At 47.4% G+C, this 71,733-nt stretch overlaps 1 protein-coding gene across 1 annotated transcript; it reads left to right on the forward strand.

Annotated features, from left to right (window-relative positions):
- Positions 1-20,106: 20,106 nt before the first annotated feature.
- Positions 20,107-45,591, forward strand: Edn3 (endothelin 3). The gene is made up of 5 exons (XM_052724954.1): positions 20,107-20,555; positions 21,051-21,363; positions 38,796-38,972; positions 39,839-39,904; positions 43,918-45,591. The coding sequence occupies exons 1-5, from the start codon at positions 20,504-20,506 to the stop codon at positions 43,952-43,954; spliced, it is 645 nt and encodes a 214-aa protein (XP_052580914.1). The 5' UTR covers positions 20,107-20,503; the 3' UTR covers positions 43,955-45,591.
- Positions 45,592-71,733: the final 26,142 nt, after the last annotated feature.

Raw genomic sequence — 71,733 nt, forward strand, 5'->3', positions numbered from 1 at the left:
AACTCAGGAAGACAGAAGCCCCGCAAGACCAATTGCTCAATATGCCAGCTTTTTAAACTGACCTGATCAAATCAGTGGCTGAGCCCAGGTCCTGCCTGGATGAACCTATGCAAACATCTATTTTATGAAAACTGATTTATTTTTCAAGGAAATCTGAGGGACTGATACAGAATGGTTAAGCAAAAAAAAAAAAAATGTGTAAATAGCATAGAATCAACCCCCACCACCCTGTCTCTGCCAGCTCCCTGGAACAATTTGTCATTTAATTTCTTTGAACATCAAAAGAATTCCTTAACTTGAGATATTTTCCAAAAAACGTTATTAAATGACATATTTATTCCAAACAAACATTGAGCTGGAGGGAGGCCTTCCGTTATATATGTACCAACTAGGATGTGAAATTAAAATTCCCAAGAACCCAAGGCTTCTCTGCTCCCCTCCCTTTCCCTCCCGCTTCCCTGGCCTCTCCCTTCAAAACAAATGACAGCCATCCTAATGCGCACAAAAGAGCACCTCATTGTGGTTGATTTTAAAAAGCTTTTAAAATTACATTTATTTACTGGGCGGAGGCCATGTGTCACAGCTGTGGAGGTCAGAGAATGACCTGGAGGGGCCATTCTCCTACCAGTTGGGTTTTAGGGGACAGAGATCAGCTCTCAGCCTTGGCAGCAAGTGCCTTTACCTGCTGAGCATCTCACCTACCCTCATTGTTCTTCCGATTAGTGTTTCTCTAAGGCTTAGTGATAACCACCTTTTTTCATGTGCTAATTGGCCATTTGTGTATTTTCTTTGGGGGGAAAAACACGTCTCTTTAAGTTCTTTGCCACTTTTGATTTTTTTTTTTTTTTGTCATGGCTGAGTTTCAGGATCCACCGGCATACTGTGGACATCCACTCAGTTGGAAAAGCGACCCGCAAATATCTTGCTGCTTCACTGTGTTGTTCGTGGCTCCCAATGCATGAAAGGGGTTCGAGTTGGCGTGGGTCAAGTTAGCTATTTCTGCTTTTGTTGCCTGCACATTTTCTTCTAAGAAATTTATGGCTTTAGTTTTATAGTTTTGTTGTATGTGTTCAGACCTTTGCTACATTTTTCACTAATATTTATTATGATACTTTATTACTCTGAGAATTTTATACATAGACACAATGTATTTTTTTTTTTTTTTTTTTGTCTTTTTGAGACAGGGTTTCTCTGTGTAGCTTTGCGCCTTTCCTGGAACTCACTTGGTAGCCCAGGTTGGCCTCGAACTCACAGCGATCCGCCTGGCTCTGCCTCCCGAGTGCTGGGATTAAAGGCGTGCGCCACCACCGCCCGGCTGACACAATGTATTTTGATCATGTTCACCACCCACTCATCCCAGATCCACTCCTAACCTCCAGCCCCACTCCTTCCCAACTCCCTGTCCTCCTTTTTTCTTTATTAGCCCACAGGTCCAATTGGTGCTGCCCATACACTCTTGAGTGTAGGATTACCCATTGGAGCAGGGTTGACCTACCAAGGGCCTCATATCCTCAAAGAAAACTGATTCTCTCTCCCTAGAGGCCGTTAACAGCTCCTCAGTTAGGAGTGGAGGCTTCTGCCTCCACGATGGAGTGTCAGCTGGCTTGATCTTGCGCAGGTCTTACACAGGCAACCACAGCTGCTGTGAGTTCATTGAGTCTGACATGTCCTGAAGTCACTGTTTCTCTTTGATCCTCTCAAAATCCTCAGACTCCTTCTTCCTCGATGGTCTCTGAACACTAGGTGGAGGGCAGAGATTCAGATGTCCGTCTATGGCTGAGCACTCCCCAGCATGTATTCTCTGCACTTGGACCAGTTGTGAGTTTCTACATTAACTACCATCCACTGCACAATGAAGATTCACTAATGAGATCTGAGAGCTGCGCTAATCTGTGGCTCTAGAGACATGAATTTAAAGGGCAGTTTGATTATATGTCCACTTAACAAAATAACAGTAGTTGATTCTTCCCAGGGGCTTGTGAGTTCCTCAACCATGGGCTCTTGGCCAGATTGACTGGATCAGGCATGAGTTTCCTACTGTGAGACAGGGTTGAAACCCAATGAGAAAGTGGTTGGTTACTTTAATGGTTTGAATGAGGATGGTTCCCATAGGCTAATATATTTAAATGCTTGACCTCAGCTGCAGGAGCTGTGGCTTTGTTGAGGGAGGTGTGTCGCTGGAGGTGGGCTTTGGGGTTTCAAAAGCCCATGCCATTCCCAGTTAGTGTTCTCTCTCTCTCTCTCTCTCTCTCTCTCTCTCTGCCTCAAGCTTTGGTTCAGATATAAACTTTTAACCACTGCTCCAGCACCATGGTGCCTGCCTGCTTGCTGCCATGCTCTCCACCATGGTGGTCCTGGACTCTAACCCTCTGGAACCATGAGCCCCAAATCAAATGCTTTCTTTTATAAGTTACCTTGTTCATGGTGTTTTGTCATAGAAAAGTAATTAAAAAAAAGAAATAGAAATATGACTAAGAACTAATCAAAAAGTAACTGAAACAGTTACTCCTATAACATTAATGCCACTGTTGTACCAATGGACACCTCTTGCCATACTCGTCATTCCTATAGCTCACAGGTTGAACTGAGTAGTATCAATAAAGGTCCACCTTCATTCTCATGCTCATAGATACCAAGCTCTCCCACTAAAATCTGTCGAAAAGATTGTCCTTTTCCAATGAAAGTTTTTGACACTTGGATGAAATATCTGTTTAGGGCTTTTTTTTTTTTTTTTTTTTGCTACCCTAGGAACTCTTGTATTGAGACTTCCTTTGGTTTCTCCTCTTCATAGATCCCAGGACATCTCTACATACACCTAACTGTACCACTCTATTACAGACACTCAGAATGGGGCATGCTTTTCTTGTTATTTTGTTGTTGTTGTTTGTTTATTTTGTTTTTTGAGAAAAGGTTTCTCTGCTTTTCTTGTTATTTTGTTGTTGCTATTTGTTTATTTTGTTTTTGAGACAAAATTTCTATGCTTTTCTTGTTATTTTGTACCTTGGTGTAACTGAGCACTTCTCCTTTTATTTGCTAGAGTTAATTTGATCAGTGTTGCCGGGCCATATCAGCTCGTGTTACCTGTTGAGTGTGCTACAGTAATCAGTATTTGGTACTTGGCATGCTGGAGGCAGCTAATGAGCCGTCCCTCAGCATCCCCTGGGATCATAAGGATTTATCTGAAGACTCCCCTCACTCTCGAGGACACTAAAGTCTTCAGCTGCTCAAGTCTTTCATATACAATGACGCAGTATTTGCACATAACTGACAGATATGCCTGCATACTTTAAATGAGCTAGACTATGGCAACACCTCACACTATGCCAGTGCTACATAAGTGGTCATTATACTCATGGATTATAGAGCAACGACAAGGGGAAAAGTCTACCCGCATTCACTGTGGTTGCATTTGGCCCCCAAACACTTTCCATCCATGGTTGGTTGGACCCATGGATGTGGCCTCCACAAGGAACCTTGGTGACTGTTCTTTCCTCTACCCAGGGAGCAGCAGGGGCGACTTCTCAGGGTTCATTTCCTAACAAATTGAACCAATAAATGAGCCAAGGACAGATAGCTATTGGGACAGTGGAAGTTGTCACTATGTGAGGATATGTGGCAGGGTTGGGCCACAGCTAGGTTCTCCTCTTTAGTCCTATTTTTCTAGATCTCTTTCCTCTTCCTATTCTGGACTTTGGGTCAGCTAAGGCCTCTGTCTCCGGACACCTTTTGTACTGAGTTGTTGACAGGTGAGCTTGTCCTGAAGCCTCAAGTGAAATCTGTCTGCATACAGGTCCTGAGTCCAAGTCTCCAGACCCAACCTCTCCCTTGCCCCTCTGCAGTGGTTCCGCTGAGCCTTTAGTCCCCTTGTCCATAGAAAAGTGATTGACCATTCTGCTGTGTACAAGAGAGGCTGGGCTATAGTGCTGGGCACCCCTGAAGTGGCTCAGCACAGGCACCCCTCCAAGACCACTGGTGTCATCAGCAAGAATGAACATACAGCAGATCCCCGAACCTCTGAACACTGTGTGCAGAGCAGGCAGCTCCCAGGTGCCTCTGAGTGGAAGATGTGTGTCTTCACATTCACCCACATTCTTCTGTCCAGAGGTTTTATTTGTCACTTTCTTCTGTCTCTAGCAGTGGCAGAGGACATTAAATGACTGGTTTCACAATGATCGTGGCAGTGTCGATGAGAGCAGGTGGCCTGATGGGAGCCGTGGGTTCCTGGAATAAACCTGAGCCTGTTCTAGAGGACCGTCAGAGGAGCTGAGCAGGTATGAGGAGGAGAGCACAGGGACAGAGAGCTTGGGGCGAGTCCTCTCAGCAAGCTAGGCTATTGTGATTGGTCTTTGAGAAGAACTCTTTGGATCTTTCCCCTCAAAATCTCTTATGTTCAAGTCTGAAACAGAGGCCGGAGGGGCCTACTCTAGTTTCAGCTGCTGGGAAAGGGGGCAGGGTGTGGGGGGGGTCTGCTTGCACAGCTCACATTTCCTCAGCAGTCTCTCCTCTCAATGGTCCTTCAGTACTGGAAGCCTTCCCGACCCCCTCCTTACAATCTTTTCTGCCTTCCAACTTCAACCCATGCAGTGACCCAGCTGTCTGTGCCCATATAATGCTCTTGATCTGACCGTGGACCTATATTCTGACCACTGATGACTCCAGAGGAAGCTACCAACAGCTCCTGTTTTATCTACACCAGCGTCCCAAGTGGCTTCTTTTCTCTTCCATCAACATAATCCACTCTCTTACACATCCCCAGAGCAGCAGTTCTCATACCCATGGGTTGCGACTCCTTTGGGGGTTGAATGACCCTTTCACAGGGGTCTCCTAAGACCATAGGAAAACATAGATATTTATAACACAATTCATGGCAGTGGCAAAATTATAGTTAAGCACAAGGACCTGTATTAAAGGGCTGCAGCATTAGGAAGGTCGGGAACCACTGCCCTAGAGGGTCTAGAGGGTGTTTCTGAGAGCCACCAAGAGTGGGGTTTGGTCCAGAAAGTGGGATGAGAGCTACTGAGGACCAGCCTTACTCAAGACTGAGGAGCCAAGATTCAGAGAGCAGTCCCTAGCTTTACAGGACTGAGCCTTCAACTAGATGGCCTTACCCTCCCACATCTCTGACTTGCTTGGAAACAGTGTCTCTTCCAAGGCCTCCCCTCTTGAGTGGGAATGTCATTCTTATATTGGTCCCACCACCACATTTTTGAACTGTAACTTGAAGGTCAGGGCATGCCCAGTATCTCACCTTTGCCTAGGTTAGACCATGAGCTTTGAGATGCTTGCGCTGATGGTACCCACAGGAGATTTTAGACACATGGTAGATTTCCTTGGGCTTTAGACTTTAGATGTTGGGAAAGGGTTAACACATTTTGCATGTGGGATGAATATGCATTTTGGGGAGCCAGAGGGAAGATTATAGTGAGTGAAATGGTGGTTCCCCCCAAAGATATGCCCAGAACCCTGGGTACGTGGATTTACTCGGAGGAAGGATTTTTTGGGGATATAATAAAGTGCCAAGATTAAACCATCCTATGTCAGTATGGGGCTGAAACCCAGAGACAGATGTTCTTACATCAGGGAGGAGACAGGGCAGGGAGGAGGGGGAAGCCAGACAAGGATGAGGGCAGGGATTGGGTGGCTCTGGGGACACTGGAAGCCAGATGTGAGACAGGAAGGTCTCTGCCCTAGGATTTTGCAGTGAGCTCAGCTGTGGAGACCTTGGCTTTAGATCTTTGCCAGGGGGAGAGGTGTTCTGTTTAAGGCACCAACTGTGTGTTCATTGGTGACAACAGCCTGGGCTGTCAACAGGTTTATTCCAGCTTTTCTTCTCTTCCTTATGCTAAGCCTAACTCCACCAGACCAGACTCTCCATACTCACCAGTCCTTTGCTGAGAACACCTTTGGCATGTGCTTTTGGAAATGCTTGGCTCTTCCATCGTTAGGATGGTCTCAAATATCTACCATTAGGGAGGTCTTTGCAGACCATGTGTGGTCAGTGGCCTCCGTCAGCTGCTCCACGTTGCCTCATCCCATCCAGGTCTGGGTTTTCTTTGCACATTATTTACCTACCTGTTGCCCGTTCTCTCTCCACCATCATCAAGCACGCCCAGAGGGCTGCAGCCCTGTTCCCTTGTGCTGTGGACAGTGCCTGGTGAGTGGGGCTTGGCCTGGATGGATGAGATCAGAGACCTTTGGCCCTTCCTCAGCGTGTGCAGGGGCAAGATGTGCTCAAGGATATGGCAGAACTATTAGTGTACCTGGAGGACCCTGGGAGCCTGCATGGCATCCACCTCCTCACTGGGCTTTGTTTCTCTTCTTCTCTTGGCACTAAAGCCTTTCTAGGGATCCAGAGGTTCCATTCTCCCACACTCTGGTCACTTACGGCTACCTGGGTTCTGGTTGTAAGTTTGGGGAGGTCGCATGATGTGTTATTTGTTCTTAGCCTGTGTGCTGGCTAGTTTTATGTCAACTCGACACAAGATATAGGTATCTAAGAGAAGGGAACCCCGATTGAGAAAATGCCTCAATAAAATCAGGGCTGTAGGCAGGCCTGTAAAGCATTTTCTTAATTCGTGATTGATGGGGGAGGGCGCAGTCTATGGTGGGTGATGCCATCCCTGGGCTGGTGGTCCTGGGTTCTATAAGAAAGCAGGCTGAGCACGCCATTAGGAGCACGTCAGTAAGCAGCCCCCTCCCTGGCCTCTGCATCAGCTCCTGCCTTTCTTGAGCTCTTTCCTTGATTTTCTTCGATGACCAAAAGTGATATGTAAGTATAAGCAAAATAACCATTTTCTCTACAGTTTGCTTTTGAGAAACCCTAACTAAGAAATCCTGTCTAGCCTTGATCAGGTTTTTTTTTGTTTTTGTTTTTGTTTTTGTTTTTCCTTCTCCTCCTTTCCAGGGGCAGTTTCCCTCAAAGTTGAGATCACCTTATTCAGACTAACAAATTAATGACCACCAACCTCCATTTTGTCTAAGACTGTGTAGCTCTACGTTGAGAAGCCATTGCCAGGCACCTGTGCTGAACACAGAAGGGAGTGTGTTATGTGTTAACAGACCATCAAATGCCACAGATGCTTATGCAGGGTGTGAACATGCTCTCAAGTGGTCTGACGTTGTGACTCACCTGCCTCTTATCTCTGGGATAAACATAGGTTAGCCGGGGATGGGAGGAGTACACAGATGACCATGGAAACCAGCAGTTGGGGGGGCCAATCTCATAAGCAGTGCACCTGGTAGGGTAGCGGTGGGGAGTCCCTGGCATCCTCTGGTGACATTTCAGGGGTGCAGGTTCCCAGCCTATGCACTTGGAATGAGTCAGTTTCAAGTGGAGAAAGGCACAAGGTCCCCCAAGTCCAGAAGACTCCTGCAGGGTCCTCAGGGAGGCACTCAGTTCATCTCAGGTGTCAGAGCACATCTTATCCATGTGCAGATGTCAGCTCAGCTCTGCAAAATCATTTGATGAGCTACCCAATACTGACAAGTGCTAAGGTCATAAAAATGACGACAGTATGTGCCTGACCCTCAAAGAGGTCCTTTCACATCCGAGGGCCATGCTAGGGTGAGGAGATATGACCATAGAGCGGGAGAAGGTGAGGAAACACGGGAGTCAGGCAGCAGACAGACCTAAGTTCTGGCCCCAGCATCTCATTTCTTAGCTTTATGACCCAAGTCCAGTCACTGAATCTTTGAGTTGCCGGGTTTCCCTGGTGGTGGACATGCTCATGAACATCTGCTTTGTATAGACATTAGAGCTAAAGGATGATTCAGCAGATGGAGTTGTCTACAACATGCAAAACCTTCCTTCAGTTCCGCCCCTGGCTAGGGGAAGGGATGTACCCTTTCCTATACATAAGTGGTACTACTGTGAAGAATTCGTCTCAGTGCATGTTGAGTGCTAAAGTCCAACTCGTGGTTTGAAGTAGATTGCCTATAGGCTCACACGTTCTCCTTGAAGCAGATTCATTGCATCCACATTTTCAGTGTTGTAGTTAATTCTTAGATTTTTGCAAAAGGAATGATTCCCCAACCACCCTGCAAGCTGAGATGGTTTAGAGAGATTGTCTAGTAGTACCTGAACACGGCTTCCATCACCTGCAGTCATCTGGTCAACCGTGAGCTCTGTGTGGGCAGCAGTGGGTCCTTGGGTGATGGGAACAGAGGCTGTGGCAGCACTTTGCTAGGTGACTGTGAGGCACACCCCAACAGCCCTTTGGAACCTGTGCCAAGCAGGCCTGTGTGGGCACACCCTCACCTGGGAGGCCCCACTGGCCTTTGCCCAGAGTGGAGGGCACTGGGTGGAGATCCCCAGGACTCAAGTTGAGAGCTGTCTGGAAGCAATCACACTGAGACAGATTGTTAGGGCTGTTCTCCTATCCTATTGGCTGCCTGTACCTGCTCATTTGCATGCAGGATTCTCCCTCTTCTAGGTTCTCCTTCCATCTCAGTACCAAGGAATGAGCTGGGCCCTTCTCTGCTCCCACAGAAGAGACTGAATTGCTGGGGACTTTGGACTCAGCCTTCTGTCCATTGTCACCTCTAGCCTGGACTTTGGCCAGACTAAAGTTGCCCTCCTGCTAAAGTCTTAGCTCTTAGAATGATGGCTAAGTGTTTGCTAGATGAGCAAGGAGTGCTGTTGGAGCTAAGGTCTGCCACGCCACCATCAAGCAGAGGCAGGAAGTCTCCAAAGACTAATATCAGCATTGGCCTTGTAGCAAAAAGGATGATGGTGTCCATATGTGGAGTTATTTTGAGGAGCATATTATTACACACATGTCATTTCAGTTAAAATCTTCCCAACAATGTTGTGAGCCACTGAGGCATTGCTATTGCTACCATTTTTTTTTCCAAGGAGGAAGCTAAGGCTTGGGGAACTGAGCACACGCTCATAGCTCGTATTCAGGGAGCACCTGAATGAACCCAAGCTGGAGTGCTAAAGCCTTCACCCACAGTACCTCGAAAAGCAGGTGGAAAAGGCTAGCTAAAACCTTAATCCTTAGTACACAATGATATCCGGTTAGGTAGTTAGTTGATAGTCACGGTTTGGGCTTTCATTGTATTTAATTTTATAAATCCTTTCTGTTATTACACGTGAGACTGGTTTCCATCTGTGCAACTGATGCCATCTCTTTCTAAAGCAAATATTTTGAGGGGGATTTTTTTTTTTAAAGTGAAAGACAAATTCAGAGTGGCCAGGGTCAGGAGAACACCCAGTTACAGCAAAGCTCTGGGTAGATTGTAGGAGACAGCCAAGCCCCAAGACCCCAGAGACTTAGCCTTGCCTCTGCTGAATGCCTCCTTTGCAGACAGAGACTCCACTTTCTGCCAATTGCTTCTGACTCCCGTTGTTTGACAGCAATTCCCTGCCTTTTCTGTTAGTTCCCTGGCAAATCACAGGCTTTTAGAGTGCGGAGTGTGCCAGACCTCTACAAGCTGCAGGTCCCCGAGCACAATGCTGGGGACCCCTGATGATTGACAGATTCATCTCTGGTGGGCCTAACTGCAGTCATGTGACAGCACCTTGACAGAAGCGGGTGCCAGGCACGGAGCTTATCATAGGAGTCACCAGGCATCTCCTCCCTTTAAAGGCCTGGCTTGAGCTGTGGTGGCCAGGGTAGGAGTGGAAATGACCAACCTACCAGGGGTTCTGGGCTCTGAGGGAACTGGAGGATGAGGGGAGACGAAGAACCAGGGGTATTTCTTCTAGAAAACATAATGTTCAAGCAGCTTTGGTAAAATGCATATCTAATGTCTTAATCCACTTTGTATCATAGTTTCTTCTGTAAAAGAATAACCCTGGTGGTGATGATGGGGATGGCCACTGCCAACCAGCCAGGTACAACAGGTGGAAATATAAATGCTAATTTAGTGTTTTCATAGATTGAAGTTGGCTCAGGAGGCAAAGAGAAGCATGTCCAGGTGCGTGTCTGTTTCAAGTAAGGTTTGATCTGGGTCCTCAAGGTTAGGTGCCACTGTGGACCCAGTTCTCCATTCTGTAGTCCACTGTATTCTGTTGCATTTAACCCTAGGACTCAGGTGGAGGGCTGACTTCTTCCTGAACACCCAGTCAGTGCCTCCTGGGACATCCATGGCTTCAAATGAGTGACGTGCCTGTCTAGAGAGCGAGGAATGTTTGTTGGACCTTGGAGTTCATAATACCTAATATAGTACCCACAGGCCCCTCCACCACCTTTCTAGCCAACTCACCTCCTCCTAGGTCTTGGTCTTCTTACCTGAGAAATGGGAGGGTAGTGGCATCCACTTGTTAGATGGGGGGTGTGTGAGCAAACTAAGAAGTATCCATTAAGTGTCAAGTTTAGGGGTGGGGTCTGGGTCACAGCAGGGGTCAGATAGGTGGGAACCATGTCCCCCAATGACTTCACTAATCATCCCAGAAACTGGCATTTCGTGATGACTCTGAGGAGTGCGCTAACGTTTACTTTCCTTGCCACTGTAACTAAACACTCGACAAGAAGCAACGTAAGGGAGAAAGTGTTTGTTTTTGCTCCCACTTTGAAGAGATTCAATCCATTCTGGTGGGAAGGACTTGGTGGCAGACTCATAAGGCAGCTAATCACATTGTCTCTGCAATCAGGAAGCAGAAAGGGGGCATGAAGCGGAGTCAGACAACAAAACCACAAGGCACACCCCCAACGACCCACTCCGTCCAGCGAGGCTAGGTTCCACAGCCTTCCAAAGCGCCACCATTACCTGGGGACCAAGTGTTCACACACACATGAGCCTGGGGGGAGCATTCCACATTCAAACCACCACAAATGCTCTCCGGAAAGGTCCTGGGTTTTCCTAAGGATGTCAACAATGGAGGGCACAGTGTAGTCAGAGGGGCCAGTGGAGTCCTTCCCTGTAAGCAACCCTCCCTTCTTCTGTGATGGAAGGTACAGAGGGGTGGTCCGTGATGAGTCACCTGTAGACTGACTTCACAGTGCTTCCTGGAGCAAGTCAAAAAGAGCGCTGTGGCCATCCAGCCCTTGGGGCACATGCTCTCCTATGGTACTTACCTTGGTCTCTGCCTTCCTTGGAGTTACCCTTCCTTTTCATTCAAAATGGGGTCCCTCTCTTCACCCCACTGACAGCTCTCCACCCATGCTAATGCCCAGCCCTTTCTTCCTTAGCATTCATCCAGGTGTTCTGGTTAGGATGTGAGGTGTTCTTCCCAGGGCTCATGGGCAGAAGCCTCTGGGTCCTGGATCATCAGCACTCTCTTCCAATTAAAGGGTTAACATACTGATGGATTCATAACCTGATAACATTGTTGGCAGACATTAGAAACTGGGGGTGAGGCCTGGCTGGTGGGAGATCACTGTAGCTACAGCTTGGAAAGGGTGGATACTGAGATGAGGTGAGTCACTTCGCTGGATTCTATGTTCAACTGCCATGGTGCTCAGCTTACGACAGGGGGCTCGGGAGAATCAGAGCCTAGGGACCATGGCCTGAAACCTCAGAAATCATGAACAAAACAAAATCCATTCTCTCTTAACTTTTCTTCTCGGTTCTCCATCACAGAAAGGAACGGCCAAGATGCCAGCCCTGGCATCGTGTTAATTAAGTATTTGTTTTTGCCTCCTTGTCTTTCTTCCACAGAGGCACTTCTTGTTCTAGCACAGTGCCAGCTCCCTGTAGGTACTTAACGAAGAGGGGAATGAACAAAGGAACAAACACTGAAGACGGCTTTCCAATCAATGTGTTTTCATGGTGACTCTGCTTGACAGCTCTGTAAACTGTGAGGTTAAGCCGAAGATTTTAGGAAAAATAAAACCAAACTCTCTCTGCTGCCGCCCTGATCCTTTCCAGGGTTCTGGCAGGCTCCCGGGCTCTGAGAAGGTGGCAGGGCGAACCTTGCCCTCTCCGGATTTCTGAACTTGAGTTATGACTTCCAGACTGAACAGCATCATTTCTTTGTTTAACTGCTGTCCTGCTGAGTCCATTGCTCCAGTCTTTTGGAAGGAAACAGTTTTCACACGAGAAAATGTGGAGTTCATTAAAAGCACAATTGTGAAATTTCTTTCCGAAGAAAACTCATCAGGCCCATAGCTTGAGACACTTCGAGGAGCGACTTGGGTTGAGTCTTAGGAGTACCAGAACCAGCGGCCACGCAGGACACTGTCTTGCCTTCAGCCCCCACCCCTTCTCTTCCTTCCTGCCAGTGGTTTCTTCTGGAACCCTGGACTGTCTCTCGGGTGTGAGGTGGAGATCAGTAGGCAAACTCGGTATCTCTCTCTCTTTGTTTTAATTGAAGGATTTTATCACTTCTTTGAGAAGTTCATACAATGTATTTTAATCGTATTCACTCCCCCCCCCAGTTCCTCTCAGACAGACCCTCTTCCTAACCCATACAACTCTGTTCTTTTGATTTCCCCATCACATTCAATTTGTGTTGCTCATATACTCTTGGATGTGTGGCCACCCACCAGAGCCTGGTTGACCTACCAGGGCTCACACCCTTGATAAAAACTGACTTCCAGCCTCCCAACAGCCATCAGTTGCCAATAACTCCAGTTAGGGGTAGGACTTGATGCCCACTGCCTCTGGCTCTTATACTCTTTTGCCCATTCTTCCTTGATTATTCCAGAGCCTTGGGAGGAGGGAGTGTGTATAGGTGTACCATTTGGTGCTGAGCGTTCCAGTCTCTCATTCTCGTCACACTGGAAACAACAAAACTGTAAGAAGTGTTACATGAATGAATAAGGCACCAAGCATACATTTCAGGAGCAATGAGTCACCTATACCTATACATTCCTCTATTTTTAGCCGCTGACTCTGATGTTTAGCATTGGTGACTTAGGTGTGGGTGGTTCCCAAACCCTTGTTTGACTCATTCAACATTTATTTGCAGATGGATTTCCCCAGTTCAGTATCATGTTGTAAGATTTCATTTCCTGGTGTGGTAAGTTGGAGGTTGCCCCAATTCTTCATAAAACCTCCGTACCACATGATCCTTTCCCACGTGTGTCTTCCTGGGTCACAAGGGATTGACTATAGGATGTTCCTAGGCATGGCAACCAGATGAGCTTGCCAATAGCTTGTTCACTGGGCTTTTTGTCCATACTGCCTATTAAGGACACTCCTGGGTAAGCTTGTGGAGAATGAGGGATACATGCAACAGAGCTGGATCACTCTGGTCTCTTTCAAGGACACTGTGAGTTCTCCAGCAGCTGATCTTCAGACAGATAAGTGGGCTTTGAGTGTCACAGGTCCACTCAGACAACAGATGCCTTGATGACCATCACTACCACGCTGGAGAACACTGCAAAGTCCATTATTGTGTCCAGAGACAACTAGGGCCAGGTGTGGTGGTGCACACCTGTCATTCCAGCACTCAGGTGGTAGAGGCAGAAGGAGAGCCACAAGCTTGAGGCCAGCCTGGTGAATATGCTGTATATAGTAAGATTCTGAATCAGTCAGTCAAATGAACAAGAAATGACTAATGCGCCACCCTGAAAGGGCTTCTAATCTAATAGAAGAAGTACAGTTTCTGTATCTGCTGCCACTGCTGGGTAATTCTTATTAAGTGCTTGTTTTATTTGTTCTAGGTGTAAACTCAAAACTTTATCCATATATACTCCTGAGTACATATACACTCATATACACTATATATATGTATATATATATGCATACACACTGTATATACACTATACATATACACTACATATACCCATATACACTCATATACACTATATATGTATATATATGCATACACACTGTATATACACTACACATATACACTACATATACCCATATACACTCATATACACTATATATGTATATATATATGCATACACACTGTATATACACTATACATATACACTACATATACCCATATACACTCATAATCTGCACAACCTTCCTAGGTGTATTCTATCATTAGCCCATTTCATAGATGAGGAAACAGACGGGGAGAGGTCTCTCAGCTGGGCAATGGGGACTTCAAGAACTGGGCTTTGCAGTGGCTTTGGGTAGGGTTTCATGCCACGAGGTGAACAGCAGGAAGCATGTGCACAGACAGTTTTCATCTGCAAACAGATCAAGGTATCCAACAGCTGCTGGAGTCAGGCTCCCCAAACACAGGGACTGGTCTCATTCGGAGGACACAGGAATCCACCAGTCTATCAACCTCAGAAAGATGAAGTTGGTGAAAAAATTTCCCATGCTGAAAATCAATGCTGCCTCAAGGTGGTGAGACAGGCAGGTGTGTTTGCATCGTGCCAACTTAACTCACATGGAAGCGTCCTCTCCTTCATCTGCTGGAACGCCAGAAATTCTCACCTTTAGCCAGAGGTGCCAGAAAGAATGCACAAGTGTTTGAGGTATGCTGAGAAGAGTGGTGTGTGTGTGTGTGTGTGTGTGTGTGTGTGTGGTGTGCACCTGAGCACGTCTATGCATGAAGTCTGGGTAGGGCTTCCTGGGAGGACTGGGAAAGACATAAGTCTCTAATTCCCAAACCAAAGCTGTTCCCTGCAGACTTTCCCCCTAAAGACTGTTTCCTCATCGGTGGAAGGACGGAAACAGTCCCATCTGGGTATGGGTACTTGTGCCGGCCAGTGCCTGTGGTCAGCTCAGCCCCACACCTGATGGCTCTAGGGTGTGAGCCTCAGGGCTCATGTAACCGTTCTCTCTTCCCCGAGTATGGTCGACTCCCACAAGGAAGGGTTTTGAAGGAGCACGTAGATCTTGCTGGCCAGCAATGTGGTTGTAGACATCCTAGACTCGTGGCACGTGCTGCTCTCTCCTTTGTGGCCATCCTGCTTCCTGACAGCTTCCACTGCTGTTTCCTTCCTGCGGTCCTGGGCTCCAGGCCAACCACAATGTGGGATAACTACAGCAAGATGCTTCTGAAGGAAGTGGAAGTAACCCAGTGGGGTGGGGGAAGCAAAGAGGTGGGTGTCTCGGCTAGTGGATGATAAGTTCTGTGGAGCCATGTTGGGTCCAAGTACTCATATCTTATTCTGTCCTCCTACTGTCTCTCCCCCCACCCCATTTCTGCTCTCTCTCTCTCTCTCTCTCTCTCTCTCTCTCTCTCTCTTTCTCTCTCTCTTCCTCCCTCCCTCCCTCCCTCCCTCTCTCTCTCTCTCCCCCTCCCTCCCTCCTTCCCTCTCTCTCTCTCTCTCTCTCTCTCTCTCTCTCTGTTGTTTCCATTCACGGGGTTACATCTCACCATATGATGTGCATAGCTACCATTGGCCCCAGGCTCCATCTGGTGCTCCTAGGAAGTCCATGGAGACACAGGATCATTTTGACTCTGGCTTGCTGGGTTCAGCTCTTAGGAGCATTCCTGGAACAATCTCTGTAGGTTGTGTTGAGTCCTATTGCTCTATAGTTACCACAAACAGTGGTTGAAAACAATATGAACTCATTATCTTGCACTCTGGGGGTCAGAGTGGAAACCAGGCTGGCAGGAACAATTCTAGATTCTGCAGGGGAGGGTCTGTGCCTGCCCTTTTCTAGTTCCTAAAGGCACCTGCACCCTTGGTTCTTGGCCCCACATCCCTGGGCTTCCCTCTTCATGTCTCCTTCTATGACCTGCTTCCTGCTTCTGATGTACAAGGACATGTATGATGATGTTGGCATCTACAAGTAATCCTGTATGCTTCCTGTTCAGTGGTTCCTTTCCCATTTTAGGTGACATGACCACAGGTTCTGGGGAATAAGGTGCAGACCTTTGGGGACCTATTATCCTGCTTGCATCAAAGGGAACAAGATTTTCTGATTGGTAGGTACAGAGTCTCAAGCCTTGTCCTGGAGTGCCATCAGAAGTAGAAGAAAGTTGGAGGAATGATACATAGGAATGGGATACTGAGGGCCAGTGAGAACTGATGTCCACAATAGAGCTCATGGGGCTGACTAGGCAGCTCTCTTAAACAATTTTGGCTGGAGTTGTCTGATTTCTCCTGGAGATCGCCTTTTCTTTTAGGCCTTATGTGCATGGACCTGACCAAAGTTTAGAATTCACTGTGATCTCTGTCTCTCTCTCTGTCTCTCTCTCTCTGTCTCTGTCTCTCTCTCTCTGTCTCTCTGTCTGTGTGTGTGTGTGTGTGTGTGTGTGTGTGTGTGTGTGTGTGTGTGTCCGTCCATCTGTCTGTCTGTCTGTGGTTTAGGGGCTTGAATCCAAGGACTCACACACAGTGGATCTACCACTGATATATATTCCCAGGCTTAAAAATAAATAAATAAAAGTTAGGGTCTCATTGAGTTAGCCAGGCTGCCTTGAATTGATTCTCCTGCCTCATTCAACATCTTGAGTAAGTAGCTGGGCTTATGGGCTGCAGCACCAAGTCTGGCTTGTTGTGACGGGTTTATTTCACTGAATCGTAATTGCGATGTAAATTGTTTTTAAAGCCAGAAATCTGGAGCCTTAGGATGAACTATCATGACTCCAGGATACACAGCTCTGCTTGCAAAACATGGAACGGAACTTAATTAGCTGACTTCTGAGCAAGTCCCAGGCATGTCTTGCTCTTCAGGATGGGTGGGGGCAGGGAGAAATTTTAGGATAATGGAAAACTACAAAATGTATTTTGTTCCTGTCTCTTAAATCCCCTAAATTTAAGGGAAAACAATCTTCAAAAGAGTCATAAAGTACAGCCTGGGGCAACTGGAGGGGACGTTTAACCGAGATAAACTGCAATGTTCTCAACTCTGGGTTTTGAATCAACCCGTAAGAGGTACAGTGTCAAAGCAAGGCACACATCCGCCAACTGAGAGGAAACAGATGAAAAACCCAGTGGCTGAGGCATGCCCTTGGCCGAGGCTCCCTAGTGTCCTGATAGATGACTCCTCTTGGGACACATTTGGTGGCAGAGGCACTGAAGGAAAATCAAGGGATGTTGGTGGACCTCAGAGGGGAGAGGACCATTTACTAGTGTCCTCTGCAGGAGACACATGGTCATCATTCCTCAGCTTGACTTTTTGTGAGAGATGAATCAGGACATTGAAGAGATGCAGAGCCCACGACTCGCCAGGAACACACTGGATAGGATGGAATCAAGTATCAACTCGGGGCATGAGTTCAAGAGTTAGCACCGCTGACTGGGTGTGACTCTGACCTGGAATGAGATAGAACTGAATTCCAATCCGGACTCTGATCATTGACAGTGTTGTGATGGCAGGCCAGATTGTCTAAACATTTGAACTGAAAACACCCTCACTGCCAGTTTACAGCTGAACTGTTGAAGTCAGGTGCTTCCTTTACATCTTGCTTAGACTGGAGTCCTGGAGAATGGGGCATGTTCCAGCCAGGATTTCTCTGGTTGAAAGTGATGGAATCCCACAGAAGTTGTGTAAGAAAAAATCATGACCTATTGTAAATAAGTCACAGGCAGTGTAGATTTCAGGTCCAACTGAATCCAGGAACGTCAATGATGCATTAAAGCTTAAACTCAGTGTTTCCATCTCTTGAACTCCATTTCCTCTATGTTGGGGTTGTTCATCCTCAGGCAGTCTTGTATCAAGGTGCCTCATGGGAGCTGTGAGTATGAGTTCTTTCTTCTCTATAATACCATTGCATAAAGAACTTCCTTAAGGGTCTAGCCTAGGTCTTGAGACTGACTCTGATTTGCCCAACATATAGACACAGACCTAATTCAGATTTGAACTTGGAGCCAGATAGATGGATTGTGTCAGTTGTATCCTACCTTAAAATTTCAGACTCAGGAGGTAGAAGATCTACCTGACCCAAATGGTGGGCAGGGTCTTCCTGAGGAATCGGAATCTCTAGATGTAATGGGAAGGTAGAGAGGTCTTGGGGGTGACAGTAAACAAGGCTCGCCACTGTGGCCTTCAAGGTGACTGCTAATGAGTCAGTGGCTGCTTTGTTAACTGTGTGGATATAGTGGGGGACAGAACGGTCCAGGAGATGGAGAGAAGATTAATTGGTCTGCCTTCCTCATGGCAGCCCTCCAGGTTGGTCAAAGCACAAGAGAATGGGGATGAAGTCTTTCATTGCCCAAAGCCTCCCTAGGTCAGCCAGTAATCAGAAACGGACTGCTGGGTTGATGGAGTTCCTTCATTCTAATTTGTCAAAATATATTAATGTTTTGTTAATTTCCACAGATTCTGAAGATTGACTTACAAATATGATGTGACTTCCCCTTCCCAATGCCAATTCTTTGGTGGTAAACACTGCTGTCTTAGGGACACCGCCATCAGATGGTCCCCAGAGCTTCCTTATGTCCTGCTCACCTGGTTTTGTACTCTCCACCCATTGGAGAGAGCCTGGCTTTCCAGGAGTTGGTGGCAGGCAAAGAAGCTTCGTGATTTTTGCCACCCTAACAAACCATCTGAGGCGTGAATTACAGAGTTCAAATCCAGTTTACTTCCCTTTGATTTAACGAGATTAACTTAGAAAGGAATGCTCTATCTTTATGACACAGGGAAAGCCAGCATTGATTGCCATAAATAAAAAATGAGTGGACCATTAAAAGCAGTGTAGAGCATCACTAAACCCCAGCTGGACTCCAGTCCTGCCCAGGGCCCAGCCACTGCCTGCTCTCCTTGGGCACAGAGAGGGTGGTGCTGGTTGGAAACTTGTTGAGGATATGCCCATTAGTCTCCTGGGACAGCAGCAAGAGCAGAACAGGAAAGGACGGGTCTTCAGGAATTCCTACAATGATGGTGTGCAGGTCACTGTAAGGACCAATTAAAGTGGCGCCTCCCCTGAGAGGCAGCTGCCTTGTCTCTGCCCTCCCTATTGTACAACATCTTCTGCTCTTAACCCTGCTTCTCCACCTTTAACCTTTCTTATCTCAGCTGGAGTGAAGACCCAGGGCAAACGTTGATCCAGGCAGTGGTTTGCTTTGGCCCCACCCACAGATGCCAGGGAAGACAACTGACCTGTCAGCACCCACCACTGCAGATGGATAGTTTAACTCCAAGGGAAGAAATAATAATAGATACGTCCCTTGACCTGTTGAAATCCTAACTCCCAAGATGATTGTGTTAGGAGGTGGGGCCTTGGAGGTGGCCAGGTCACAAGGGCAGAGCCTTCAAGAATAGGCTTGTGACCTGATAAATAAGGCCCCCGGGAGCACCTTGGCCTTCCACCACAAACCACCACTGAAGAGCCGTCCACGAGCCAGAAAGGGAACCCACGATAGACATAGGGCATGCTTGCACATCTAAGGCCTCAGAATTGTGAGCAGTACATTTCTGTTTTGTATGTGCCTCAGTCAAAAGTGTCTTGTGACATAAACCAACCCAAACCAACTGACCCGGGCTGGCATCCTTGAAGGCAGGGCCTTCAGTCACTCTCCTTGCTTCCTGTCAGTAGCTGACATTGGTTGTGAGGCCTCAGTTTCCCTTCAGGTAGAATTCTCCCTGGGGCCTCTCTGCTTGGCTGGTTTGGGCTTCCTCCTGGCTTGGTGACTGTGCTCAGTGGGCAAATGTCCTGAGAGGTTCAGCCAGTTAGTGAAAATTGTACCCCTTTCACGGCTTGCCTTAGGAGCCAACCGGGTCACCTCTGGGGATTCTACATTTTAGAATGCCAATCATCAGGAGTAATGGGGTGCGGGGGGGGGGGAGGGGGAGAGGGAAGGTTGGCAGGGATGACCTTAAAAATCCACCTTTTATGAGGTCAAAGATTTGCAGACCCATTAAACCACCACAGTGCCCTGAGAATTAAGACATCTGAGGGCAGTTGAGAACTGAGTATGCCTCTAGAGAGAGGCACCTGCCCCTCACTGAGGGAGCAGTGAGGAAATTCGACTCCCCAGGACCGCTACTCACGCTAAATGAAATCTTTGTGCCTTTGCTCTGGTCCCACTGCCCCACCCGCCATCAGAACTTCCACAGGCAGGGAGCTGGCTGGGACACCCATGAATCAGAAGTGTAAAGTACACTCAAAGCCTTGGCCAGTAGGCCTCGGCAAGGGTAAGCCATTGGTGAACAGGTCTTTAGATTGATTTCAAACAAACAAGAAGCCAGCAGCCCTTCTGTGCGGCCCTTTCATGATCTTGGAGCTCTTGGGGGTGGGGTAGGGTTGCTTTGGGCTGGAGAGGGTGCTGCACGTGTGAATCTGAGTGTAAGTGACCAGGGTGCACAGGGGCAGAGGGTGGCCTTCGTGCAGCTGTTCAGGGGCCCCCCACCCTACCCCACCCACCACCGGGAGCGCGGCGTCCCCGCCTCTAACTGGTCCTGGGTGCGCCTGGGGCAAATGCGCCTCTGGTCGGCTCTCCCCTTCGCTTGGAAAGCGACCCCCGTGCGCCCCGGGTTCAAAGGCCCGACGCGGCAGCTCCAGCCCCTCGGAGGGGCGGGGAGGCGAAGGGGGTGGTGCGGGAGCCAGAAAAGCCTGAGCCACAGCCGGCCAGCCCAGCGCAGGGATGGGCAGCGCGCTCTGAAAGTTCGTGACCGCCTCAGTCAACTAACTTTTAGCCGGGTCGCGCAACTCAGGCAGCGGCAGGACTCGAAAGCTGTTCCCGGTCCCAGTGCCCTTTCCAGTTCACAAGCGGCCACCTTCCAGGCCCGGTGCTCCCGCGCCTGATCGGGGTTCATGGAGCCGGGGCTGTGGCTCCTTCTCGGGCTCACAGTGACCTCCGCTGCAGGTAAGCGGGAGGGGCGGGGCGGCGCGCCTCTCCACGCGGGAGTGCACACAAAAGGAACCCAGGCGCGGGTCTGTGCTGTGGAAAAGCTAAATGAGCCTGGCTCTGCACCCTGAAGTCTTCCAGGGGCGGGCAGAGGGGCCTGAAGACACAATGATTACTTCCACTGAGTCTGGGGGTTTCAGTCTGGGAGACTTAGGCTGTTCTGTGGGCACTTTTCAAAGACGATACAAAATCGAGTTTTCACCAGAGAAGGGCAGATAGCTTTCAGACTTCACAGGAACTGAAAATAGCTTGCAAGTTTTTACTGATTTTGTACAGAGCTTTGTAAACTTTTCTAGGCATTTGGATTAGTGTGGAGACGGCAGGCGACATGCAACCAGCCCCTAGACATCCCAGAAGTTTGGTTGATTCTCATTCCGGTTTGGGGGGCGGGGGTAGTGGGTGCCAAGAACTCTATTTCAGCTGTTTAGGAGACCTTCAATCTGCCTCCTGCAGGATTTGTCCCTTGCCCCCAGCCTGGGGGCTCTGGCAGGACCAGTGTGTCCCAGGGCCCCCCTGAAGCTGGGTCAGAGGGGGACTGTGAAGAGACTGTGACTGGCCCTGGTGAGAGGACTGTGGCCTCAACAGCTGCACAGCCTGCAAATCCTGGAAGTGCTGGGCAGGATCAGGGACCAGGCAGGTCTGGGGAGCAGGAGGAGCAGGGGGCCCCTGCGCACCACCGACCTCGGCGCTGCACGTGCTTCACTTATAAGGACAAGGAGTGCGTCTATTACTGCCACCTGGACATCATCTGGATCAACACTCCTGAGTGAGTTGGCCTGGGGGGTAGGGAGCATGGCTCTGTGCCAGGCCTGAGGTGTCAAGTTCTTTGCATGGACCTCAGCCCACCTCAGTCAGACCCCCGAATCTGCCATGATGCTGCAGAGTTCAGATCTTGCAGGGTCTCCAGCCAGCACAAGTCCTATCACAGGCCGGGGTGACCCACCTTCCCTCTGACGACCTAGCCCTGGAGAAACTCAATCTTGGGTTTGAGATGTGGTAGGCAGGGAGCTGGGCAGGGGCTTTAGATGCCTGAGAAGTGTTTGAGCTCCTGCCCTAGGGGGCTGAATGGTCTGAGCCTTGCTCTAAAGCTTCCTTGGAATTCTCTGAGAGCAGCCTGGGGCACAGGGGAGGCAGGAAGGTAGGCTTGGCAGACCCAGATGGCATCCATCCTGTAAATGGTTTCTTCCTTCCCTGCCCATCTTGGATGCCAAGCCAGAGTGACACACGAACCTCACATGACTGCCATTCCCCATGGCTGACCCCAGAGTCCACAGCCATAGCCACAGAGGCCCTCTGTCTAGCCTTAAAATCTCTTACAAGGGCCTAGTGGTGGGGTGCCGATGCAGTCTAGCACCAGCCTTTGGAGAGGACCACCTTCCCCTGGGGCCACAGGGAGGGTTGGCTGTCTCGTCTTCCATTTGACTTCCACTCAATGTCTAGGATCATCCTGCACTAAGATGCACCTTGTAAGCAGGTAGATGACTTGACCTTGCTCAGGTACTATCTCCAGTGTTTGTCTCTCTGATTGCTTGAATCTTAGACTTGGTCTGGATGCTGCTAAAATCAGTTCCTTGGGTGTTTTCTGCATCTCCTGGGACATCTAATTGAACTTGCCTAGGGATTCTTGTCTGGGAGTTTGGAGATGGCTGAGCACAAAGCCTCAGTCTGGAAAGGCAACTAATTATTCTCTTTTGTGGCTTCCTCTCTCCTAAAGCCCTTTACTCTCAGAGACCTCTGGGTAGTAGCTTTGAGAGGTCACTCACTCACCTAGACATCCCAATGATGAAGTACACAGGAGAGGGGGTCCCCTGTGGGGTCCAGTGTTTTTTGGACCTGGTGACAAGATCTCTAACCACATCCAGGTAGGTCTAAAGTCTCCCTGCTTTGCCTGAATGGCAGAGTTGGCTTCAGTGATGAGCCACCCAGACTCCTGCATAGGTCCTGGGCTCAGCTGGACCCTGGGTTTGTTTAATCATGGCTGCTGCTGGGCTGCAACTTGTCCCTTACTGAACCAAGGTCTGCCCGGGTCTCACCAGTTCTGGAACGATGTCATTTGCTTTTCCGCTGTGTGTGATGAGGCCCTTGGACAAGCTGTTAGCCACAGTGGGGAGGTGGGAGGATAACAAGGATGCAGGCATGGATTGATTGCTGTTCTCAGAGAGCCTCAGGCCCTCCTTTCTTAGAGCCACCAGCACCCTGACCATTGTCCTCCTTGACTCCTAACCGTCTGCCATCAGGATCCCACCAAATGAGCACTGCAGAGACAGGGCCACTGGGTAGTCAGTAGTGGCCCTGGGTCCCAGTCTTGGCTAGAATCCCATTAGAGAAAGAAGAAACTCAGCAGTAAGGGACAGGGGTCTCTGCTTCTTCTCTAGACTGCTGAGCACCACTTGGGCAGGAAGTGAGTACCTGGGACATGTCCCAAAGGCTCCATAAACACCCAGAGATATCTGAGGTCCTATTCTGGAGTTCTGAGCTGTCTGGGGCTGTCTGAAAGGAAGCTGTGGGTATTCTGCTTTTGCCAGGACAGCCACCTGGAATGAGTCTCTCTCAGTGTCTGGTTGATCTCTTCCTGTCTTCCCCCACCTTGTTTTACTCTAATCAGTGGGGAGAAAGGGGGTGAACCCAGTGTCCTGGTGTCCCATTCAACTTCTTGGGAAAGAAAAATGACAGTTGCCAGACTTGAGCACTTTGAATTCAGACAAGATAAATATGTTAGTGGGGAGATGTTTCCTGAATGGCCTTATTCTCTTTCTGTGCATGCGTGCACACACACACACACACACACACACACACACACACACACACACACACACTTTTCATTCCCTTTCTCCTCTCCTTCCTTCCAGTAAGTAGATCCAGTTGCTATCTTTAAAATTCTTGGAACAATATTACAATGATAGAAAAAGAGTTCAGTGGGCCTCCGGTGGAAGGGAAAAACCAGAAGAGGTACTGACTGGCACACAAGGTCTGTGGCTTACTCCTCATCCCCCAGTCTCAGCCCCTCCTCTCCAGTGGTCCCTCCCTCTTACCGTCTTTGTCCTAAGCAGACCTCTCTTCTCACTCCCCAAATGTTCCCACCAGGATGTGGTTGCTCTCGGTCCCTGTGACTGTCTGCTCAGGTTGGAGGAGGAGCCCTGATCCTTGTTCCTAAACTAAGAACCTCTTGAACTTTGGGTGTTTTTACTTTTTCACGACATTCCTCTTCCTGCCCATTCAGCTTCGTGGAGACCAAGTCCACCCTCTGTCTTTGTCTTTGAAGGACACTAGTGAGGTCCTTCTGAAGATCGTGTTGAGAGTAGGCCTACTTCTACATCTGACACTCTGCAGGAGTAATGTCGGAAGTTACCATCAAGCCCCATTCCACATCCTCATGGGAGGTTAACTGCTAATTTAGGTTCAAGGGACCTTTATATTTCCAAGAAGATCTGAGATTCTCTGGTTCTCCCATGTTCCTCATACCCTGAGCCCAATCAGCCTTTTCTGTCATCTCTTAGCATGCTGTGGATGCTCCATCGATGTTGGCTGACTTTTGGTTAAACCCTGAAACCAGTTTAGTTTCCTTGAATTAACTGTTGCTGTGGCTCCAGTCAAGGGCTTTCTCTCTCCCAGGAGGTCTCTTTGTCCAGGGTGTGTGGCCCTCTTCAGAGACCCTGCCCTTCACTGCACTGTGAAGGTGCATGCCTTTCCAAGTGCCTTACCTGTGACTTCCTCATACTCTCCAACAAAACCCACAGTCCCAAAGAAGAAGCACATTCTCCATTTATCAGTTGCACTCTTTGGCATCTGAAATTGTAGCTAACAAATGACACAGTATCCTCCTCCTAAAACTTGCCTTGGACATGTGAGGAACCTCAGTTCCCCACAAGCTATGAGCAATTCCAACATTGCCAACGAAGAAACAAAATCCAAACCAAGGAAAACCCATCCCATCTTGTCCTGGAAAATTTGAAAAGCCTAAGATAGTGAGTGGGGAGGTGATGCATGGGATGTCATGTGTGTACACACTTGTGTACGTGGGGCTTCCTTGCATACATGTACTTAAAATACATCTATCCTCCCTTCAAGGCAGAGGATCGTACCACTCAGGTTTCACCAGAGAGACAGAAGCAATAGGGTGTGCGTGTATGACTGTGTGGAGACAGAGAAAATATTGCTATGTGATTGCAGCTGAAGGCTACCAATGACTGAAAATTCCAGGCAGAGATAGTGACACAGACGTGAGACCAAAGGGAGCCCAGAATCAAAATTCCAGCTTTGTTAGGGAACCTCACTCTTGACTCTTAAGGCTGCCAACTGACTAAACAAAGCCTATCTAGGTTGTGGAAGGCAATCTGCTTTGCTCAGAGGGTACTATATAAGGGACAAGGACATCTGAAAAACACCGTCCCAGTCACAGTGTCTAGGTCAGTGGTTGACTAAACAACCGGACATTAAAACAAAATTAACCCTCTTGGGACATTGCATCTAACACACCACACAGAGGTGGCGTCCTTCTGAGGTAGGTAACTGACTGAAAACCAGCCCTGTGAATAGCAGCAGGGCAGACAAGACACCCAGCAAAGAGCCCAGGGTGTGCTTCCCCACCTCTGCACCAGGAGACCTACCATCTGTTAATCCCTTAGGGACATCTGAGAGAGGCACTGTGATGCTGCGATGGCTACCATGTTTCCCAAACAAAAATCTGAGCCACATGGCTGACAAGCAGGAATGTATTTATGGAAAGAGCAGGGCAAGGCGTTGGGAATCGTGACTGGTGTAGTGGAAAGCCTGGTAAGTCTGATCTCCACTCGCTCACGAGGCAGACTCCAGCAGCCCAGAGCTATGCCCTGGAGTTCTGGCCATACTTCTCTGTGTGGCAGGAGGTGGCATCAGCTCTCTGCTTCCCCTCTGTAGGGTGCAGATTCTGGTCCAGCTTTAAGGTAGTGCCCAAGGGGGTCTCCCTGAGTTCCTCCAACTGACATCTCCTAAGGACGTCCAGTCTGCTGCCTGGCCTTTGCCAAAGCATGCCACACTGACTTAATCCTGCAGGAATGACATTTGTTTTGTGTTCTTTCCTTCCCCAAAGAAGTGAAGAGTAGACTGATAATAATAATAATAATTAACACAACATTTGAACTTGCATTTTAATGTCTTCTACCACAGAAAAACATAAGCCATGCTTTCACCATCTGTGTTCTTCAAGAAAGGCATTTTAGCAGATTTCTAAGAGAGACTGCCCAACTGTTAGAGGATCCCAGTAGAACCTGTGGGTCTGGGGCCATGATTTCCTGCAGATTGGAGCCAGCTGCACACCCACCATTGTCCCCCTGTTCTGTGAGCCAGCCATGACAAGATCAATCCTGGAGATGCATTTATTTGAGACAGAAAGGACAGTGTCTTTGTAGCTATCCTGGCGTTGGGAACATGTAGTGAGTGACTGACCAGTCCTGATAACAATGGCAATGTGGGATGGTCATACATCATTTTGTGTAACTGTGTGTATTCCATAGTGTGTAGGAGGCTGAGTCATTTGCCTGGGATTATGGGGACACTAAGGTCAGTTGTATGGCTTCTGGGTCTGCTCTCCCAGTCTCCCCCTGTTCTCCTTTCCCAGTACAGGCCTCCCTTATGTACTATGACTGACCTCTTCATCAATGCATTTGGTATGTGTGTGCATGTTCATATGTGTATGGCTGCGTGTGTTGTAGAGGTGGGAGCCAGATGTCAATATCACGTGTCGTCCTCAGTCACTTTCCATGTTCGTTTTTCAGACAGGGTCTCTCACTGGGGCCTGGGGCTCACTGATTAAGTTAGATTGTCTACTTAGCAAGTTCCAGGGGTCCCCTTGTCTTCATCTTCTCAATGCTGAGATTACAGACACAACACCACCATGCCTGGCTTTTTTATGTGGGTGCGGGCGATCCAAGCTCAGGACTTCATGCATGGGCCGCTTCACTGGCTGAGCCATCTCCCCATTCCAAGAATCACTTTCATGGATGCCATGTCTCCATGGCAGTGGGTTGGGCTCTGGGACAAGGCTCTTATCTCTGGCCGCTTCTGTTCTTTGCAATAGTGGTGTTGATCCATATACATGACTCTTTGGAATAGCACATATGCCCCTTTGCAGGATTATTTTTATAGATATGAAAAAATACACAAGAAAAAGCACAAATTGTTGGTTCATCATGTGCCCTACATTTTATTCTGGAAGCAGCGTGTTGACTTGAAGAGAAGAACATGACTCCCTGTTAGCCTTCAAGAGCCCTGAGTGGGCCCTCTAAGATGATACTGTGCATGCCTGCTGTACTGGAAGGTTAAGCCTGATGACAGAGATGCTGGGATGGACGAGTGTGGGTCTCAGGGATTCATAGCCCACTGGCTCCATCTTGCAGGTGGGATTTCTTTTTTCTGACTGTTGGCTTCATGCACTCTCACTCTTTAAGTCCATGCCCTGACCAGCTCCTCACTGCCTGGTGCCATCACTAAAGTTATGCATAGAAGAGCGATGAATTTGCTTCAGTCCATTCCTCCTTGCTGTCCAGACTCCCACGCACTTTGGGTGAAAGACTCATGGCATTTAGAAAGAAAGGGACCTCAGGGCTCCCTCGTGTGCTTTTCCACAACCAGGGGAAGCAGACCCGCCTGTCATTCGAGAGCTCAAACTTGTTGGATATTCCACTTTGAAGATGTCCCTCCATGGGCCTCAGTCCCCTGTGTGCCAGTAGGGAGTGAAGATTGTATGAAGGTGACTGGCACAAGGATCTGGGGACTGGTTAGCATGGTGCTTTGACTGGTCACATGCAAGGTCTTGAAAATGTAGCCATCTCAATCCAGAACAACTTCCATCAGTATAGACACACCTCTCCACAAAGTGACTGCCTTGCTAGTCCCCATCCCATGCTTGGAAGGCATCAATGGCTAGAAAATCCCTTCTTGAATGCTAGGGAAGTGGGCTTCTTGGACCACCTTACCCTGATCTCTCTCTTGGCCAGAAGTCCCCAGCAGTAAGTGCCTACACTCTGTCCCTCTCAGACCTGCAGCATTTCTGGAGATACTGTTCACAGTCTACTGGTGTCCAGTTAGCATAATGGTTTCCAGACCTTGGGAGAAGGCGTGTCTGGCTGTCCCAGTGGCTGATAAGTAGCTCGATAAAGGCACCTGTGGCCAAAGGTTGTTGCAGGTGGGAAGGGATTTTTGTTCCACCCTCTTCTGTTATTTCCTGTTGCTTCTCTTTGTTCTTGGTAAATAATCAGAAGGCTTGGGGACTAGGGCATGGTGCTCCTGAGGTCCCTGGTACCAGTTTCCTTGGCATAGTAGATGGCATCTTGCCATTTCAGAGCAAGGTAAAGGCTCTGTTTGGAGTCTCCTGTTAAATGCCTTCTCACCTGGGAGAGTCTAGTAGACTCCCAAGGAAGGGATTTGTAGTTGAGGACCCCCCAGGGTTGAGAACTTCCGTTCTGCATCTCTCTCCAGAACCAGGCCCTGAAGTGGGTACAAGAGACAGGGAGTCACTAGGAATGATGCAGAGAAGATTGTGCACATGGGACTGCTGAGAAATAATTCCATGGTATGCTTTCAAGAAGGATGTGTAGAAATTGATGCTGGTCAGATGCAGTGATGCCAAGTTCAAGGTTCTGACTGCTCACACTTGCCCCCACTTCTGAGCTTGTATTTTTGCATGTATCCATTTCCACCTCCTCCATGGGAGTTTAACACCTTGCATGTCAGTTTGAGTTTGAATAACTTAGTTCTTAGATCATTATCAGTTTGAGTTTGAATAACTTAGTTCTTAGATCATTTGACAGAAATATGCTTTACTCGAGAACCTGGGGATTCAATTGCAGAGTAGGTTGCAAAGGTCAGCCCCTCAAGGTGACCTTTCCCTTGAGTTCCCACTGGCTGAAAGCCCTAGAGTCAAGGGGGACGAAAGATGCCTGGGAGCAAAGTCAGGCCAGACTGGAATGCAGCTGAACCCCGCCTGAAACTCACGGTCAGCTTGACTTGAAGCAGAAAAGACTGGTAAGAGGTTGCAACCCTACGTGACCCCAAGGGAGCGTTTGGATTTCTGCTAGATGAAAGGGGCGTTGCAGCTAGGAACTTGGCCTTAAATCTGAAGGCCTTTGTGAGTCCCTGACATCTCTGGTGTGGTTTATTCCTACAAGAATTTAAAACAAAGGAAGCTGGGAGGTAAACAATGCTTTCTTCAAGGAGGCTCTATGGCCATGGCTGGAACCCGCCTGACTTCAACATTCCAGCTCTCAATCCCGAGCTGCACCCTTGGCATCTCAGCACGTCTGCTGGGGAGCTGTTACAGGGTCCGTTCCACACTGCAGGAGACCCTGTTTAGCCATCACTCAGTTCTGTTTCACAGGAGAAGATGACCTACTCCTGTTCTCTGTTAGCACAACAGTACTGAAGATGAGAAACACACACATGCAAAAACTCACATGTACATGTGTACATGCCCAACATGTCTACATGGGTGCGAACACTTATGCTCTTCGTTGGGTTTAGAATCAACTGTGCTCAAAGGGAAAACTGACGTGCAGAATGGCTGGATGTGGTGAATGATGGTTGCTGTAGGAATAGGTTGCTTGTCTAGGCACAGTTTAGGAGGTTAAATTCCCAGCAGTCCACAGGTCTCCCTAGCATAGACTGACAGGACAGGACCATCATGCTGCATCTGCCTCAGCCTGGCACAGAGTCTTAGAGCCAAAAGCTCTTGTAGAACTTGGCAGCACTCAGCCTGCCCTACTTTTATGGCCTTCGGAGGCAGACTTAGCAGGAGGTTCTAGTAAGCAGTGACTGGGGCATTTCGGCTCAGAGCCCTATATCCCAACCCAGTAAGTTTAAAACCAGAAACAGATTTGTTTCCTAGTCTGTTAGAAAGGCCTAGAGACAGGGATGGCCAGAGGACAAATGGCCGATGGTGGATAGCGGAGGGGAAATTGTTTGCTGAAAGTTAGAAGCAACTAATTGAGAATACAGATCTGATTTCTGTGTGTTTCTTGTATGACAGAATTGGTGCTGGAGGGCAAGGTGCTTCTAGGTTCAGCTGTTCAGAGGCCCCAGACCTCAGCATGGGAAGGCAGTTTCATAAGATCAAAATGAGTGCAAAAGTCTATACCTGCAAAAAATCACCAGGTTAGCTGCTGACCTTGAGCCTGCCTGCCCCACCTCACCCCAGTTCCCTCCCTGACTTCCCATTTGAGGATAAAGCCTGTTTCTCTCTAACAGGGACCCAGGTATTTTTAGTTTGAAGGAAGTGTTGGATTTATTGGCACTGCAAGATGGCACCAAGAGACAGGCCGCAAGCAAGACCTTGCCATCAGCGTGATGTCGTTGAGCAAGCCTGGCCACCTTTGCTGTCCTGACATGGGCTCTCCTGAAAAGGAGCGAGGTGGGCTCCACTCACATGCCTCAGGTGATTTAAAGGGACGTGATGATGTCAGCATTTTTGAAAACCCCCTCTCCAGGGAGTCCCCTCCTTCCAGTACCTTTTGCCTCTCCTGGCTCCGCGTCTGGCAGCTATTTTGAGCCCCATCTGTCCGCAGCTTTGCATAAAGTTGTAATGAAGCCAGGTCTCATGCCTACATCTGACTTGGAGTTAGCCAGGGTCATGGAGGTGGCGGGGCTGGAGAAACTCTATCTCCTTTGATGCCTTTGGTTGGACAGTGGAGGGGAAGCTAGCTGCTCCAAGGATTCTTCAGATGTCTTCTTTTCTACATACTTTATTTCCCTTAGCTTTTCAGGGAGAACAGAGCCTTTAACTCTTAAGCTTCCTCATAAACATGCCAGAGTGTTTTCCTGTCTCCTCTGTCCCTCTGACCCCCTGTGTGAAGAAGGGAGAGTTGGTTCTGTGTCCTGGTGAGCTGGGAGCTGATGGCTTCTGTGGCTTTGGGTTTTGCTTGTTTGTTTTTCTAAGGCCCAGTGGGCAAAAACTTTCTGAATATGGTTGGTGAGATCCTGGGAACCTCTCAGAGTGGTGGGATGGGGTGTGTGTGTTGCTGAGTTGTGGTTTTGTTGGAGTGGTCCAGGGCTTTCTCTGAAGATGGGGCCATTGATGATACTTGTGTGGTGGCAAAAGATTCATGAAAAGATCAGGTAGAATGTGGAGTTGGGTGGGCCTTTCTTAGTAGCCAAACAACTTGCCACTTCTCAGGTCCTCCAGAAAGGAAGATCCTCACCCAGGATCTTAAAGAATCATCAGATTGTGTGGAGCCTAGGGCCTCCCTACTGGGGGCCACCTCCTGTCCAGTTCATGCCCTGTCCCTCTGTGCCCACACATGTGGTGTATGTGTGGGCACAGTGGTTATTCTGAGGTGGAGATCCTCCACTTGGGGTGATCTGAAGACCACACTTCTCCCAGGGAGACCCTTCTTATCACTAATGGTTTGCCTTGCTGTCACCACAACAACCATCTAAAACAACTTAAGAAGGTGTGGTGATTCATACTGTCAATTTGATGGTCTAGGACCAGCTAATCTAGTTGAGAAAGTTCTAGCATATCTGAAGGAGTTTGCAGATTGGGTTCATTGAGGTGAGTAGACTCTCTCTTAATGCCACGGGCTTGGGTCCTGGACTGAATATAAAAAGGAAGAACAGGCTGAGTTCACGTCTCTCTGTCTGACCCCGCTCCTGCTCTGGAGCCTCCCCGCCACCATGACAGTCTGTGTTGGCAAACTGTGAACCCGACAGACTTCTCCTTCCTTGACTTGCTCCTGTTGGCTGTGTGATCACAGCAAGAACAGTCGCGAGCATGAGGAGGAAGGATTTGTTTTGTTCATGGGAAGGGACACACCTCTCTCCCATGACCCTCCTCCTCCTCCTCCTCCTCCTCCTCCTTCCTCCTTCTTTTTTTGTTTTTTTCAAACAGGGTTTCTCTGTTTTTCAAGCCAGGTAGCCCTGGCTGTCCTGGAACTCACTCTGTAGACCAGGCTGGCCTCGAATTCGGAGATCCACCTGCTTCTGCCTTCTGAGTGCTGGGATTACCCCCACCCCCACCCCAGCTCAGTCACATACTTTTAATACTCTGTATCAACTCTCAGTGATGCTGTCATACTATGACTCCAGCCAGGGCTTAATCCTTTGAGTAGGTCAGAGCCCTTCTGACCACTAATCCCCTAGGGTCTTGTCATCCAATAAAGTTGACAGTTAAGATTAATTACCGCAGCTTCGTGTTGCAGGACTATAATCTCAGCCTCTTAGGGAAGCTGAGATGAGAGCATTGGAAATTAAAGGCAATGGAATGAGTTGAAGGCTGGAGTAGGCAACTTAGTGAAAATAGCAAAAAGGAAAAGTGAAACTGTGGTAAGAGAGGCGGGTCAGGGGGAGAGTGTTTGCTAGTCGCATGGGCCCTAGGCCCAGTTCCCAGTATGGGGAGGGGGATTAAGCATATCTTCCAAAATGGGAGGACAGATGGAGGACCAGAACAGTAGAAAGCCACCTAGCCAGTCAGGAGTTCTGTGCATTTAGGAGACAGAGCAGAGAGTCACCCTCAGCACAAGCAGATACCTGTTACTGAGACATTGTGATAGTGTTGAGGAAGGGCATGAGCCACATAACTGTGCAGAGGTAACCAGGCAGACACGGTCAGTGACTCAGCTGGACAAAGTTCTGCTATTTTGACCCCAGGAGACTGTGTCAAGGCTAGTCCCCAAGGATACCACACCTTCAGAAGAAGATGTGTTTGTCTGTCTTGGAAATGATGGTGAGGGGGTCAGTGCTCAGTAGTGATAACCATTGTTTGGTAATGTCTTAAAAGTCATCCATCAATCACAGCATGGAACCCTCTTTGTCTCATAGCTCTAAATTCTCTACAGTTTTAGCTTTTCCAGGGGGCTGTGAGAACTCTGCCATGGGCTTTTCCAACGTTGATCTGCAGTAGAAGCAAAGGAAGCTACAGGTGGCCAGTTCTCTGCTCCCATGTTTGTGAAACAGGAAGTGTAGGTGAGAGCCCATGCAGCCAGCAACTGTACATGTATGTTTTCTGCTTGATTGAGGACTGCTCCCAGCTGCTCAGGGCTGGTCCGTGGAACTTGCCATTCCACCGTGGCACAGATGGAAGGAAAGGACTCTACTCAGCTCCGTTTGCTGGCTTCATCCTAATTCTTTAGTGTATTGGTGCAGTGAAAAACATCTCGGAGACATGGAGGCCTTCCTGTCATACCTGAGAAAGTGGCTGCCACCTCCTAAGTACAGAGTCCAGGCTAGGTGGGATACCTTGTTCAGGTCCACTTGGTTAGACAAGTGCTTCCTGGCACTTGTGCACCCTGTCACACTGGAGAGAACACAGTTCTAACTGGCTAACGTTTCAGAGTTAGTCAACAACATGGCAGACACCACCGTCCTTGCCTGAAGGTTTAAGATGATGGCCAAGTGGTTCTATCTAAGGAAGGCTTTAACAGAATCCAAACCCGAGCCATGACTAGACATCATGTGAGATCTCAGAGGGGCTTGTCTGGAGCCTGGGAGGCGGGAGGCTGTATCCAGTGATGACTCTGCCTCCTGACCACCTACTAGCTAGTGGGAACCATGTGTTTCTCCTCTCTCTGCCAGCATGCTCCCCAAAGCCCTATGAACTGCATGCTGCGCTACCCCACTGTCTTTGCTTTCCTGTTTCAGAAGGGAAAGCATGAACAGAAGGAGACAGATCGTGAACTTGACACACGTCCCAAGAGTAGAATGAACGTTCCCTACTGTTGGAGAGGCATTCAACCAGAACTTGAGTTCCTTTTTTTTTTTTTAACTTAGAACAACAACTATATTTATGTACCCAAATAATAATAGGTACTAATTTTGTCAGTGTTTCCCTCTGCTTGGCTGGCTTCTCATGAGAGAAGCCACTATCCTTGAAGCTGTAAACTCAGATGTTCACTATAGCTGTATCTGCAACAACCGAGCAGGAAGTGGCAGGCACAGAACTGTTGCGAGTACTGAAGCCTGGGCTGAGTGAGGTGCTACCTTGCAGCCAGCTCGAGGCTGGCACCTCCATGGTGAAATGTGGGGCTGCTGTCCAGGCAACCTTAGTTATGCAAGAGAAGCTGAACAGCACACTGTTGGATGGAGGAAGCTGGCCATGCCAGGATGCTAACCTGAATGTGAATTCCTGCTTCACATGCAGGGCCTCCTATCCGTTCCGTAGTGTTTGCCCAGACCCTTCTCCAGCAAGTGTTGCTAAATGCCACTCAGTGGGGAAATGAGGAGCAATTTTCTTTCAGTTTGATCCATTTTCCGGATGGTTTTGAACTCAGCAGGTGATGCCTATCTGCTGATTCCCAGCTGCTCCCTTGTCGTATCTGTGCCCACCCTTTAAACGTCACGTGCAGCTGCCAACCACACTGTTAGAGAGGCAGAACTCACTCATTTTTCTAGGAAAAAGCCCTAGAACCAGAAACGGGTTTTTTGTTTTGTTTTGTTTTTCCTAACGTCGTTTTCCTTGTTTGAAAACTTCTCATCGGAAGATAAATGAAGGGTGTTTGGTGTGGCGCTGCCGATGAAGACTGAATGCAGGCGATTTGGGAGTTTAGTATTTAATAACATTTATATATGACATTTGGGAAAACTTGAAAAATAAAGACACTGTGATAAATAAGATTCTGGCATCTTCACTGCTGATTAAATAATGAGTGTTCTCAGTACATAAGTTGAGAGATAATTTGTTATACAAACATGCAGAGCACTAGATATTGCATATGTAGGTATGATGGAATGTGTTTTGTTTATCCATCCGTTCATCTGCTTCTCTTGTGTGGGCCTCTGGTATAACTAACATCAACAGATGGAAGGACTGCCTGTCTCGACGAGGAATTGCATTATCAAACCCTCCTGCTCAACTGTAGGCTGTCACGATTGGGTTGAGAATACTGGTCCAAGGTTCTCCACAAATTTAATTCCATTTTCATGGTTCCACTATTAAGTATTTCGTGTTGCTCATTTAGGGCATGGTGACAAAGGGCAGTGACAAAAATGAAGTACAGACTCTTACAAAGTGGGAGGTGGTGTACGCCCTGCCTGCCAGGATGAGGGAGGGCAGGAACGGGCATTGCTATGGTTTTCTGGTTCCTTTATTGCTTAGTCACACATCACAAACACAGCAGGCTGATGAGTGGAATTTTTCTGCTGATGAAACACAACTTCTCAAACCAATTAAATAATCAAAGGAGCTAATTTTCATCCACTGCTAACTCTTTGCTGAGCGTTTTCCCACACAGCATCTCATTCCAGCAAATGCCTAGCAATCTTTTTATATACTGAGAGGGTGGAGTGCCGGTCCTGTAAGTGCTTTACAACTTAATAATGGAATTACCAGGTAATCTCTCCTGCACTCTGTGTACCATTTCTACGCCTGAGCATAGTGCTTGATGTTTCTCTTTTATCAATTTTCATCTCCCAGTAGCATGTGAATTCTTGTAGGCATGGGTGTATCTATATTTCACACTTAAAATAATCCTAGTTACATGGTGGATGCTTAAGAGCCCGTGAAGTTTCTTTGTAATGATGTTTTTCATGACTGAGCTCATTAAACTGCAAAGAATCTGGTCTTGTCAAGCTGGGATTACCTCACAATTAGCAACCAAAGGCTCAATCAATGTCTTTTTGTTTCTCTCTCTCTCTCTCTCTCTCTCTCTCTCTCTCTCTCTCTCTCTCTCTCTCTCTCTCTCTCTCTCTCCTTAGCATTTTGTTGTGGTGGTTCTCTTGGGATAAGATCTCATTCTGTAGCTCATCTTAGTCTGTGTAGCTGAGGCTAAGTTCTAACTGGAAGTGATCCTCCTGTCCCAATTCTAATCTTCTTTTAGTCCCTGCAGCTGGTACGGAAGAAGTAGAAAGTCAGCTCTGAGCTCTGCATTGTTGACTTTGGTTTTCTGACAGTTTTATAGCCCAACCTGGCCTCAAACTTGTTATGTCATCACGGTTAGCCTTGACCATCAATCCTCCCACCTCCCAAGTGCTAGGAGTACAAGTGTGAAGCCCACACCCAGCTCTGCTACCTGCTTCTGAGGAGCAGGTATTCCACAGTCAGGTCTGGGCAGGAAACACCCTGACCTGGCTCTGATTTAGAGGCCCCCCGTGGCTCTCTTTTGGCCACGCATCTTCCACCCACTGCAAGGAGACTCTGAAGCTAAAAAGCACCTTTTCCAGACAATCTTCTCAGTATTCTGAGTCCTGGGATCCTCCTACATGAAGGTCCCTGAGCCTGTGACCCTTCTAGGGCCTGTGTGTGTAGATATTACCTAGTGTCTGACACTAAGGGCCCAGGCACATAGTCCTTAGCCTGCAGAATAGGTGCTTGTAGGATGGTGAGTAGACAGCTCTTGGAACAGGGCCTGGGAGTGGAGAAGCTGCCTTGGTGTGTGATGAAGCAGGAGGAAGAGAAGTGGCCAGTGTTGTTTGGGTTGCCCTATTTCATCTGAGAACTCTGAGGGAGACCTGGACCCCTAATGGATGGCTGCTATTCTGAGGTATTATGGATGTCATCTTTCCAGGTTGAGGGATGGGATTCTTGGATAAGCATTTATCAGACTGACCAATCTTTTAATATTTAGACCCGGAGTAGGTGGGCTTCCATGTTGAACACTTGTTCCAAACGCTGTGCATGTTCACTGGAGCAGGACATGCCAAGGAGCCCTGGCCAGCTCCTAAGAGCCTTCCATATCCTGGGGAGGGGCCTCAGCTCTGTAAACACTCTCTGAAGCTGTTGGGGCGTATGTACATGGCACTCCTTGAGGTTGCTGTGGAAGTGCTAACATGTCTCTATGAAGAAACACACAGCCATCTTATTTCCTTACTTTTAAAACACTTTAGGCAGAGCATTTTGCTTCAGCTGAGTGGCTCGACACCCAGCAATGCAAAATCAGCTGACAGCAATTTCAGAATTGCAGGTCTTGATGTTGATGGAGAAATAGGAGCATTGCTGTTCCTCATGTATAATTTTCACCAAGAAATGGAGGACTAGCTTTAATGTCAACACTTAGAGATTTACTGTAACCCTGTTCCTGGAAAAATACACCTTCAGCCAAATCTGGGCCCACAACAATGACCACATTATTCTCCCCGACCCCCTTCTGTTCCTGAGAAAAGATCTAGGTCCCAACAGGACCTTCCTTCTCCCTCTGCCTTGCTCGGCAGCTGGGCCTCTCTGGGTTGGCAGGGAACCTCGATCTGCTGCTGCCTCTTGGGGTGCTTGGTAGGGAGGAGTTGGGGCAAAAGCAGAGGGACATGGGATGGATGGGGTACTCTCCAGTCTCCAAGCCAGCAGGGAAGAAGGCTGCTGTGAAAGCATCTGGTCCCCACAGGCTACTCTGCCTGACTCTCCTCAACACCCCCCAAAAGGCTTCATAGCTGCATGCTTTTAAGGAAAAGAAATTCAATTTGATTTTATTTTGAAAACACAGAGAGGATTCAAGGCCACCCTTTGAGGTGGATAATTGGTGATACTCTGTGGGACTCATAGAAACAGGGATGAAGAAGAAGGCCCAGATTTACTGGAAGAGGGCCTCTGACCCCATAAGCTTCCTCAAGTTCTTAGTAGTTTGTCCCCTAGATCATGTCCAGTTACATTAATGAATTAAGCATGTGGTTTTAACTTCTTCTCACTCAACTCTAGAAGTCTTTCCTCTCTGGAGAATGAGCCATGGTTGGGCTGTGCTCACTCTTAAAACCAGATTTAAACGTTTATTGCTCTAGATGACATGCCTCCCAATCCCTACCATAACCAGAAGTGGTTGATCATTTCAGGCAGTTTTTGCTGCACAATAAGACCTTCCCATGGTGAATTCCATTCTCAGCCGCCCCACTGAGGTGGTGGCGACGGCTCCTGGAGAGCATCGAGTATACCCGCTGGTGTTTGCCTCTTTGAGGGAGCTGCATCTGGGGGCTAGGGTGGATCTCTAATAGCTGTAATTGCATCTGCCCTATTTTCCTTAGTGCCAGCTGTGAGGCCTGCCCTGGAGTTCAGTTAGCACTGAAGTTGCCAGGGACAGTCTCAGGTATAGAAGGCACTTACAAACACCAAGTCAGGCCCCAGACAAGGACCAGCACATGGGTCACATCAGATGTCTTTGTCAGGAGCATTGGGTAAATGCAGGACAGGTTCCTAGCGCGAAAGTCCAGTAGTTCATGTGTGTGTGTCTGTGTGCATATCCATGAGGAGGCCACTGTCAACCTCAGATGTTACTCTCAGGAGCCATCCACCTTGTTATGGGGCAGGTTCTTTCACTGGTCTGTAACAGGAATGTTAGAAGGTCTTAACAAAATTAAACCTGAGGCCAGTTATTGGGGTGAATGCTGGAAGATCAGAGAAACAGAACAGGCCACAGCTACCTCGCCTCACCATTTCCTCAGCTGATTTTGTTTCCTCAGATTGGAAGCTTCTGTATCCTCATCCCAATGGCTCTCAGCTGAACTGCTGCTCGAAAGCCTGAAGCTTAACCAGCTAAATGCTTCTAGTTCCTGGTCCTCACGCCTTATATATCTTTCTGCCATCATTCCCTGAGATTAAAGGCTCACTTCTTGGGATTAAAGGCGTGTGTCACCATGCCTGGTTATTTCCAGTGTGGCCTTGAACTCACAGAGATCCAGATGGATCTCTGCCTCCAGAAGGCTAGGATTAAAGGTGTGAGTACCACCATTTTCTAGCCTCTGTATCTAGTGGCTGTTCCGTTCTCTGATCCCAGATAAGTTTATTAGGGTGCACAATATTTTGGGGAACACAATACCACCACATTGGCCTAAACAGTTAGACTGGTTGATGACCAAGCCCCAAGGATCCTTCTGTTCTAACTCCCTAGCATTGGTATTATAAGCACACACCAACACACAAAGTTTTTTGTGTGCAGTTTAACTCAGGTCCTCATGTGTGAGAGGATTTTAACTGAGACAGGCTGGGGATAAGCTAGAGGTCCAGGCTGGGCTCTAAGGACCTGCTATGCAGGAGCCTTCATGGTTTGATCCAGAAAAGAGAGAAACCCAGAGGAGCTTGCAGCCTGGCTTTTGGCACCTCAGTTAGGTTGAGGTGCTCCTGAGTGCATAGACTTGCATCAGCTCTGTGTGGCTACTAGGGCAGCCAGCTCTTCCCTGCATATCTCTCCATCTCAGCAGACCATTTGGATGTTGGGTTCATTCCATACAGTCCCCAGTTAGCATGCTATAGTGGGGGTGCTTCACCCTGCAGTGGCTGAACAGACCCTCCCCCTCACATTTCTCCATGCTCTGCAGACAGACTGTGCCCTATGGACTGTCCAACTACAGAGGAAGCCTTCGGGGAAAGAGGTCCTCAGGGCCATTTCCGGAAAGCTCCCAACCTTCTCCACGGACACGCTTGCGCTGTGCTTGTACGGGGATGGATGACAAGGCCTGTGCACACTTCTGTGCACACACTGCAGATGTCAACAGGTATGACACACCTTCTAGTCCCACTCATATCGAGGTACAAGTAACTGATGGGCAAAGCTAACCTGGAGGCTTCACAAGAATGGGTGAAGAGTGGCTTAGGCAGGTCCTCAACCACCCTTGCCTTTCAGAACTGAGGCCACAGCTTCTGTAGCCTGGAGTTCTGTAAACACACCAGAATGAGTTGGAAACGTTTAAGAGTGAGGAGCCTACCCATCTCCACGTGTATTTTTAGTTTCTTTGCAAACAGCCATCAGGAGTTTATATTCTCACCGCCTCACACAAAGGACCCCTTGTCAACCAGGGTGTCATTGTAGCCCCTGGATCTCCTCTCTGAGTCCGACACTGCTTTGCTTCTCAGCTGCACAGGAAAGAACGTAGATCCATTCTGAGTGGGAAGTCACCATACTTTCCCTGGGGCAGCCACCTGGACTACTGTTCCCTAGATAGCTAAAAGCTCCTGGCTCCTTTTCCCTTTACATTGGGCAGAGACTCATCAAGCCAGGCAGGCAGAGCAGCCTATTGCCAGACTGAAGGAAGGGCTGAGTGGTGTTGTAGATGGGCCTCGTATGTCCTCCTTTATGGGCTTAATGATCCATCTGAGTAGGGTGACCCCAAAGCAAAACAGGCTCTGCCATCTGGAGAACATGGTGCTGTGTGCTTTTGTTCTCCCAACTGGGGTTTTGCGAATCCAGTGAGTAACTGAGGAGTGTGTTTGGTACTCAGACATTGGTCCTACAGTCGGTGCTAGGGACCTAGTCCTTGGGCAATACACTAATTTCCTTGGTGGGGAAGAGGAAGTCATAATTTGACACCCCAAGCCAGCCATATGGAAATGCCAATTCCTGAAAACTGCTGTGTCCCCACAGAGATTCCTGGAGAGCAGGAAGACCAGCTGCAGAAGAGGAGGGGGAGACCAGAGGCCCACGCCAGAGGTGAAGATGGGGTACATTCATTCAGGGGCACAGAGTGGGTGGAGACACAGCGTCTGATCTCAATAAGTGACCCGTGGAACTCCTGAGCTCACAAGGGTCCCCACCAACTTTTGGTCTGTTAGCTCTTGATGTATATGATTATTGTCACCTCTCTGGTTCTGAGGAAACCCTCTGTGTTTTTAGAGCCCTTCCACCCGGTGTCCCTCTTTGTTCCAGGGCGGTGATAGCCAGCTCGGCTCTCACCGGAACAGCAAAACCAGTTACCTGTGGTTCTCACAGCTCTCTGAGTTGAGACAACCGACGCAACTCTGCAACCAAGTGATCCCTGTTAAATCATTTCTTCTCTGTTGTTAGAGTTTTTCTGCCTGGCCCACAGTCAGGACAAATCTCTCTCACCCGCCAGTCCCAAGCCGCTCAGACCCGACCAAGTAAACACAGACACTTATATTGGTTTCAAACTGTATGGCCGTGGCAGGCTTCTTGCTAACTGTTCTTACAGCTTAAATTAATCCATTTCTATTAATCTATACCTTGCCACGTGGCTTGTGGCTTACCGGTACTTTACATCTTCCTTGTCCTGATGGCGGCTGGCAGTGTCTCCCCTCCCAGCTTCCTGTTCTCTCAATTTTCCTCTCTGTTAGTCCCGCCTATACTTCCTGCCTGGCCACTGCCAATCAGTGATTTATTCATTGACCAATCAGCAACACATTTGACATACAGACCATCCCACAGCACCTCCCCTTTTCTTTTCTTAAAAAGGAAGGTTTTAACCTTTACACATCTCCAAAGTCAGCTTGGTATATTTGGGAATTTGGGCGTAGCTTCTCTTACTACTTCCTGCTGGAGGGGGGCGCTGTATCTTCTGGGGAAACAAAGAAAATTTTAGGATCATGGAGTAGTCCGTGAGGCTGTATCATCTGAGCCAGTTGCCTTGAAACGGTTCTGGATGTTGGATCATCTGGGCCATGGTGTCATCGGAGACCTTTCAGGGGGTCTTGGCTGGTCAAACCTGATGTATCTTACTCTGGAACAAATCCATAGCCTCTGGCTTTCTGTGGAAACAAAAGCAGAATCTCCTTTCCAAAGCAACATATCCTTATATCCAAATTTTGAAGTCAAGGTATCTTTAAAATATACATAGTGGTTTAACTCAGCTTCCTTTACAATCAAATATCTCTCTGTAGTTAAGAATCCCAAAGACAACACAATCCAGACTCTCTGTGTAATAGTCATCTCTACGTGGCTTATTTTTTATATTAATTTTATTGTCTCTTTAAAGACTTTATTTTTTTTAAAACCATGTATTTGTTTCTATACTGTATATATCACCTTTTTTTGTCTCTTTTAAGCCTACGTATATTTTACATATATTTTAAACTATTACATCTGAATCTGTCTTATTGTGAATCTGTTGTTTTAAGTTGTAGCATCTGTGGCTGCTGGCTCCGCCCACCTCAGCTTTTCAACATGGCGGCAGTATGCTTACCGCCAGCTCTGGGAGCCATCGTGGGTCTATGCTTTTAGCCAAGTAGCGTGTAGCCCAGAAATCTCTTTTTTTGTTTTGTACTAGCAAAGGCTAAATCCACAATGTAGCTTAATGTGCCATTTGTAGAGGCCTCATTCCCGATATACTGTAGGTCGAGCGCGCACGCCAGCAACCCGCCAGTAGCTCAAACCGGCAGCTGCCGCTCATTTGAGAGAGACAATTAGGAAGCTGTTTTTAGCTCCGTTTTAGAATCTTTTTTTTTTAGGTTTTAGGTGGAAACTCTTGGCCCCACGTTGGGCGCCATTTGTTGTTAGAGTTTTTCTGCCTGGCCCACAGTCAGGACAAATCTCTCTCACCCGCCAGTCCCAAGCCGCTCAGACCCGACCAAGTAAACACAGACACTTATATTGGTTTCAAACTGTATGGCCGTGGCAGGCTTCTTGCTAACTGTTCTTACAGCTTAAATTAATCCATTTCTATTAATCTATACCTTGCCACGTGGCTTGTGGCTTACCGGTACTTTACATCTTCCTTGTCCTGATGGCGGCTGGCAGTGTCTCCCCTCCCAGCTTCCTGTTCTCTCAATTTTCCTCTCTGTTAGTCCCGCCTATACTTCCTGCCTGGCCACTGCCAATCAGTGATTTATTCATTGACCAATCAGCAACACATTTGACATACAGACCATCCCACAGCACTTCTCAGTAGAAATGGATGTGCACATGGGCAGTGGAGCCCGCCCCCACCACTTCCAGCTCATTTTAGTATTGTTTTAATACCTGCCTCTTTGTTTGTTGTGTGTGTGCATCTGTGTGTGTGTTTGTTTTTTGGTTGATTTTTGATATGAGCAATCTTGAGGGCTTCCTGCAACCAAGATGGGCTTATTTGACATTCTATCAATCAGAAGTCATTATTAATAATGGCTCAGCTGCATATCTGCAATGGGATGGTAATTTATGTTCATAATAATAGCCTGGAGGTGGCTTCAGTTCCTACAGGGAATGATCAAGGGAAGATTGAACCAATTCCTGTGTACAGGAATTTCCCAAATCCATGAGATGGCCTCCAGTGGTCTAGAGAAGATGAAAGGAAGCAGAGAGGCCAAGGAGCCAGCAGGTCCTCAGGGAGTGTGCGCCAGACCTCAGCTGGGACCCAATCAGCCTCCTCTTCCTTCCTTCCTTCCTTCCTTCCTTCCTTCCTTCCTTCCTTCCTTCCTTCCTTTCTTTCTTTTTCTCTTTCCCCTCTTTTTACTTTTTTCTACCCCTAACCAAACTTCTGTTGGTGAAAGTCTGGTGTGATTAAAGCTATCCATCCATTGTATCATTTATTGATTTACTCACACATTCATTCAGCCAAGATCTGTTGTGCACCTGCTACATGCTGGGTCCTCACTATCCTAGACGTGCAGAGAATGAGGCACTGGGTCTTCATTAGTTTGTTTGGTGGTAGAAGCAGACAGTAGACAGACAGACAAGTATACACAGTACAAACTGAGCAAGCGAAGGAAAACAGGATAGAAAGTGCTGGGGTGGCTGTGGTTTGTGATTCGGTAGACTGAAGCCATCTCACCAGCCAGGTGACCTTAGCACAGAGGTGGAAGGTGAGGCATGAGCTATGTGGAGGTGGGATATGGGAAGGAGAGGTGTTCCAGACAGGGGAACTAGAGGGACGGAAGTCCTGGGGCTTATCCATCATAGGAGCTGTGTTCAGAGAAAGCACAAGATGCCTCCTTCCAGGTTGCTGCTGGTGTGCCTGTTCTGTCACGTGATGCTGTTATGATTGTTCTGTCACATGATCAAAGGATGAGCTCGGGATGCTGGAGAGACATTCAACCAGTAACATGCTTACTATGCAAGCCTGAGGGTGACGGCCGGGGTGGCAGGAAAGCAGCTCCCTGGGCCTCTCTGGACAGCTAGCCCAGCCGACACCAACAGCTCCAGGGCCTCATGAGAGACCCTGTTTCAAAGAAAAAAATAGGCGACTAATCCTGAGGAATGACACCTGAAATTGCCCTCTGACCTCCTCAGGCATGTGCACACACACGCACGTGCACACATACGCATATGCACACACACGCATAGGCTCTGCCCCCTCACCCCATTCACACATCCAATCAAAAATGAGATTGGATTTCATAGCAGGTGTCCCACTGGAGCCTGTAAGGCAGCCTTCCAGAACCTTCTAATTCATGTAAAGTTCTTAGAAGGCAGTTTCTGCCAGAGGAAAGCCTTTAATTCAAAGTCTTTAATTCAGCTGGCGTCTCTCCCTGCTTCCCTGTAAGACATGAGTTAGTAAAGGCCAGAGTCACACAAAGAGTGAACCAACGGAAGGCCTCCCAGTGGCCACACCTGCTGCTATTAATCTTTTCACACCTTTGTACTCAGCCTCTGAAATTGCTCAGCACTGGTACTGGGAACTTCCAGGCAGGAGACAGCTAGAGGTGTGGCCAGGAATCCCTTCTTCAAGTTGGAAGAGCTGGTGTGCTGTCATGACACCTCTCTTTTTCTTTTGTTCTCTTTCCTTTAAATAGGATGAAGTCCAGGACAGACAAAGCGGGCCGGCCATAGCAGGCCACTACCAATGCTTCTTGCTTTCCGCAGCAGACTTCACCCTCGCTCTCCCTGCCTACCGACTGCCTTCCACGAAAGAGCCATTGTGCTTATGCTGACAAGGTTCAAATTGCCTCTTTAGGGACAAGGGGGGAATTGCCCTGAGTGGAAAAAAAAGAAAGAAAGACCCACCTAAAGAGCCTTCACTTACCAGTACACCCCTACCCCAAGAATGCCCAAGTCCAAAGGACGCCAGCTTCCCTAATGGGAAAAATGATCCCAGATGTGCCCTGGGGGCCAGATGCCTTCGGCTCCAGTTTCACAAGGAAGTTGTTTGGGAGGTATGTTAAGTCAGAAAGCTACTTACTGGCTTTTGATATGATTCCTCTTGGAGAGTAAGTGGACACCAGGCTGGCTCTTCACAAAAGTAAACACGCATCCATCTCCTAGAAGATGCAGGACACCCGTGTGGCTGGAGCAGCTCTGCTTCTGCAGCCCGCCAGGCCTGTGTGAGTCAGAGGCTGCAAGGCGAGATCTGGGTCCTCGCTGTGCTACGGTCTGTGAATTTGCATTTCATAGGATCTAGAAACTTCTAGCTGTGCTTGGTACTCACCAAAAGAGTGGATCTCAGAAACAGGAAGAGAAGGAAGACAAGAAACCTCGATGTGCATGAGACAAAAAAGAGAAAATGCATCCTTGATGGTTTTGAACTTGGGGCACGCAGCAAAGAACCATGGGTTCTGTGGATGGCCTCTGTGTCAGAGCTTCCAAGCCTGCCTTGCAGGGAGCTGCCCTGAGGGGAGTCCGGCTCAAGGCTATTAGGCTGAATATCCGCTTTCATGAATAAATGTGGCTCTTTAGGGAGTGGCTTCAAAATAAGCTGAAAACACAAACTCTTTGTACATTATGTAAATTCCTGTTTATCTATATAATTGGCAACAACTGGGACTTGTGACTCCTGGTGGTTCAAAATCTTTTAGCTGAACTCTTTCTGCTGTGTTCATGGTGAATGTGTGTGTGTGTGTGTGTGTGTGTGTGTGTGTGTGTGTGTGTGTGTTGGGGGTGGACTGTGAGTTCCCATGTAGACTCTGCTCTGCAGACCCAGCTGGGGACAGTCTGCCCACCTCCCCACCAGGCCTCACAGCAATGAGAACCTGTCTTTGGGCGTGTGCCAAGGGCACCATGCGGAGACACTTTAGCTGGTGTGTGAAGTGGGGCCTTCACCAGATGTTGAACTTCAGAGGAGGGCCTCCTAAGTTATTACAGGTGTGAACGTGCCTGTCTTTTGAGGCGGGAGGCTGGGAGTGACTGTTTGCTGAGGGGATGTACAGTTTAGAGAAGTAATTATTTATTGGGGAACTGTTTTCTACTAAACTCCTTTATGGGATCTATTAAAAGTAAAGGCACTGTAGATAGGTAGATAGACAGACAGACAGATAGATTTTAAATTGTGTTCAGGATCCAAAATCATATTCCTTAGAACTAGAGTATGTTTAAGCACATATGCACTGTTTGGCATAGTGGCCAGATTGTATCTCAAAGACAAATCCACTCGTTGTGAGAACACTCAGAAGATAAGTCAAATGCATAATAATAATAATAATGATAATAATAATAATAATAATAATAATAATAAACCTAAAAGTTTGCTCTGGTTTGTGGGCTTTTCCTTGCATACACAGTTACATATCACTTTGAAGGCCTCTGGAGAGAGCCAGAGTTTGGGAAAGTATAGAGTGAGACATGGGTAGAGTGCTGTGTTGAAATATAAACACCAAGGCAGCTGGGAAGAAGGTTTGGAGGAAGCTGTCGTCTTCCCTGGCACCCCTGCCCTTCCCCTGGCACCTCACACCTTCCCCTGACACAGGGAGACAGTCACAGACCTGTTGCTCACAGCATCTGAGAATTACCTCCAGAAGTGACCACAGTAGCAAGACCACACAGGGCAGAAAAACAAAAGCGAGACTGTTATACAAAGGGAGGGGCGGGGCGGGGGCGGGGCGGGGCGTGGGAGGGGCGGGGCGTGGGGGCAGAGGGATGAGTCTTGTTAAAGTATTTTAATGCAAATGCCATTATAAAAGCCATCACTTTGTATGAGCCATGCTAATAAACGTTTAAAAGGGATTCTAAAGCATCTATAGGGTTCAAGGACTCTTCCCTGTCTCTGTCCCACTTTTGAATCCATACTCTTAGAGACCATCAGAGGAAGAGAATTGAACCAAGACAAAGACATGGATCACCTCTGCCCCCGCCCCTCCCCCCACACCAAGAAACCCAGTGTTTAGAGTGGGCTGGATCACATCTAATCTGAGAAAACCCAAGAGCCTCTTGTTTTAATTAAACTCATTTTAGAGAGTTTTGACTCTGATGAATTGAGAGAGTTGAGCACTAATTTATTCAGCAGGATGTGCAGTAGTACACAGCAGGGACCATGGTGTTCCTGGGAGGCACTGATGGGGCCTGGCATCCTTCAGCCCTTGGAGAGGCTGCAGGGCACAAGAGCAAACAGGCCAGAAGGTCTAGGAGCTTCCTGGGACAACCTGGTCCTGAATAGGCCAGGCTTTCCTGGCATCTGGGAAGAGCATCAGAGGAGCCATTCACAAGGAAGGTGAGCAGGCCTGGCTGCAGAAATCACAGAGTCACAGTTCATAAAGGTGAAGGATTTCAAGATGGCCACAGCAGAGAGATAAACCAAGTGGCACTCTTCTGAAGGCCTGCCGGGTGACTTTGAGTCTAGGGAGCAGACTCATCTTAAACAACTGTAGCTTCAGTTCCCTTATTTCCAAAATGGATGTAGTGCTTGCCCTACTGAACTCACAGCTTTCTCAAGAGGTCAAATCTAAGCTTTATGTCTTTAACACTCCCACACAAAAACAAGGCACCAGTTCTCCATCCTTTTTAAAATGAGTGTGTGCATGTGTACGTGGTGTATGTGTGTACATGTATGAACAGCTGAGTGTGCACATAGGTACCTGCACCTGTGGAGGCTAGAGACTGATGTCATCTTTAGGCACCTCCACCTTTTCTGAGACAGAGTCTCTCACTGAGCTGTGAGCTCACTGACTGGGCTAAACTAGCTGGTCGGCAAGTCTCAGGGATCCTGCTGTGGCCACCTCCCAGATTTCATTTGTGTACCACTATATCTACCCGGTGGCAGGCGCTGTACCCACTGAGGCGTCTTCCCAGCTCCTTCTGGCTTCTGCTTTGCTTTGTTTTAAACAAAAAGTTTCTCATGGAATCGTACCTTGAGTTTAAGATGTATCTTAAAGTAACGAATTAACTTTTGGTATTGTCAGGATCAGCAAACCCTGCTCCTTCATCCCTGGAAGATGTAAGTTCTCCAAATCCCCAAATTATTTGATGTGGATGCTTTGGTATCTTAAAGCTTGTGTTATCAAGTTACCTGTTGTTTGGAACTTTATCAACCCACCAGGGCCTCTCCCTCACTGAGCATCTGGTTCTTTCCCTGGCCGGCAGAAAGGCTTGGAACTGCCTTCTGCAGTCTGAGTGGTATTCCATGCAGGGAAATTATAAGATTAAGTGACTATGAATGCAAGGGTCCCTCTGCAAGGTGTACCGCCTAATCTCCGCCCCCCCCCACCCCCACCCCGGCAGCATTCCAGAACAAGGTATCAAGACGTGACAGGAGCTGTGGGCCAGGAAGGCTGGCCAAGGACCGTGAATGCACTTCTCCCTCCACCTTTGGCTTGCCCTCCTCCTCTCTACCTTCCACTCCACCATCTCTCCTTGAACGGATCATCACATGAGTACCCGCGATCCGCTGGCTGAGTCTTCAGTAAGACACAGAGGGGACTGACAGTCTCTGCAGGACCATCATGTGTCCTTCACAGCTTTCTCCCTTGTTGGGCCCAAGGACTCCCTGCCTCATCCTCTGCTCTGGATATCATAGTGAGTTTATTTGCCTTTTTAGTGTGTGTGAGTGCACACATGCCTGTGTGTTCACATGCATATGGAGGCAGAGGTTAACCACGGGTATTGTTCCTCAGGATGTACTCCCCCTACCCCAAGCTTTTTTTTTTTTTCCCAAATAGGGTCTCTTACTGGTCCCTAATTGACTAGGCTGACTGGCCAGTGAGCACTAGGGAATCTACCTGTCTCTACTGTCTTAGTCAGTGTTCTATTGCTGTGAAGAGACACCGTGACTACAGAAACTCTTATAAGGAAACATCTAATTGTGACGGACTTACAGTCCACAGATTTAGTCCATTACAGTCATGGTGGGAAGCAGGTAAACATGGTGCTGGAGTGTAGCTGAGAGTTCTACATTTGGAGCTGTAGGCATCAGGCAGAGAGCGTCCCTGGGCCTGGCTTGAGCCTCTGAAACCTCCAAATCCACCCCCAGTGACATACTTCCCCCAACAAAATCACACCTACTCCAACAAGGCCACACCTCCTAATAATGCCATTCTCTATGGGCCTATGGGAGCCATTTTCATTCAAACCACCACATCTGCCTTTCCAGCTCTGGGATCACACTAGAGGTCGTCCTTGAGGCTCCATAGCCCAACTTCCTCTCCAATCTCTGTCTCCTGATCCAAGGCAATGAACGTGAGAAGTTTCAGTCCAACACTCCTACCACTGTGAACTCCACATGCTTTCTCAGTCATAATGGACTATATATCCTTAAACCATGAGCCACAAGCAACTTGTCCTCCATAAGTTGCTTCCTATCAAGTGTTTGGTCACAGCAATGAGGAGAGTCACTAATAAAATGAACAGTTACTGTTAGTAGATCCTTTATTGCTTTTGTACAAGGTAAACATTCTCAGCATTGGGGTCATATAGTGTCTATTGCAACCCCGCTGCCATGGAGACTCACAAGCAGCCATTGTGAATGAATGGGCCTGGTCATGTTCTATTTTTCTAATTGACATTAATCAGTGAACCAAGTGGCTAGTGGGTCAATACAGCACTCTAAGGGTCATGATCTTCTACACCTTCGCCTGACTGAATATGTCTTTATCTTGGACAGTGTGTATGATAGTTTAGCTGGAGACAGAATTTTCTCTTGACAGCAGGCAGGACTCTTCCTGGAGGATGACATTCTCTTCTTTTCTGGCATCACTTGGAAATGTTCTCAATTAGGGGGTTGTTTTTTCTCTGTGTGTCTTTAAATATTTTTCTTCTTATCCTTGATGTTCTGCATTAGAAAGTGACTAAGCAGAGCTTTCATGTTGTATCACTCCATCTATACCAATAAGCACCTGGGATGACTATTCAATCCAAGGGAGTCATGCCCATCTATCTCTGGGAGACCTTTGGCTCTGACACCCAACATTGGTACTCTGCCACTCTCTTGGCACTCATTAAATGAATTTCACTGAAAGTGTGTATTTTCCCCATTTCTCTCCCGTTTGTCTGTATTCTCTTCCTTGAGTTTGAATTTAGCACTAAAAATCCAGTGATGGGACTGGAGAGACGGTTAAACAGTTTCTAGCACTTGCTGCACTTGCAAAGGACCTGTGGAATAGCTAACAACTGCCCATAACTCCAGTTCCAGGGGATCTGACACCCTCCTCTGGCCTCATGTGCACCTACACACACACACACACACACACACTGTAAATAAACCTTTAAAAAATGCAAGATTGTCTTAAGTAAGCATTTTTTGTGTGTGTCAAATTGCCCATCTTTCAATCCACAGGTATTCCTAGGAGGTCTTCTCATGTGCTGTATGTGGGAGGAGCTCATCACATATTAAGTCTCTTATTTATTTAAAGTATGCACTATCTTATCAATAGCTCCCCAGTATAATTCCATGGTCTAAGAGCTGCTATGGTCCTACTTTTAGAAATAATCGCAAAAGCTGGGGGTCTGGGAGGGTGACTCTCCCATGGGCAAACAGCTCCCACCAGGGACCCTTTTGTCACCTGCACACATAGTGCTCACTCATTCTGTGAAATAAGGAATTAGCTAGTGCAATTCCTTATTTAGGCTGAGGGATTTAGGCTGCTATTGATTCTATCAGATGGTGCTGGCCAAAATAGCTAAGTAAAAACCCTTGCATGATTCAAACACTGAAACCACTCTAAAACTCGACATACAGAAGTTGTGAGCCCAGCCCTGTCTCTGCTACACCATCTTACTACTACCTCTGATACCATGTTATGACTCTCTGGTCTACCATCTCCATCTCAACATGTAGGCATGAACAAGTGTCAATGCTCAGAGAACCCTGTCTTCTGTGCATGACATGGCCACAGCCATCTTGACATTAGAGTGTGATTGTCCACACTCAGGAGACCCTCGAAAGATCAGGCCTGTTAACAGACCCTCATCAGAGAGCTTGACTGCAGGTTCCAGCCACTCTTTATTTTCCGTACTCCTGCACAGCCATTGAAGGTGTTGGTGTTTACAGGACACAGAAGGACTGTGGAAGAGGTATGCCATCTCTGCGGTTTCTGGGAGGTCACCTCCCATCCTGGGTGGGACTTTGCAGTGATGCAGCTGTTTGGGAGTCAGCTGTCCTCCAGTAAGTAACCCCTCACCCATGTCCCAGTAAGGTTCCTCAGACTTGGATAGCATGATGTCTGTGGTCTGTCACTGGGGTGCCCTGTCTGGGTGAAAATGCTTTCATTGATGCCAGTAAAAGTCATGCAGAAGCTTGTCCTGTTTCTCACTACAGAAAAATTAACAACGTGATGCCACAGATTTTTTTTTCCTGACATCAAATGCATGCTGGTTTTTTCACCAGTTCTCTAACACCATTGGGTGTCCAGCAACTCAATTCAATTCTGATGTTGTCTACCGGAAGTAGCACCTCATCCCACAAGCTGAAGTCTCAAAACAAGGATACTCTTGTCATAGACATCAGCCACAAATGGGGTCTTCATATGACCCACGTTTCTGCCTAGCCCCATGAGGTACGCCCCCAATGTCTGATAATTCACTCAAACAACAGCAAGAACTCCAGAAAGCATCTGCATATGATCTCAGTTTTGTTGGACAAGACAGGGTGCCTTCAGGGTGGTATGGCTGTAGTTGCACCCTTATTAGAAAGGAGACATCTTGGAAAGAAGCACAGGCAAGAGTTCTGAGACAAGGTATGGCAGGATGGCATAGAACTTTCTGGTATACCTTGATACATTCACCAACATGGCAGCCTTTTGAATACAATGTGTAAGGGTTCCACCAAGTTCACCATTAACTATTGATTATTGAATCTAACCTCAAAGGCCAATTCATGGGAACAGAAAGTTACAGCCCTCTACTAATAGTCTTTCTGTGAACTGTTCCATCAAAAGCCTGTACCCTGCTCTGTTAGTTGCCTCATTAACAAACAAAAGACTGAGTTTTCAGGGGTTCAGGAGCCGTTGCTGGGAACCAATGAACAAAGAACAAACATTTTTTTGTAAGATATATTTTTTTCTTTTGTGTGTATGCATGTTGTGCTTGTGTGTGTGTGCTCCACATGTGTGCAGATGCTCACAGAGGCTAGGAGAAGGCATTGGCTACCCTTGGAACTGCAGTTATATTACAAGCAGTTGTAAACTTCTGGATGTGGGTGCTCTGAACTGAACCCAGGTCCCTCTGCAAGAGCCACAAATGCCTCAAATACTTAAAATATGTATTTTTTAAAAAAATTATATCACAATCCATACTTAAAAAAAGACTTTTCTGGTTTTGTTCAATGGTTTTGCAATGGGTGACTATGACATGGTTTATTCAACTGGTATCCAGAGGTGGCCACTGGGATAGTTCCCAATATTTTGTTATAACAATTAATACTGCAATGGCTAAGCCTGAAATGCCATTTCCGAGTGTGAGGGTCTATCTGAAGACTGCATTCCCAGCAGCAAGACTGATCCATCAAAAGGTAACTTCATCTGTACTTTTCTTTCCGTCTGTACTTTTGACAGACTTTGTCAGATTCACAAATGTGTTGCTGTCATCTTGGTCTGTAGATAAGTTGTCTGCCTGAGGCTCAAAGGGTGAAATATTTTCCCCGAAGTTATTTAACTAAATAGGAAGTTGAAATAGACAGATTATTATGAAGTGGGGGAGTGATGAGGGAAAATAGGAAATGCTTTCAGGTTAAAGCAAGGTGAAATTTTTAAATTTAATTTTGTCTTTAAATCCCATTTATTATTTGTGTGTATGTCGGAGGGGGGGTTAACATACAATACATACATGGTGCCTGTGTGGCGGTCAGAGGACAACGTTGTGGAGTCCTTATTTCCTTCCATCTTTATGTGGGCTCCAGGGATCAAACTCAGGTCACTAGACTTGCATGACAAGCATCCTTACCCACTGAACCATCCTGTCAGCCCCTGGGATGAAGTTTTATAAGGAGGAGCCATCTTCCAGTGGATGCCACACACCCAGGGGTATATGGACAGAACTGGTTGGACTTGGTGGGTTGTTGTTGTTGTTTTTAAGAAGACACAGAGTTAGGAAGAATATAGCGTATCTGGGAAGAGTGAGGAGGAATATGATCAGAATACACTATACGAAATCCTCAAAGAACTAGAAAGGTATTATAATTTTAAATAGCAGGAGAGAAAGAGGTAGAGTCCCCTGAAGGCTGCCAAGAATCTCTCCCTGACCTACAGCATCCCTGGAGATCATTCTTCTGTGTAGTGTTGATGACATGGGAAAGCACAAGGGAGACATTGAACCAGGAAGTATTTGCTCTTCCCACCATTGAACCAGGAAGCTCTTTTCCACCACTGAACTGGAAGTGTTCCCACCCCCCCACTCCCCCACACCCCAACATACCTGCTGTGACATGGACTCATCCCGCACTAGGTACCTTTTCAGAGTGGACTAGTCAGTTTGTCTGTCTAGGACAGCAGCTAATTTCAGAAGCACCAAATTCCTGTCCCAGTCAGGTGTCTACTGCTAAAATTGACAGATACCATGACCAGTCACAACTGGGGAGGAAAGGGTTTGTTTTATCTTATACCTCCAGTCCATCACTGAGTGAAGTCAGGACAGGAACTCAAAGCAGGAACCTAGAAGCAGGAGCTGATGCAGAGGCCACGGAGGAGGGCTGCTTCCCGGTTTGCTCTCCTTGACTTGCTGAGCCTGTTTTCTTATACCATCCGGGACCACCCACCCAGGAGTGGCACCACCCACAGTGAGCTGGGCCCTCCCACATCAGTCACTAACCAAGAAAGTGTTCTATAGACTTGTCTACAGGCTAATCTGATGGAGGCATTTTCTCAAGTGAGGTTCTTCCTACCAGATGACTCTAGCCTGTGTCAGGGTGACAAAAACCAACCAGCTCAGTCCACATCTCAGGACCAGTTTTTGTGCCTCATGTGGAATCTCAGAGCTATGGAGGTAAAGGCGAGACCATCACTCTGGTCTAAACAGTAAATTTCTAATTTAACCAGTTTCTTAGATAGCAACACCCTCCCCCCCCCCCCCACACACACACGCATGCACGTGCGCACACACGAGGGTTTGGGTGATAGCTGAATTGGTGAAGTGTTTACCACACAAGCATGGTATTCTGATTTTGATCTCCCACACCCAGGTAGAAGCTGTATGTGGTGGCATGTGCCTATAATCTCAGGACTGGAAGGCAGAGACAGGGGAACCCTGGAGCTTGCCAAAGAGCCAGTCTGTCTGAATTGGTGAGCTCCAGGTTCAGTGAGAGACTCTGTCTTTAAAAATGAAGTGTGCTTGCAACAAGGCTCAGTAGGTAAGGGTGTTTGCTGTCTAAGCCTGAATATGACCCCTAGAGCCTGTATAAGGTGAAAGGAGAGAACTGTGTTCACAGAGTTCTGTGGACCCTCTGACTTCTACATATGTGCCATGGTATGTGTGTCCTACATGCATCATACACACACACATACATACAATGATAAAACATTTTTAAATGCTATGGTTAAGAAGTAATTGAGGAAGACACCTGATGATAACCTCTGGCCTCCACATATACATGCCTGTGCGCGCGCTCTCTCTTCCTTCCTCCCTCCCTCCTTCCTTCCCCCACCTCTCTCTCTCTCTCTCTCTCTCTCTCTCTCTCTCTCTCTCTCTCTCTCTCTCTTTCTGTCTCTCTCTCTCTCTAATACACACACACACACACACACACACACACACACACACACACACACACACACTAGCTTTTCTGTTTTGTTTTACCAAGAACATCTATTTCTGATCAAGAGTACAAAAGGCCAGGTCCATACCCAACGACACCAGATATACTGAGTGTTATCCCAAGAGTCCCCTAAACAATTTACCCCCCTTTCCACCCACTCCACCCCTGGTTGAATCTCTGTCCCAGGGTGACAAAGGGTATATACTATATGATGTCCCTGCTCTGGCTTATCTACTGAACCAAAGCTGGATACCTCACAAATCTGTGTCTTTGGAGTTTAGTAGTGTCATGAGCCAGCTAGTTCCCTTGCGTGTGGCACACAGTGAAAGGGGCATCAGAATCCACACATGTGGAAGAGATAGGCTAGCAGGCATGGGAGGAAGGGAAGAAAGGAACTCCTTGGTCCTTGGTTACATTTCATCTCCAGCTCATCTCCCTGCAAGACTCGCTCTACTTTATCCTTGGGTTACATACAACAATACAGTTTCCTTAAATGGAAGTCCCCCCAGACCCCTCTGCTCCAGGAATTGGCTAACAACCCAGTGGAGCCTCCTCCTCTAACTCACCAGAGAACCCACTAATCACTGGCTTTCATTGCTCCACTTTCAAGGGCAAAGAGAAAACATCATTCTCCGCTGCTCCCAAATAGTCCTGGCTCCACTGTAATTGGGTCAAACTGAGTCACGTGTCCATCTTTGAACTACTCACTGGCATAGGAAGTCACAAGGTAGGAGAGGGTGTGGGTCTGATAACTAGCCTTGGAACCCAAAAGAAATTTTTTCCCAGAGAAGAAAATGAGTGACAGGCAGAAAAGACCACCAAGGGCCCACTGAAGGTGCCTAGCAACACAAGAGCCTTGATTAAGACATCATCCTGTCTTGAATTAAGTGGAGTGCTTCTTAAAAAAATAATAAAACCCGTGGTTTTCATCAATTTCCAGACTACCAATAGGAAATGTACCCTGACAGGCTTATTCAGACACTTCCTTCAAGCATGTCTTTCCAAGGTTTCTAAAAATTCAAAACATCTTCTTTATTTCTCTCCTCATCCCATGGTCCCAGAACTGGGGTGTGTATGTGGGAACTATTCAATGGGAACACTCACATTGTGATGGAAGGGGCAGCCCCTCCCCCAGTCACATCATAACCTTAAGTCAGAGCCCAATGACACTGCTGCCATGGGGATGACCCAAACCCCTTTATCTACAGCTAGGTCCCAGTCACCCCTGGGAGCAGAGTGTCTCGACTTTCAAAACTTCACTGTCTTAAGTATTGATTTAATTAGCATTCGAACACCGGGGGAAATATTTTCCAAATAAATAAATGATTTATATTTGGGCATAGGATTGAGAAGCCCAGCTCCCAGGCGTAGAAGAGATCAGGAAACAACCCAGATGTGTCATTGAATAGTCTTCAAAGCTATTCATGGTAATAGAGATGCATCCCGTTGGATCCTTTGCTGAAAACTGGAGTGGGTGAAGTTTGACAGGCTTCCTTTCTTCACTTGGTATCAAGTCAGTATTTAAAAGTCAAAAGCCATTCTTAAACTCCCCTCTTTCCCAGGTGGTCTTGACCCAAAGAGTGTATGAAACTTCCTGGTGGATTTAAAGTCCTATGAGATCTCCTCCCCCCCCCCCCCCCCCCCCGCCCTCACAGCTTCATTTCCCCTGGCTACTTGAGAGATTCCTTTCTTGAAATTGCTTAAATCCTTACCCATCTCATGATCTTCACTTAGACTGTTTCCTTTCTGAAATATTCTCCTTTCCCGCCAGCTCCACTCTGCCCAGACCACATCTACTCCATCCCTATCCAACCGGGTCAAAGCCTTGTGGCTTTATGTCCCAACAGCATTCATCATGGTTATTCATGTGACAACATCGCCTATGTGATCTGGTCTCAGAGCAAAGCTATATCTGGAGCAGCTCAGGGATCAAAGGCAGCTTTGTCAACCAACTATGATTTCCCAAATACCCAGCAGAGAGGTTCATGGGTCAGCATGGAAGAGATTCTCCCACTATCTCCCTGACCTGCTTCATACGCCCTGCAGCAGCTTGTACCATCTCCCCAACACACTTTCATCCTCACGTCCAACATCCTATACCACATAGCCTCGCCACAGAGCTCCTCATCTTCAGCTGATGCCCTGACTCTACCACGGGTGGCCTGGACAGCATGGACATGAAGGTTCTCCCTGGAGAGGGGAGAGCAAGGTGTCAGTTGAGGACAGAGACTCCCTTACTAATTCACCAATAGCCCCCAGCAAGCTCACCTTGTCATTTTTGTCTTTCTCATCCTCCCAGTTTGCTGAGGGTGAAGCTGATGTGTGCTCCGTTTGCTGTTTAGACAAGAACCTGGTACTTGGTTAAGGCCCACGGGTGTCTGTTGAACAAATGAAGACACAAAGATGAGCCCACGTGGCCCTTGCCTTGAGGGACTTGGAGTCTAGTGGGAAAGGAAGCAAGCAGACAAGACCAGTGACTTGGCTGTTGATAGGCTCTTACTCAGCCAAGACGAAGGAAGGCTCCTCTGTGATAGGTGCAAAACAGACACCTGTGCTCTGATGAGGCTCTCCTTGGGGGCCTGAGCCAGTTACCTTCAATGACCATGTAGCACATGCCTCTCCCTTCATACCCGTAGTAAATGTCTTGTGTGTGTGTGTGTGTGTGTGTGTGTGTGTGTGTGTGTGTGTGTGTGTGTAGTCCTGTGGGTGAATGGTTGTGAGGGGTGAGGTGGGTATGCATACATATGTTTGTATATGCATGTGGAGGCCAGAGATGGTCATCCTCAATTGTTGTTCCTCAAGAGCCATCTACCTTGTTTGCTAAAATCGAGTCTCTCACCAAGTAGGCTGGCTGGCCATCTAATCCCAAGGATCCTCCAGTTTCCACACTCTAAACTGGAATCTCTAGTGCAAGCCACCATACCTAATGCTTTTGCCTAACTTTTGAGGATCAAGCTGAGGTCTTTATGCCTCAGAGACAAGAGCTCTACAAACTGAGCTATCTCTTCTCAGCCCAAGTTTGTAGTGTTTCCCTCTGAGAACTGAAGAAGTTTCCCCGGGGCTTCTCGTAAGATTCTCACAGGCCCCAGGGACTGTCGTCCGCAGGGCTGCCTGTTGTCAGAAGCCAAGGCACATTGAGTAGATGAAAGGGCACACACAACCCACGCTGGGCAGCTACTGGGAAGGAGCATAAAATTCTCTGTAAAGTAGATTATTTTTCTTTGTAACTGTGTGTGGAGTTTGGCACAGTACAAGTGGCAAAGATAATAATTTGAATTTCCTCATGATTTCTTTTAATTTTGGATTTTATTAGGGAGGAATTATTCATTTGGCTTGTACACATTAAATTTTATTCAACTCGTATGATTGCATATTAATAGAGTTACAGCTTGCTCGCTGCCTTAATGCTATGTTTTCAAGGGACTTGATGAAGAATTTCTCAATTTTGTTATGCAAGGTTGTTTGCACTATCCTTTGCTGTTTTGAACTTCAGTGCCAATAGTCTCCATTTATTTCAGACCTCAAAGGGCTCCTAGGCCATGGTGACTTACCTTCAAGGACATGCCTCAGGGGTGCAGTGGCTCTGGGTGGCCAGTATTGTTTCTTGTTGTCCACGTGTTGCCTAAACGCACTTGGTCAGATTTGAGAGATCAAGTAAAGTGCTTCCCGTTCAGGCTATTTCTGTCACTTACATGTTGCTTTACTCTAGGTCATCCTATACTTTAGAGGCTTAGTTGTCATGTGGCTTTTCCTTGAACAACTTGGGACTGGAGAAATGGCTCAGTGGTTAAGAGCACTGGCTGCTCTTGCAGAAGACCCAGATTCAACTCCCAGAACCCACACAGTGTTTCATAAATGTCTATAACTCTCCTTTGACCTCCATGGGCACCAAGCATGCATATGCTGCACATATATACATGCAGCTGAAACACTCACTTATAAAATAAGGTAAAATGAATAAACCTAATAAAAAAAGAATCTCCTGCCCAACTTAAAAAAAAAAGGACCAAGTTCCTGCTTAAGTGCTTGGGTGCCTTAACGAAATACCTGTCCATTCCAACATAGATTGAGCTCCACCCAAGTCCAACCCCTGGAAAACAATGAGTTCATTGGGGATGCTTACAGAAGTGTGGGTGACTTCTGATCAGCTATGAGTCTCAACCCACTGCAGTGATGAATAAAGGAAAAGCTGCATCACTGAGGAGTCCCTCTTGGGCCAGTTGCTTACTTCTCTTATAAGCTCAGGGAAAGGCAAGGCCTTATGAAGGTCTTTTGATGATTGACATGCCTGTGAGCCTCTCCCCTCCTATTAATAGGGCCACATCTGGTGAGGTCACCTCTCACTGATCACTGATCGCAGATATTCTGATTCAAGGTGTTGATGATCATAGGCAACCTGGAAGACGCAGCGACACATCATTTACAAAAGTAACGTTCCTCTCCCCCAAGACTATAGGTGCTGGGGTTGTTCTGCTCAGCTGAGCCACGCTCAGGTGATCTCTGCTGGACTTGCTACGTGTCTGTAGTCAGTTGGTGGCTTGACTGGATGATCCAGTGTGGCCTTGGCTGGGGTGACTTGGCTCTGCCTTCTGGAGTCACTCATCTTCCAGTAGGCTTCCCTGGGCTTGTCCTTATGGTTGAGACAGGAGGCAAGGGAGAGAAGAAGAGCAAATGGGCTTCAGATGTGCTATACTTCCACTTTGAATTATTCAAAGTAAATGCCAGGGCATCCCTAATTGAGAAGCATGGGAAGAAACTACCTTCCAGTAGCAGGAGCCACACAATCACATTATAAAAGGCATAGACATGGAAAAAGAAGGGAATTGGTAATTAAACATACTTGTATTTGTCACAGCCCAGTAGCAAATGTAGCATTGTGTGTCCTATTTTAAGGGGATGTTGGGTTCCACTGGGAACTCTGACTCCATTACACTCAAATTCTGTTAGGTCCTTACAACATAGGCAATGCCACCTTGCCTTAGGGCAAGGATGTATGGAATATGTGCATTGGCTGGAATGGCCTCTCCCAGCTTCCAGCTGTGTGGGACCAGTGTGCAAACACTGCCCCTGGTGTTCTAGAAGTCCTGGCTCCTGGGGCACATGGGCTGTGCTGCCACAGTTTAGTATTTCTTTATCCAGCTGTTGTTTGAGCATGGGAACCAACCTCTCTGGCTCCAGTTTCTTTGGGAACACACTCAGGAAATGGCAACCATTCTTCCAGCGTTTGTTGGTGCCCAGGGCCCAGAACCAAGTTTGCCATCAGGGGCAACATGTCTAATTAATTAATTAATTAACGACGCAAGCCTAGTTTAGTTGTTCTCTAAAATTGAGGCGGGGAGAGGCTATGAGGGAAAGAAGGAAAGGCAATTTGCCTGGCAGTTTGGGGTCTCCTCAGGAGTAAAGTTACCCTGTAATCCCTTCCTGGTGTCAAATGCCCAGGCTGTTACACTGCTAACAAGTGAGTAACCCAAGACAATGGAATGGCAAGGGCATAGATTTTTCTCAGAATTTAAAAACACCCCCCTTTCCCTGTTAGAGTGATTACACCATGTGGACACCCAAGGGTGCTGGAGGTGCCTGGAGGAGCTCCACGGTCATCCTAAACAATGCTTGAAAGAGGAGCTGTGCAGAGGCCCCACTTACACAGATGAGATGTGAGTGTGGGAGGAGGCAGGGCCTCGGTGGGAAAGGATTAAAATGTCTTAGGGACTAGGCAGGCTGTGAACAGATTCTAAGGACACTGGCGTATTTGAAACAGGACACTTTGGCCTAGGAAGGAGCTTCTGTACATGGGAATTTCTGGGCCCAGATGGTGGGAAAAGCCTTAGAAAAACTTGGGATTTGGGCCTTCGCAGCTGAGCAGCAGCTGTGGGGCTGGAATCGGAGCCAGCCCCAGGTGGAGGCACCTGTGCCACTTACCAAGTTTCTCCCCCTCCTCTCACGGAGACCTAGTCTTTACCCCCTTCCCAGGGGTGGGAAACGTAAGAGAAGACTAGAGAAAGACCATTTGCTGAAGGGATTAGGGAGATGGGCATTCATCCTGGAAGACTTCCAGCACTCAGGGTTGACAGCCCCAGGCCAGAAGAGCAGAATGTGTCCTGTTTCCAGTGGTGGCTGATGGAGACTCCTCTGACGTCTTTCTACACCTGCAGTGGTGTGTGGTCAACAGTGTGATGTGGGCTCCAAAGTCGGAGTTCGTAATTGTTCTGACAGGGTGTGGACTGGAGCATCTTTTTGAATTATCTATGAGAAGCAGATTAAGAGCCTCATCCTGCTCGCATGGGACATGCCCACTTACAGGAACACACTCTTGATGCCATCCAGAGCATCTGTTGCTCTGTCACTAATTAATAAGGTAATTGCCAGTGAGTCTTCTGGTGGGCGGCATTCCCCTCGTGCTTGTTTGAAAGCCGTACATAGGGGCTAGGGAGACGACTCAACAGGTAAAATGCCCACTGCGCAGTAAAGGGTACCCATTTCCGTCATCCGCCCTCAACCAGGCAGGGTGCCGGGGGTGGTAAAGGCCACCACTGGTGGGCTGGAGACAAGAGGATCCCTGAAGCTCATTGGTCAGCCAGCCTTGGTGATTCAGGTTCAGTGAGATCTGTCTCAAAAATTAAATGGAGAACAATCAAGGAAGACACCAAACATCGACCTCTGGCCTCCACAAGCATATTCATATGCACCGGACCCACATGACCATGTACACACACCACATGCAAAAGACAATAACAAATGATGATGATGATGCCATCAGTAAGGTCCCAGGCAATGACTACTCACAGGGCTTCCTGTACCACACCATCTTTCTCATTCATATACAGGGTGAGGAGGAGTTAAGGGCCTCTGCCTCCATCTTTTGACATGTAAAATGAGGGTGGCTATGGGATCAGAGGCCTCTTGCCAATAGGTAGGACCAACATGAAGGTACATAGAGACCATGAGACAATGAAGTGCCCAGGACTTAGACCTGGCTAAGTCCTCTGAGTACCTGAAGACAGATATTTAAGATCACATATGACTACTGTAAGTGCGGTTACTGCACACAGGGTCACGGGGATAAGCAATCCAAGGCAGAAGGAAGGCTGACATGGCTGTGTCAGAAAGTGAGGGCTCCTCCTGGATGGCCTGGGGAGTGCACACCTCCTCCTGTTCAAAAGGAAAAGGAGATACAGAAAAGTAGGCACACTTCACTGGGCATGACAGCACAAGCCTGTAATCCCGGGACTCGGAAGGCTGAGACAGGAGGCTGTGGACTTCAGAGATAGTCGGTCTCAGAACTAACCAACCAACCAATAACGAAGTGAGTAAATAAGTCCTAAATGTTTTCATCAGAAATAATAATTCAACCTTTGTTGAAATGGATACGTCTACCTTGATTTAGACATTGCAATATATATATATATATATTAAAATGACAAGGGAGGTGTCTGGAAAATGGCTCAGTGGTTGAGACACTGGATGCTCTTCCAGAAGGCCCAGGTTCAATTCCCAGCACCTGCATGGCAGCTCACAACTGTCTGTGACTGCAGTTCCAGGGGATCTGACACCCTCCTCTGACCTCAGTTTGCACCAGGCATACATGTGGTGCCCAGACATACATGCCAGCAAAACAGCATACACATAAAACAAGTTTTAAAAAGTCAATTAAGAAGTCACATGGTAATCCATTAATATGAACAATACTATGCCTTCTCTGTTGGTTAAAAATAATTAAATAAACAAATAAATAGAAAGCCGAGAAGAAAACCTTCACCTTAACCCATTCTTGCTGGATTTGGCTCTGAATGCTCCAGTACTGTGAGAACATAAATTACTGTTGTTATTGTTGTTTTTTTTTAAATGTAGACACATATTCACAAAGAAGTTTCAGATTTAACCAATAAAAGTAGAGCAAATCTAGTAAAATTTAAATTTTGGATGAAGAATAAGTAAAATTGAAGTATAAGTATGTTTCATGAAGTAATTGAGATATATACTGATAAATCACTCACTATCTGAAATTCAAATTTAATGGTGGTCTGTTTTTAGCTGGCAATTCTAAATCAAAAAGACTCTGTCCTCCATAGCATGAGAGACATCTGTCTCCTGCGTGCTTCATCCTTTCTTCCCCAATGAAAGACACATCTTTTTTTGTTTTGGTACTAAAATTTATTTGGCCTTTTTAACCCCAGCACAGTGCAAAACTGAAGCAGTTTGTCCAATGACTGGAGAACTCGAAAGTACTCAAACTCTGACTTCCATTGACAAAGCCGTTTACCAGGTTACTCAATAGTGTAAAATAGCTAGGAAGGTATCCCTGATGACTGTCAATGAAGGTTTACTTAGAGAGAGAGAGAGAGAGAGAGAGAGAGAGAGAGAGAGAGAGAGAGAATAAAAGCATCACTTTCTTGGATGGTGATTGGGTGGCCTTAGAAGGGCATTCCAAGAAGGGAATGTTACAGAAATATTCTAGTCCTGGCATGCTAGCCCCTCTGCAGCCCAAGGCTCCTGGGGAGGTCTGAGTGCCCCAGACTGTGGGGTTGGAGAATTGTTGATCACTCCCTGACTTAGCTTCCTCACATGTGATGTGAGACAATAGTGACCCCTTTGCCTGGGATGGTGGTGTCATCTAAACAAAATAAGGTCTATGAGTGCTTGAACAGCACTTGTGAAGCAGGAGTCATCAAGAGAAATAAGATGAACAGATGGCAAGGAAAGAAGGCCTTTCCTGTAGTCCAGTGGGGACAAGGTCTGGCTTCAAATTGCTTTCTGTGTTTTGGGAATGTCCCAGGTTAGACCAGATATCCTGAAGCAGTTGCATTTGCAGAGTGTGAGCTATGAACCTGTGTTAACAACTGCCTGGTTAGGGCACATCTGCTGTGGGGGGAAGGACATCTGTACTCAGCATGGCAGGCCGGGGTGTCTGCCAGAGAGTGGTTGGAGAGATGGATGCTGATGAAAAGAAAGTCTTCCAGCCAATCCTCCAGACAGCTCAACGGACCCTGGAGCCAAAAGGGCCTCCTGTCCACAATTATGTAAAACACACTGGGTGCCAGACCTAGGGCTTGGTCAGGGCTCTGAAGACAGCTCTCCTACTAGAATCGGGTCCTATGGGTAGAAGTGTCTAGAAAGCCCATTGCAGGGCAAAAAAGATGTTGAGGTATGATGAGTGCCCTAGAATGGCAGCTATTCTGGAGCCTACTGGCCCAGGGAAAGTAAGGCCAGAAACAAAGCCTAGCTCTACATTGAGTGCCTGAGGGTCAAGGCAGGATGTTCAACCTCCTAGTGCTCTGGTTTCTTTGTATATGATTTTTCTGAGCTAATGCAGCAACTGCCTCCTTGGTATCATTATTCAGCCTTGGTATTCAAGCATCATCAGGTGGGAAGGCTTCTTAGAAGAAGGGAATCTTGATGGAAAATTCAAAAGATTAAACTGGTGTGTCCAAATATGGAAGGAAATTCACACAGAGGGAAGGAAGGGGGAGAAAAGACATATAGGCCAGTGTTCCTAGAACTCGAGGATTGAGAGCTGTGTGTGTGTGTGTGTGTGTGTGTGTGTGTGTGTGTGTGCGCGTGTGTGTCTGTCTGCCTGTCTGTCTGTCTGTGTACAAAAGGGAGAGGCAACTGTGACCACATAGGGTCCAGGGAGAAGGGTTTTTGGCTTTTCTGACAAGTCTTAGATAGTCAAGCCTGATTTCAAAGCAAAAGGGGTACAGAGGGATGGTGACAGCTAGGTTAACACTTTAGGAAGAGACATCATCCACATTAGGGTGGGATCATACAGAGTCCCCAGAGTTGCAAGACAATAACCCAGACAGTCAGGAGGTGGCCAGGACTGTAAGCAGGAGAAGGCTGCCTCACTGGGCCTCCAGGATACTCAGCATGCTAGTAGGGAAAGCCTCCTCAGGAGAGATTTATGGCTGGTGGCTACTCTCCTGTCTCTGTAGGGGGACATTGGCTCTCACTGAGCTTGGCTGTATACAGAGTACAGTTTGTCCAAGAAGACTCCAGAGCCTCATCAAGCAGAGCCCCCATGTTCTTTTGTCATATAAAGTGCCACTGGGGCATTCTTGAAAACAATGAGCCGATCATTTGACAGAGTAGCTGTGATTTAGAGGAAGTGGCAGGCATCCCTGCAGATGGCCCTGGGTTCTGTCATGTGGCCTCCTTTCATCTGGGACAGTCCCACCCCCAGCAGATGGACGTGCTGTGGAGAAAGAAAAACGAAGACAAGGGTTTGGGGACTGTCGTCCGGGTGGCGGTGGCAGTGGCATCAGCATCTGGCCAGTCGTCATCTCTGACAAGAGCTCGCTTTGCATATGGAGAGCAGACTGTGGGGTGTGGGCTTGGAGATGGTTCTATAGAACAGCCCCTGGCTCTCAGATGCTGATGGCTTGAATAGCTCTCCTCCAGACATGCCATGGGTGAAGAGACCAGGGACAGGAAAGGAATCCTGGAGCAATCTCAGGTTGCCTTTGACCTTGAGACCTTTGACCTCATTCTCCTCAAGTTTCAGAGTCAGAGCCCCTAGCAGCCATCCAAGTCGGTCTCAGTCACCTGTCTGTCAAGGTGAAAAGCAGAGGAAAAGAGACACATTGCAAGGATGAACCAATGAAGAGGTCACATGATCCCCCCACCACCACCACCACCAAGTTTGACTTCAGGACCTTGACAAGAGGCATCTAGTTGTTGGAGGCCAAAGATGCTACAGTCCTGGTCAAGGTGTGGTCCCGCCCATCACTGACACGTCTTTGTCTGGGCTCTAGTTTCTCCTGCAAGGGGGTCTGACTGAAATCTCTTCCTGGGAGACAAGTTCCTCTGGTCTGTCCCAGTCTTCAGTCTTTTTCTTCGCTCAACATGAGATCCTTGGAGAAATTCCAGTTTGGTGTGTGTGGAGAGGTCCATTTTCTCAATAGTTTGATAATGGAAGGGAGCGATACACGTGTCTCTTTAGAACATCTTCCTTCCTACCAGGAGAAAGTTAGGAGCCCACAAGCTTGGCCCTTCATGCTTCTGTCGTCTAGAGTTCTCCAGCCCATCACTACTGACCAGTTGTTTATCAGCATCCTTGGCCAATTGCTATATCAAAAACTTTCTCCAGACATTGGAAAATGTCCCCTTTGAGGCAGCATTCATGGGAGTTGAAAAACTTTACCTTAGTGAGAAACTCAGATGACTGAATGTTTCTGGCTTCCCCTTTTTGCCCAAGCCCATCATCAGACATGAATGTCCTGAAAATCAGCTCTGAGAACTCCATTACCTGCTAGAGCCAAGCTGGAAGCAAAGGTCACCTGGAAACCGACTCTTCTACCTTCCAGAGTTCATCTGACCTGGATTTGTTCCATTTCTATCTAGGTAAACTGTGGGGAGGTGTTTAAACAAGCTTCCGGCACCTTCAAATGCCATTGTCTGAAGCTTTGGGTCACATTCAGGTCCCACTGTCACAAAGGTGGGGAGCATAACAGAAGTCCAGAATCATTGAGTGTTTGTGGTTGGGAATGTCTTTCTGAAACTGTTTCCCCCAGCCATGGGGCGAAATCAAGAGCTGGGTAGATTGCAACTCTATCATGGCATCACTGTTAAAGACAAAGGTGTCCAATTCCGTTGAAGGATGCTGTGTTCTCAGCAGAAAAGGCAGGCTCATGTTGCAGACACAAAGTTGGAGGCAGATTGGAGTAGTGATGTCTTGAGGGGGCAGGGTATAGATTGTGGGGTGCTGCAGCCCCTAGAGTGGAGAGAGACGTGGCTGATAAGAGGATCTATTCCTAAGAATCCATAGGAGGAAGCAGTTCAAGTAGCCCCTTGACTCTGGGTTTCTGCTTCCTCAGTGACAGGAATCTGAAGCCTGAGTTAAAACACTCAGTTGTGGAATAAACACACAACTTATTTGTGTATTATTCTTTCATTATGCAGGGTCTCACATAACCCAGTGTCTTAGTCAGGGTTTCTATTGTGAAGAGACAATAGTCATGGTAACCCTTATAAAGGAAAATATTTAGCTGGGTGGCTTACAGTTCAGAGGTTTAGTCCATTATCATCATGGCGGGACATGGCAGTGTGTAGGCAGCTTCCAGAAGAAGCTGAGAGTTCTACATCTTGGTCCACAAGCAACAGGAAGTAAATTGTGGACCACACTGAATGTAGCTTGAGCATAGGAAACCTCAAAGCCCACCCCCACAGTGAGACACTTCTTCCAACACAGTCATACCTACTCTAGCAAAGCCATACCTCCTAATAGTGCCACTCCCTTTGGGGGCCATTTTTTTTTTCAAACCACAGCACCCAGGCTGGTCTTGAACTACCTGTGTAGCAAAAGAGGATCTTGAACTTCTGATCTTTCTGCCTCTACTTTCAAAGTGCTGTAGTTACAGGCACATGCCATTGCATTCTGTTTGAACAGTGCTAGGAATTGAGCCTAGGGCATTGTACATGCTAGGACAATATTCTAGCAACAGAGCCACACCTCTAGCTTCTAACAGTGCCTTTTGTCATAACATCAACACATACCAATGCTGGGAAGTATGAGTTATTGAATATTCTCAAAGAATTTGTGAAAACACTGTATGTCCTAATTACTTTGCTATTGCCATGAGGAGACACCAAGACTCATAAAGAAAGCATTTAATGGGGGCCTTGCTCACCCTTTCACAGGGTGAGTCCATGACCATTGTGGCAAGGAACATGGCAACAGTCAGGCAGGCATGGTGCTGGAGAAGTAGCTGAGAGCTTCTACAAGTTGGAGACAGAGGGAGAGAGACTGGGCCTGGTGTGGGCTTTTGAAACCTCAAGGTTCACTCCCAGTAACACACCCCCTCCAACAAGGCCACACCTCCTAATTTTTCCCAAAATAGTTCTGCCAACTCCAAACTAAAGCATTCACATATATAAGCCTATGGGTCCGTTCTCATCAGTACCACCACAGACATCATCAAAACATTGGCCAAGAGTCATCCCCACTGCTATTCATGGGGATAAGGCTACCTTCTCCCTGGCTTTAAGGTATACAAGTTTTTTTGGGGGGGAGGGGGGAGAAATCAATGTAACCACAGATAAGCGTTTCTATTTTATTTCTTCTCGCTTTTCAGTGACAAGGATCAAACCTAGGGCCTTGTGCATGCTAGACAAGCATTCTATCATTGACCCAGAGCCACAGCCATGAACACATTTCTTAAAAATATTTTAGGATCTGGAAAATGTTTTGAAGGAAAAAGCAGAGCTTGTCCAACACAGGTACCAGGAGTGGGGTTTGGGGGAAGGTACTTCTTTCTCTCGTCTGTTTTGTCTTGAGATAGAGTCTCATGCATCCCAGACTGGCCTCAAACTTCCCATCTAGCTGTGCATCCCTTGAACTTTCAACCTCCTGCTACCTCCTCCTAAGTGCTAGGATTACAGGTTTGCATCAGCATTCTGGATTTTATGATGTGTAGTGTCTTGGATTCTCCAGCCCATTTCTGACCTGGAGGACTGCTGTGTGGACTTCTGAGAATACATACTCACCTCAGACAGGGCACTAACAACAGACAAAAGAAATTACCTCCACCGCTCCTCCCCTTTCCCCTTCGAGTCTAGCTGTGTGAATCAATGAGTAAGGACAATGTCATGAGAGCTGTTGCTGAAATGAAAGAATCAATAGATCCAGCTACTGCCGGGGTCTCTTACATTACCCTCAGCTTGCTGTATGTGATTGTCATAGTTAGGGTTTCTATTGCTGTGAAGAAACACCCCGACCATGGCAAGTCTTATAAAAGACAAAACATTTAATTGGGGTGGCTTACATTTTCAGAGGTTTAGTCCATTATCACCATGGTAAAACATGGTGGTATGTAGGCAGACACAGTGCTGGAGAAGTAGCTGAGAGTCCCACATCTTGACCCACAGGAAGTGGTTATGTCTCATTGGGCATGGCTTGAGCATATATGAGACCTCAATGCCTGACTCCACAGTGACACACTTCCTCCAACAAGGCCACACCTCCTAACAGTGTCACTTCCTTTGGGGGCCTTTTTCTTTCAAACCACCACAGTGGTCATGGGCCAGTTTCTAGGCCAGGGGCTACCAAGACTCTCAATAGAACTCTTTAAGGGTGCTATGAAAGGATAAAGGGAATTCTCCAACAGGACAATAGGGAAAAGCAAGGACTTCTACAGAAGTAATGATATCCCAGTACCATATTTGTGGTGATATTTTATCTGTGTCCCCCAAAAAAGTTTATTTGAGGATCAGAGGAAAAAGCCAGCCACTGTAGTAAACATAGAAGTCAGGCAATGGTAGCACATACCTTTAATCTAATCACTCAGAAGGCAGAAATCCATCTGGATCTCTGTGAGTTCAAGGCCACACTGGGAACAAAGCCAGGCATGGTGGAACATACCTTTAATCCCAGCACTAACCATAAAGGTCAGACAGACAGGAAGTGACAGAGCTAGGCAGGAAGAGGAAGTGATGTAGGTGGGTGGAGAGAGGAAATGAGATGCAGAACAGAAAGGCATATAGGCATGGGTATACAGGAAGTATGTCTCTTTGGTGGAGGATCTCCAAGTGGTAAGAGCATGACTGGCTTCTTTCTGCTTTTCTGATTCTCAGTTTTAACCCCAATATCTAGCTCTGGGTTTTTACTAATAAGACCATTTAGCAGTTTGTCTACACATATTTTCTTGAGATATCAATGAACATCTATTCATTTCAGCTAAAAGCCATCATTCTGCTAAGATTCAGCTTGGTGAGTCATGAGTTTCTTGAGTTTGCTTAGAGCGCATGGAGAAGGGGTTATTTACAGGAGTGTAGGTGTCCCCAAACAGCTGCACAACTGCAAGGTCCCACCCCATCATAGATGACACCTCCTGGAAGCTGCGTCATGGATCCCTGCTTGTTAGTCTTCAGTGTTACTATATACTCCAGCATCTCTTAAGATCACTTGCAGAGGGTGGGAGGTGGAGTAGGGGTTGGGACAGGAAGGTCTAATAACCTCCTTCCTTCTTTCTGTCAGGGGGTATAGATATCTCTGTTACTATTATCATTACCATAGACCATTGGATTATTTTTCTAATTAGTACTGTGTTTACCCGGTCAAAGAATTTTCTACCCCAAGATGTCAAGGAGGTGAACATATTGAGCCCGAGGATAAACACCATTCTGTAACACATGGTTGCTGTTGGTTGCATGCCTTCTCCTTCTGTAACAATAGCAATGTGACTGTGTGGCTTCTCCCAACTGTTCTTCACCCTTGAGTGTGAGCTAGCCTGTGACTCTCGTCAATAGAATAAGGCAGAATGCACTATGGGTCATTTTGGCATCCTAGGAATCAAGAGGCCTTCCCCATTGCCATGAGAACCAGTCTGGCCTTACCTACAGAGGACAAGGATCCTCATGGAGAGCACAGCAGTCCCAACAAGGCTACCACAGCCAGCTGACAGCCATCCAACAGCCAGCCAAATCCCACACATATAAGATGGTGAAGTCCATCAGAGCTGTCTTCCAAACTGCAGCTGGCCACTGATTAATTTTCAGATCCAGAGTTCTGAATGCCTGCTAGCCTTGTGGACAATAGGTGCTTGCTTCATAAGCCATTTGGACATGTTTGTTACACAGCAAGTGCTGACTGATATACAACAAGTGGGCCCAGAGTGAGGTGAGATAGACAAGAAAAGTTATGGGGACACATGAGAGAAACCATGATAAAAGGGAGTCTGACTCATCTGTCCTACCGACAGGATCAAAAATCTTCAGACACCACTGTTGAGTCCACAGTCACCCATGGAGGCAAGAGCCATCTTGTCAATGACAGTAACTAAACTGAACTTACTTGGGGCCAAAACGATGTGACTGAGTTTCTGTCATATCCCTCTCATCCCTAAAACTCAACAATTCCCTCCATAAATCCATGAACTCTGCTCAGAAACAAACTCCTTAGCTTCTAAAAACCTTGCTGCTGTCCAACTTTGAGAAATGTTAAAGGAGTCTGGGGTGGGTCTTAGCGGCTCTAAAAAGATGGAAGTTGAGGGGCTGGAGAGATGGCTCAGAGGTTAAGAGCACTGGCTGCTCTTCCAGAGGTCCTGAGTTCAATTCCCAGCAACCACATGGTGGCTCACAACCATCTATGAGATCTGGTGCCCTCTTCAGGCCTGCAGGCAACATGCAGGCAGAATATTCTAGACATAATAAAATAAATCTCAAAAAGAAAAAAAAAAAGAGAAAAAAACTATGAACTAAAAAAATTTAAAAAAAAAGATGGAAGTTGAGAGCCCCTGAGGTCACATAAATACCCATTGTAAAAATACCTGGTTGTGGCTCTCCCTTGAGAAGCCCACCCCACAATGGGCACTTCTTCTTTTCCTGAGTGTCTTTCTTTATATTATTCTCTGTGTTTCAAAAACATCTTTAATAAACTCCAATATGCTTGTCCTGTCTCATCCCAAAATTGTTTTTGGTGGTGAGGCCACGATTCCCTACTTGGCCTGAATGGGAGGTCCAGAAAGAAGGAAGAACCTTGCTCCAGGTTCCTCTGAAGGAATGGTGTGGATCTGTGCCTCTGTGCCCATTCACTGGTGACAAGAAGATCCTTGATTTTAGACTGTGTGAAAGCCTGAATGTAGACCCTGATCCTCTTGGACTCAATCCCCATGATACTGCAGCCAGAGTAGAAACCTTAAAATATGAGACGAAGAAGCTTCTGGTCCTGACTGTGGTTGGAGCCTCCTCTGAGTTCCCAAGCCAAGCAGCAAGAGAACGTTTAGACATGCCTGCCACACAGACTGTGTCTTAGCACCTCACAGGAGCTCCTGGCTCATGATGACAAACAGATTGGGCATCAGCAATGTGAGAGAACATGAGAGAGACAGTGAGTCCAAAAGCAGATCTGACTGGAGTGTCAGCAAAGCCCATTTGGTGGGACACATGTCTGTGAGGACCTCAAGACCCTAGGAAGCCTCAGCTCCAGGCTAAACACAGGGGATGTCACTCAGGGATTAGGCTTCTCACATAATGTAGTAGTTTGAATAAGAATGGCCCCCATAGGCTCATATATTTGATTGGCTAGTCACCAGGGTGTGGCACTCTTTGAAAGAATTAAAAGGATTAGGAGGTGTGGCCTTATTGGAGGAAGTGTGTCACTGGGGATGAACTTTGAGGTTTCAAAAGTCCATACTAGGCCCAGTCTCTCTTCCTCTGCCTCCAACTTGTAGAAACTCTCAGCTACTTCTCCAGCATTATGACTGCCTGAGTGTTGCCATACTCCTTGCCGAATGGTCATGGATTCATCATCTGAAACTGTAAGCAAGGCCCCCATTAAATGTTTTCTTTTATAAGTTGCCTTGGTCATGGTATCTTCTCACAGCAGTAGGACAGTGACTAAGACACACAGCAACATGAGATTTAATAGGTTGGCTTACAGGATGCCGTCCTGATAGTCCAAGAATGGCTGTCTCACACTGGAGAGGCCAAGACATTTGTTCAGGCCATCATGCTGGATGTCTCCACAGTTTCAGTCTGGTGCTGGAGGCCTGGAAGAGTCCTAGAGAACTTCTGGTCCTCAGTCTACACTAGAATCCCTAAGAAGTTAATTCTAACACCAGCTAAGGTAACACCAGCTAAGGGTACCTTAGCAGCAGAGTAGATGAACTTGCCAGTGAGAGGGAAAGCACGCAGGCAAAAAGCCAAGTTCCCTTCTTCTGCGTCCTTTTATCCGAGCTGCCACCAGAGGTGCCGCCGCTGCCACCTCTGGGATGGGTCTTCCCACTTCAAATAC

This window comes from Peromyscus californicus, unplaced genomic scaffold, assembly GCF_007827085.1.
Source record: "Peromyscus californicus insignis strain IS unplaced genomic scaffold, ASM782708v3 Scaffold_7__1_contigs__length_154581171, whole genome shotgun sequence".
In the NCBI taxonomy this organism is placed as follows: domain Eukaryota; kingdom Metazoa; phylum Chordata; class Mammalia; order Rodentia; family Cricetidae; genus Peromyscus; species Peromyscus californicus.

Excerpts from the sequence above, each read along its gene's own strand:
- Edn3 (XM_052724954.1), top strand. The coding sequence starts at position 20,504 with ATGGAGCCGGGGCTGTGGCTCCTTCTCGGGCTCACAGTGACCTCCGCT. Across the intron at positions 20,556-21,050 it reads CACAGTGACCTCCGCTGCAG|GATTTGTCCCTTGCCCCCAG; the intron begins GTAAGCGGGAGG and ends TGCCTCCTGCAG. Across the intron at positions 39,905-43,917 it reads ACCAGAGGCCCACGCCAGAG|GATGAAGTCCAGGACAGACA; the intron begins GTGAAGATGGGG and ends TCCTTTAAATAG.